The following is a 71,936-nucleotide window of genomic DNA, read 5'->3' as shown; positions in this document are numbered from 1 at the left end:
GTACTTGCTAGGCACTTCCTTAGCATATCACAATACAACTATGTTTTCCACTTAACACAAGCAGTAAGGTCTTTAGCTAGAAGGAAATGAAGCCACATAGTCCTACACATAATGTCTTATAAATTATTTGCATTCATTTTGAATTACAAAACTTACAGTGACAAACTATCCGCAAGAAAGAACCCTTCCCCATCCCCCACCCCCCAGCGTGCCACCCCATCCCACCACCACCACACACAACCACGTCACTTTTTGATGTTCTGATAGAGTGATGGGTACCAGCCATTCACAACATGAATTTTGATCCCATTAATGAATTCTCAGCTTTAGAATCTTTTCAAGATTCCAAAAAGTATATTCAAATCCCTTGCTTCTCTTTAATGGTTTGCCATCATACAGTGTCAAGAATAAGTAATCTTGTACAGTTTGTGTAAGAATAATGGAGAGACAGTGGAAAATCTTTTACATCATTGTTCTGTGGCCTCAAATATGTGATCTTTTGTGTTTCTTTATTTGGCGTATTTTGGGATATGCCAGATGTGATTGTTCAAATGCTAGCTTGTTGGGAATGAAGGTTCCATAATCACAGCTCAAATTATATTGAAAAAAAAAAAAAAAAACCAAACTCAATCATATCACATAAATAATACTGCCTAATCAAACTATAGGTAAGATTTATACCAATAAAATTACCAAAGTAAAAGCTCACATATAAAGCTAAAACACTGATTTCAAGCAACACACACAAGATATTCAAATCAAGGTTATAAACTCTCTAAATCGAAAATTTGCCACAAACATTCTAGAAAGAGTAAATCAATTTCTTCAACTGAAAATTTTTCCACAGCCAAAGAGGATCTTGAATTTAGAGATAACAGTTTCCAGCCATGAGGGTAATATGTTTCCATAGCCCCACAAATCCATGCTGATCTGTTAACTCAGTCTTAAAGCAAATAGAGAAAAATGCGAGTGTCTTATTTTCCAGTCAAACATCTCTCTCTCTCTCTCTCTCTCTCTCTCTCTCTCTCTCTAACACACACACACAAAATAACACAGTATTTTGATCTTCTTGTCAACTTAAGGTGAGAATTTTGAAAAATTACTCAAATCTGTCTTTGAAGCCCCCCAAGCCCCTAGTGTTGGTGTATTTCATTTATCCTGAGTCTAATATCTGATACATAATTACATGTACTCTTCTAAACCAAGATCATTGTAGTAGTGGGTACAAAAAGTTTTAACTTTTATATCAGCAGCCATCAAATTCAACTCCAGAATAGCAAACAAACACACACAGATGCTCAATGACATTACAATCAGAAGGAAACCTCAAACCCCAGATGGGAATTTCCCTAATGTTTAACTATAAACTTTTTTTTTTGGGTAAATGAAACACAATTGAACTACAAATTCTTCACCTACAGAGTACCATTTCTGATCATTTACATGTTTATGGTCACAAATTACCATATAAAACCTCTCAATTACATCAAACTTCCAATTTAAAAAAAAAAAAAAATCACAGTTTTAATTTCTTTGAATATAATGCAAAATTTTGAAGAGCCTAGCTTCATATAAAATCAAATAGTGCGTGTCTCCAATTGGGTCGGGAATTCAGACACAATGCACTGTAAAATAGAATCAAAGAGAACCCAGAAACACTGATGAAAAATCCTTCGAAATTTAAGCAAAGAAAATGAAGGTCAATTGGGTTCTTCAAGAAGTAAAACTCAGTCAAAGTGGAAGTCAAAAGGGGGAAGAGAAAAAAAAAATACCTTCCATTACGAATCAATCTGTATGTTGAGAGCTAAAACAAACTTCAGATCTTTCCGTTCGGAAAAAACGTCCGACTGTCTGTCCGTCTGAGTGTCTCTGTAACTCACCACTTTTATTATAATAATCTCTCTCTCTCTCTCTCTCTCTAAAATAGTTAAAACCTTTGTCTCTCTCTCTGTTCTGTCGTCGTTTGTACTTTGTGCTACTTACTTCAATTACAATAATGAGATGACTCATGTTTGTTTTTTTCTTTACTCTGCTGCTTTTCTCTTCTCATTGCTCATTACTAATCACTTCTCACCTCCCGAGATTTTTGCTAATTTAAATTTTTCTTGCTTTCTTTTTTTGTTGTTAAAATACTATTTTGGTCCAATATTTTATCAAAAGTTTATTTTCTGTCGGTAAATTTTAATAAAATTGTTTTTGTCCATAACTTATTAAAAAGTTTATCTTCCGTCCATAAATTATTAAAAATGCTACACTTTCTGCTTTTAAACTAGGGGTGTTTGCAGTGTGGTTTTGAACTATTTTTAGCACTATATTTTATAGTGCAGTTTAGTCAAAACCATAATTATACCGCATTTTATCTTTGCAATCACATGTGCAGTGCAGTATGGTGCAGTTTAGAGTTTAACCAAAACCATAACCACACCACATCTCATTTGTGTGGTCACATGTGCGGTGCGGTGCGGTGCGGCACGACATATAAAATGTGGTTTGAACGATTTGAAGCCGATATATTTTTCAAATTTTGAGTTTTTCCTGCCCAGTTCAAAACTGATTTTTCCCTTTATTTTGAACAAGTTTTAATCTATTAAGTTAGTTTTTCTTTATTTTGGGTTAACTGTCCTAATCAACACTTGCTAGGGTTATTAATTTTTTTTTTTTTTGGGAAATCTAGGGTTGTTAAAATATTAATAATATATTTTTGATATAAAAAAGTAAATATAATAATATATAGAGAGGATGCAACGCGATGCGGTTTTCTTATTATAAAACTGCAAATTGCATGGCACTATGCAGTGCGATTATGCCATTTTGTTGGCGGTTTTAGTGCAATTTTTGTAGTTTGGTGAACACATTAAACTATGAAAAATATTTTTTTTTTTTTTTTTTTCATTCCTAAATTACTGAAAAAAGTTTTGCTTTTTGTTTTTATTTTTTTACTCTAAACTATTATTAAAAAAAAAAAAAAAAAAAATTACAAAGTTTAAGATGAAAAACAAACTCTTCTAAGATATTTTTTTTCGTCTCTAACTTTGTAGGAATTTAGTTTTTCAATTTTAAATTTTATAAAGTTCATTTTTTCCCAAAACCATTGAAAATGTTATATTTATCCAATTTTTCAATTTTTAAAGTTCATTTTTCATCTTTAAACCATTGTAAAAGGGTTTAATTAACGAGTCCTCACAATCGATAAAGCATTTGATAATGGACAATTTTAAGAAAGTATTGATACTTCTTTATAGGTAATATAAAAACCTACCAAAAATTTCAATAACTTTTTTTTCCCACGAAAAAGTTTATAAAAATATTTCCTAAATCAATACCATATCCATTAACTTTTTTTCATTGTAAAAGGTTCTTATTTCATCTTTATTTTCATTCCTAAACTTTATTGTGCTATGCTTTTTTTCTTTTTTCTTTTTTCTTTTTTTTTTCTATCCAGATGAAATCTGTTCCTCCAGTCATCAATACTCTTGTTTTGGGTAATAAGCCACTTTTCTAAGTTATAAAATCATTGGATGGATTCTCAAAAAAAAAAAAAAAAAAAAAAAAAAAAAAAAAAAAAAAAAAAAAAAAATCACCTCCCGAGATTTTGGCTAATTTAATTTTTTTTGCAAAACACATAATATTTGGCCAAAACATTGTTTTAGTCCTTAAACCTTGCTTGAATTTCATTTTTGTTCTTAAACTTTAAAAGATTAGTTTTTTGTCCTTAAGAGATTGAAAATGTTAGATTTATCCAATGTTCAATTTCAAAAGTTTATTTATTATCCTTAAACTATTGTAAGAAGTTCTTTATTTATTTTTTATTTTTTTATCCCTAAACTATTGAAAAGGTCTCTTACAAAATTTTAAAGACAAAAAACAAATTTTAAAATATACATATAAAAAATAAAACTCAAGCAAAAATAAACGAAAAATATATTTAGCCTTTTATTTTTATCTTTTGACAAGTTATAGGTTGGTTCCTCAACTTTTGGTCATGGCTGATTTTAGTGTCTTAAATGATATGACAACACAAAAAAAATGACATGGCATTACTATGATAGACACATTATAAACTAAGGTAATCATTTAAAATTATTAAGACTAAAATCAGTCATGAGCTAAAAATTTAGGAACTGAGATGTATTATAGCCTCTCTCTCTCTCTTCTTTTTTTTTTTTTTCCAATTGTCATGACTAACTGAGCATTTGAACTATCAACAATATACATATATATATATATATATATATATATATACTTTTCTTGCTAGTAAGGGAGTGATATGATGGTTTTTTTTTTCCTATATAATTGTTTGTTGATTCAACCATGTTCAACCATTGGAATAATAATTAATTTATTTTGAAAAATATCTATGTGGGGGCTACGACCCAAAATAATAAGTTGGGCCTTGAGCCCGTCCGAGGAGACAACGTGGCTCAGTGATCCACATTTTAAGCCTTATCACGAGAGACAAAGAAAAAAGGTCCAAGGAGGAATTCCTCCTCGGACACTGAAAATCCGGAGCAGAGGTATGTCCAAGCCACTGAAACCCATCCCCTAAATACGTGAAAATGAAGGAAACACAAAATATCTCAGCAAAAACTACCACCACCACATTGAATGCACTACAACTACCTTCCTGACTACATTAATGTGGAGAAGACCCCGGAACAGTGTTGCCTTGGCTACCGCAACTCACAAAGGACTGAAAGAGGCGTCTGATGGAATTGGTGCACAAGTGGAGGCTTGGATGATCAACAAGTGTAAAACTCAGATGGTAAGGAAGGGTCTATATAATGTATAGAAACCCCCATAAGGAAGGGGGCAGAAAAAGAGGTGAGAATACGGTGGCATGCAAAGAAACCCTAATGTACTGGTCTCTATACATAAATTAAACTTTGAATCTCCTCGGACTGTGAGATTTTTCAACGTAATGGCTTTTGTTCTTGTCCATGTGTACTTTTATCCCAAGCAAACCTCTGTCTAATTTATCTAAACTTAGTTCTTAAACTCATACTCTACAAAATTCATTGTGTTGGGCTTTTTGAATCAAGACTTCACACGATTGGGGTTTGGGCTCCAAAAATTGTGACCCTACAATCTATAAATAAATTAAAAATACATAAAAATGAAGAAAAATATTTTAAAAAATGATATGGTATTCAATTTAAACATAGATATGAAAACTTAATTAAGATTGAAAATCAATAGAATATTATTGTTTGGAAATTTTATTCAAAAATAGAATTTAATATTTTTAATGTATAAAAATAATCAAAATTATGATATTTGAATTGATATTTTGACTACTTATTTTGAGTTGAAAAGCAAAAATTGAAAAGAAAGTATGATCATTTGGTCAAAATAATTTACATTAAAAAAATTAAACGATTTGATTAAAACCATGTGTAAACAAACCCTCGATTTTCATGTTTACTCTTTTTTTCTTTTTAACAAATTTGATATTTCTTTCGTATTAAACCGAACTTTTGTATGATCTACCGGTCTTATGGTTTTGGTGATTGATTTTTGCCAGTGGTCAAGGATTAGATAAGTAAGTGTTTTTCTCAACCAAAAAAAAAAAAAAAAGTTTTTTTTTTTGATAAATAAAAAAAAAAAAAGATGAGTAAAGTGTATCTTTGGTTGTGATTTGTAAACCAAATTTTGTTTCCTTTATTAAAAACGTCCTTTGTATGAAAAATAAAAAATGTCCTATTTCATTGATAGTTTTTGTTTATTTATTGACACAAAATATTTCAATTATAACATTTTTACACGTTTCCTTTCGCAACTATATATATTTATGTAAGGACTTAATTTGTAACGATCCCCAAGGAGTATTGGGTTCGAACGTTAAAGGCCCAAACAATAAAATTTGTAGAGAGTGGGCTAAAAGGCTAGGCCTTGGTGAATGGACAGTCGTTAGTCATGGTGCTCATGATGATTGCACAGAGGTGAACCGAGCATATCCAAGAAGACTTTCTCCTCAGCACGGCCTGAGTGGCTCCGGTCCTTGGACCTCGTCCGAGGAGCTTAATGTTCTTATTATTCTTTTTGCGTTAGGGTTCAATGGCCCTGGAGACGACCTGCTTCTCCCTTTTTTGGCCTGCTTCCTCCTCCTTTTATACTTGCTTTTTCCCTCTCTCGAACGTTCACGTGTAGGTTCAACTTTATGGGCTGATACTGGTCTTATCAGCCCATACCCAAAGTGGTTGGGGGTGGTTGTAAAAACTAAGGAGCATGGCTCTGTTAGGCACAGAGTACTTAATTGCAGTAATGACAGCCTTTCCTTTATTCTTTGTCGCCACACTGTTCAGGGGTCCTTTCCCCATTAATGCGGTCAGGACGTTTGTTGGCGCATTTAATGCGAAGGTGACAGCTTTTCCTTGAACTGCTCCTACATTGTACTCGCCCTTTCTTTTGGGAGCGCTCTAGGGGCTGCCTTTGATGGCGTGTCGTTCCTTCCTTCTAGATTTTGGGATGCCGAGGACAGGATCGTCCTCGGCTATATCTCTAGGCCACTTGGGTTTTCGTTGCATGTCCTCGGTAACACCTCTCCTCAGCGCGGGCCTTGGGCCTTAATAGAAAGTGGGCTGGGATCACAAATTCTCTGGCCCCACAATAGCCCCTCAAAACCCTACTGTTCGACTCCTCGGACGGAGATGAGGGTTTTGGTGATGTCGGGCCTATGTCATGGCTTGCCAAGTCTTGTCCTTCATCAATGCCGGAGCCTCTTCGTTTGCCTGGGACACGCTCCTGGTTGTGAGACATTCTTTTAGTTTACCCACGCCGCGTTCCTGCCGTTTCGGTACACGAGGTGCGTCTTTAATAAGGTCCCTTTACAAGGCGACGCAAATCCAACGGCTGAAAGCTGCTTTGGGAATTGAGTAGGACTTATCTCATTTGTAATTTTTCTTGAAGATTTGTACAGATTAAATGCTGCCAGGCTTGCCCCCCATATAAGAAGCATGGTAGGATGTCATTTCCTTTATTTGCAGACCCCTTAAACCTTCGAAATCCCTAACCCTCTAGTTATGCCCCAAAGTCCCCATTACCAGTGTGACTGAGCCTTAGGGGATGACATGGTCAAGGCCAGGATGAGGGTGAAGGGACCACACCCTCTTCAGAAGCCTTGGGTATCTTCGAGACTCAAGATGGCCCGGTCAGGGCAAATGAGACAAAGACTCAAGACATTTCTTCCCCTCGCAAGAAAGGAGCCTCTTCTTCCTTCAACCAAAATCCGAAGCAGTGGATGTTGCATCAAATTTTTGGTGCAATAGCACTGAGATTTCCCATCTCCGGTACCATCCGTTCTCGCTCGATTGCTGCTAATATGATACTTGCTCGATTGCTATTAAAGCTGGTGTGGGGATTTGGCATCCCCACTTCTTCCTCTCTTCCATCACTGGTGCCACCCAGGTGCCTTCGCTTCTTCTTCTCTTCCATCACTGGTGCCACCCAAGTGCCTCCGCTTCTTCTTCTCTTCCATCACTGGTGCCACCCAGGTGCCTCTGCTTCTTCTTCTCTTCAATCATTGGTGCCATCCGGACTTGCTTAGTTGCTGCTAGAGCAAAATTGAAGGATTTGTCGCTCCCGTGTATCCCTTAATCTTTTTTTTTTTTTTTTTTTTTTTTTTATTTAGTTAGGTTGTGGTATAGGCTTGTTTAAGCCCCTTTTTTGTATGCTGTACTACTTTTTTGTTTAATAAAAGATGACTTTATCCCATTTTTGCGTGTTCTTTCTTTTCCACAATAATTATTTTGTGAATGGATGTGCTGGTGCCCTTTTCTTTTGAACAGTACTTAGGGCCGATACCGTTGTTAACGAAGAGTTATCACTTTGAACTTATTAAAACTGACGGGCACAACAATGCCAACTTTAAGTGGGTTAACCATATGAGACTAACCGGGATAATAGCTGAATATTCTGCATCGCATATGGGGTGATCACCCGAGGACGTGTAACCTAAAATGAACTGTCCAAGGGGGTCGCCGGGCACTGGGGTGCTTTGCCATGTTTCAGACGATATTCATAGCCTTAACTTGTTTTGGGCATCCAGTCCGAGGACTGAGATATGACTGTACCGGGTTTAAACACTCGATTGTGTTAGTTTCCTTAGAGCTGGGGGTCCGAGGACTGCGCGGGATTTCCATTCTGTCTAGGACTTAAGCCATTTTCTAGTGACTAGTTTCCCCATAAGTTTGAGTTCGAAGACCATGCAAGACCTTGGTTTTGTCTAGCAATTATATTTTCTAGTGACTAGTTTCCCCATAGGTTTGAGTCCGAGGACCATGCAAGACCTTGGTTCTATCTAACACTTTCTTTTTGAAGTAGTTGGTTTCCCCATAGGTTTGGGTCTGAAGACCATGCAAGACCTTGGTTCTGTCTAACACTTATATTTTCTAGTGACTAGTTTCCTCATAGGTTTGAGTCCGAGAACCATGCAAGACCTTGATTCTGTCTAGCACTTATATTTTTTAGTGACTAGTTTCCCCATAGGTTTGAGTCCGAGAACCATGCAAGACCTTGGTTCTGTCTAGCATTTTCTTTTTGAAGTAGTTGGTTTCCCTATAGGTTTGGGTCCGAGGACCATACAAGACCTTGGTTCTGTCTAACACTTACATTTTTAGTGACTAGTTTTCCCATAGGTTTGAGTCCGAGGACCATGCAAGACCTTGGTTCTGTCTAGCCCTTAGATTTTCTAGAAGTAGTTGGTTTCTCCATAGGTTTGAGTCCGAGGACCATGTAATACATTGGTTCTGTCCAACACTTATATTTTCTAGTGACTAGTTTCCCCATAAGTTTGAGTCCAAGGACCATGCAAGACCTTGATTCTGTCTAGCACTTTCTTTTTGAAGTAGTTGGTTTCCCTATAGGTTTGGGTCCGAGGACCATGCAAGACCTTGGTTCTGTCCAACACTTATATTTTCTAGTGACTAGTTTCCCCATAGGTTTGAGTCCGAGGACCATGCAAGATCTTGGTTCTGTCTAGCCTTTAGATTTTCTAGAAATAGTTGGTTTCCCCATAGGTTTGAGTCCGAGAACCATGCAAGACCTTTGTTCTGTCCAACACGTATAGGAATTCGGTGAATCAGGCTACCGGACCCGCGAGGATTAGCCCATTGACAAAGATGTGGGGCATAGACTTGATGTTAGAAGCCCCTAGAACTGCCCATGCCACTGGCACTTTGAAGTGTAGCCCTGAGTGGAAGCTATGTTAGGGCAATAACCGCGTGCTGCTGGAAATGATGGAGGGGCTTTCGCATAGCTTGCACCACTGCCAAAATTATTTCTTTCGAGGGACCCTTGTTGACAGGGGCTTGATCCTACCATGACTAACCGCCGCCTGCGCCAACACACAAGTCTTCTCACAGACGGCGTCAATTGTAAGGACTCAATTTGTAACGATCTCCAAGGAGTATTGGGTTCGAACGTTAAAGACCCAAACAATAAAATTTGTAGAGAGTGGGCCAAAATGTTAGGCCTTGGTTATCGGACAGTGGTTAGTCATGGTGTTCATGATGATTGTACAGAGGTGAACCGAGCGTATCCAAGAAGACTTTCTCCTCGGCACGGCCTGAGTGGCTCCGGTCCTTGGACCTCGTCCGAGGAGTTTAATGTTCTTATTATTCTTTTTGCGTTAGGGTTCAATGGCCCTGGAGACGATCTACTTCTCCCTTTTTTGGCCTGCTTCCTCCTCCTTTTATACTAGCTTTTTCCCTCTCTCGAACGTCCACGTGTAGGTTCAATTTTATAGGGCTGATACTGGTCTTATTAGCCCATACCCAAAGTGGTTGGGGGTGGTTGTAAAAGCCGAGGAGCATGGCTCTGTCAGGCGCAGAGTACTTAATTGCAGTAATGACAGCCTTTCCTTTGTTCTTTGTCGCCACACTGTTCAGGGGTCCTTTCCCCATTAATGCGGCCAGGACGTTTGTTGGCGCATTTAATGCGAAGGTGATAGCTTTTCCTTGAACCGTTCCTACATTGTACTCGCCCTTTCTTTTGGGAGCGCTTTGGAGGCTGCCTTTGATGGCGTGCCGTTCCTTCCTTCTAGATTTTGGGATGCCGATGACAGGATCGTCCTCGGCTATATCTCTAGGCCATTTGGGTTTTCGTTGCATGTCTTCGGCAACACCTCTCCTCGGCGCGGGTCTTGGGCCCTAATGGAAAGTGGGCCGGGATCACAAATTCTTTGGCCTCACAATATATATATATATATATATATATCTTCTATATCTATATACGCTAGTGAAAATCTCATCCGTTACACGGTTTTAGTCATAAATTTTCTTAATATGTTTTTTTGAAAAACAACTAAATGAATTATTATTACATAATTTTAGAACTTGTATCTAACTAAATAAATAGTTATTATTATTCTAAATTTAAGATTAAAATGTCAATTGTATTTGTACACCTAAAAGAAAATTGATTTTTAAGTTTGATTTTGATATTTAAAACATCAGTTTTAGTGTTGATTTTATTCAAATGGTTTTATTGAAATTTCATAATTCAATCATTACATTTGATTTTTTTTCGAATTAAAGTTATAATTATTACTTTTGAAATTACAATATTTAATTCATTACTCTCTCTTAAATTATACTAAGGTTTAAATATAATTTTCTCTAATTATTAGTTTTTTTTTTTAATTATTGCTAGCTTATATCCCAGGCATATACATGGATACATTTAAAAATAAATATAATTAGATACATATTATGAGTAAATTTATAATTAGATACATATTAGGAAAAAGCAACTGATTTTTCTAATAGCTTTATATTTCTCATAAAAAATGTATCAAAACCTTTTTAAAATAGTTCATTAACAAATACCTCAAGGGTACATGTTAACTTGACCCTATGATTATTACGAGTAAATTTTTTTTTTTTTTGAGAAGGTATTACGACTAAATTTAAGTACCATCTATTGGGTATTGTGTTAACTTGACCCTATGATTATTACAAGTAAATTTAAGTACCAACTATTGGGTATCGTATATTAGATTTTCTAAGTAAATTAAATTGAAGAATTTTCATTGTATAATAAAATATTGCTCAAACTTAATAAGTCAATACAACCTTGTGTTTGTATTTAAGTAGAGAACTATAATTTTCCAAGAAAAAAATTATGTATATTAAAGAAGAGAACGGTAAAGTTTCAACTCTCTAGTTTTTTTTTTTTTTTTTAATACTATTTTTGCAAGCATATTTGTTATGGTATTGAAAACGACACATATTAGTTATGTGGCCTTATTTGGAACTTGAGTCATAAAAACTCGAGTTTTAGGGTGCGTTTGGATACCGCTTATTTTTCTAAAATCCGAAAACTGAAAACAATAAAAAAATAATTTATGATTACTGTTCACACTAAAAAATACTATTCATATGCTTTGATGCACTGTTCATGTCCCATGACATGAACAGTGGTGCATTGGTAAAAAAAAAAAGGGCTAAAATGCAAAATTTCCAAATGTGGACATGATCCAAATGCTCACTTAGAATGCGTTTGGATACCGCTTATTTTGCTAAAAACTGAAAATAATAAAAAAATAATTTTCGATTACTGTTTACACTAAAAAATACTGTTTATATGTCTTAATGTACTTTTCATGTACCAGGTACTGGTCCCAAAAATAAAGGGTTGAAACGCAAAACGTGCAAAGGTGGATGTGATCCAAACACTCACTTAATACAAACTATAAACTTAGAAAAGATTAAAAAAAAAAAAAATCATTTTTGGTTTCTTCTCCTGAGTTCCAAATAAGGCCTTGATGTTGCCCAAGCCCCAAACTCGGAACCGAGGAGGTAATGTGCAGAATAGCTGTGTAAAGGGGTTGTATATAGTTAGTTAGGCAACATTTAAAATAATAAAGGAAAGTAGCATCTCAAGTTTTAGAAACTCGAGATTCATATTAGAACTCGAGTTTGAAAGACTCGCTTTGCAAGTGTGAAAATGTCACGTAGATCTTGAGTCTTTAAGACTTGAGTTTCATGCAAAAAAATTTCACCTATAGTGGCGTTTTTAAGCCTTACAATGACGTTTTAAAGTCCTATAGCGGCGTTTTCCTGCAAAAAAAATTTTAGTACCAGGTTTAGGGAGCCCTATAATGACGTTTTTAATCTCTATAGTGACGTTTTAAAGACCTATAGCGGCATTTTTTTTTGTGTAAATCGAGTCTTTAAAACTCGATTTTCACGTCAATTTTTCTCACCTTTAGACTCGAGATTTAAAAATTCGAGTTTTAGACATTTACTAGTTTTCAACATTATTTTGAAACGTGACAACTAACTAAATTTTTTAATATTTATTGTTATTTAGAAAAAAAATTCCGGAACCGAGCATTAAAAACAGTAGTATAAATTAAAAATCACAAACCGGGCATCTTCACCGGTTTCTAGAACCTCTCTCAGTCTCTGCTCTCCGATCGATTTTGAGTTAACGAGAGAGAGAGAGAAAGAGAGCCCTAAGAATACGAAAGCCCTAAACACGATCTCTAAGCATCTCCATCGACAATGGGTTCCGGTAAGCTTTTGTATATATACATATCGTCTTTTGTTAGGGAAGATTCGCTCCAATGTTCTGTTTGGTTGAGTAGAAAATTGATGAAAACGAAAGAAATTAGTTTTTTTTTTTTTAATTACTCCTTTTTTAGTTACCTTCGGGAGCTCAAAAAGGAGCTAGTGAATATTAATTTTTCTTGGACAATTTATAGGGCCCAAATTACCTTTCAGAAAATTTTTTTAATCTAATTTATTTTTCTGTCTGTGTTTCTATCAATGTTGTGTGCTTATTATGTAAACCTCGTTTCATTGAAAACAAAATAATTTTGTTTATGAAACAATGCCTAAACTTTATAAAAGAAAAGGGTTTTCTTTGGTTTTGGTTTTTGGTGGAGAATTGCTGAATGTTAGTGGGTTAGCTTGAAACAATGTCTAAACTTTCTCTAGTTGTGAGTTTCATGATTTTTTTTTATAGTAACTTGAAAATGATTAATAGGTAACATTCATGTTGCTTCTTTGGATTGTTTATGTAAATCATTATTTGTGTGCACTTTCAAATGCTTGATTTGTATTGTTCATATTGTTATGTTTAATTTGAAAGAATAAGTCCAATTTAGAATTGAAACATTTGCTCTTATGGGGTAAAGGAAAAATAAAAAATAAAAATTTGTATTGTGGATTTACTATTCTTCACTTGTGTAGATGCGGACATGGAAGATTACGGATTTGAGTACTCGGAGGAGGAGCAAGAGGAGCAGGATGTTGATATTGAGAATCAATACTACAATGCAAAAGGTACTTCTAATTGGTTTGTTCTTTCTTTCTTTGTTTCCCTTATAAGCATTTAGATATTTGGAAAAGCTTGTGAGATTTGGAATTTAACATGCAGTTATAACTTATAAGATATTAATTTTTTCTTGCATAGAGCTGTTTAATATGATCCTAATCAAGGTTGAGAAGCCTGAGCATTGCATGTTTACAGTTATGGGACATTGATCAAGCTTTATAGATTATTAAAATTACCGATGATGTTATACTATAATACAATATTTGGTAGTTCTTTTTATAAAAAATATTTGGTACTTGTAAAATTGGAGGATAAATGGGTTTGTGCAATATTATTTTACATATATGAATGTGCATTTCAAAAATTGCTTTAAAAATTCTCACTTATAAATATATATATATATATATATATTTCTTTAAAAATTCTGTTTAAAATAATTGTTATTTTGGCAACCTCAATATATATAGGACAAAGTTTAGCTACAAATCAAGGTTATAAGGCTACAACCTTATTCAATATCATTAACATTACTACATATTTTGAAAATTTAACCGTTGGATTGCATATTCTTCACAATCTTAATACACATGTCAAATTTTGTGTTAATCGGATATTATTTACAACATAATCTATAAGATTATATTTTATGCATAATTTTAAACTACAAAAACTTGCAATTTAAACAATTTATGGGTGAAATAACTATTGATCTTTGATTTCTTAGAAATTTTACAAGCATGGAAGATATAAGAAAAAAATGTAATCCAATGATTCACCTTCAATAAAAAGATATTGATTAAAGTTGTAGCCTTAGGCCACAATCAATTTTGTAGCTAAACTTTGTCCATTGTCCATATATATATATATATATATATATATATGTTTTGTTAAAGTTTGAAATTGAGAACTTGTTTAAGAGAATGAGGCAACAGGAATCTCCTTTTAAAATATTCCATTTTCAGTTCATAAATTTACTAAAATGTTGAGTATTTTTATTGATCAACTTGTATTTAGGAATATGAGCCCATTTGATATGCTGCTGGTTAGATCCTTTTTTTTTTCTCTATTGGTGGTACTGTTAATCATTTTTTTTTGGGGGGGGGGGGGGGTGAATAGTAGCAGTTAGATCCAAAATTTTATGTTTTTATTTTTTCAACAAACTATTTTGAAAAATTGTAAGGTGTCTACCATTAAGGCATCATTATCTCTCCACCCTAATTCCCTGCTGTGATTGAGATTGATCATTATTGTTTCATATAGGACCCCTTTTTTTTGATAAGTTGTCTCATATAGGAGCCTTGTGCTCCTACAATATTGATGTCCTCATTTTTTCCTTTTGGTCTGTATTTTTCTAGGTTTGGTTGAAACTGATCCAGAAGGTGCATTGGCTGGTTTTTCTGAAGTAGTACACATGGAAGCAGAGAAGGCAGAGTGGTGAGCATCTTATTATTGGAATTTCCCTTGCTTATTGAATAGAAAAATAACCTGGAGATAAAAATAGAAGAATTCCACAATTATTTATGCCTCCCTTGTGTAATCTTCTCTGTAATCTGAGTCTTGCTGAATATGATACTCATGTGTTTTTGTTTTTGTTTCTGTAACTTATTGTTGTTGTTTATTTTTTTTTTCATCATTACACTTGTAAACCTTGTGTAATTGGTGCTGATGTATTGAATTTTGAACTTATGCCGCTCACCAAAGTGTAGTGTCAATTTTGAGTCAAAAAGCTTTCTGTTATGTACTATAATTCTTGACTGTGTGGCTTGGTGATGATGTTTTTGAGGGCATTGTTTGATTGGCTGATGGCAACTAGTAACTTTTGTACTAGTTCATTTTTGGACTTTCTGGGTCTTTGTGATTTTATATCTTAAAAGTTTCTGAGATTCTCATGTATGTTTCTTCTGAAATAGGTTTGTGCACTTCTATTTACTGAAGTTTTTAAAATTATGAAAATTAGATACTCACTTAATTAAGTGTAAGTTATTGCGGAAAAATTATAGCAAATAGCATTTCCTTCTCTTTTAAGAACAAGATGGAGATAAGGTTGTGGGTTCAAGACCCATTGGGTGTGCAATAACTTATACAACAACAACAACAACAACAAAGCCTTACTCCCAAATTTTTTTGGGGGTGTGTGCTAACTTATCAATAGAGAAAACGAGTTTTTTTTTTATGTGAATTTTTTCATATATTTTCTTGAGATGCTTTCTATATCTGTGTATGCTTTCCATTGCAACATTTGTTTCTATTGCTTGTTTACATGCCCAGAGTTGACTTTACCTGGAAACTTTATAGAATATTTTTGGAATATGCAATCATTGGATATTGGTAAGGATTTCTATGTCTTTTTTGTCAGGGGATTTAAGGCTCTAAAACAAACTGTCAAGCTTTATTATCGGTTAGGGAAGTATGAAGAAATGATGCAAGCCTATAGGGAAATGTTGACCTACATTAAGTCAGCTGTGACACGAAACTATAGTGAAAAATGTATAAATAGCATCATGGATTTTGTTTCTGGGTCAGCTAGTCAGAACTTTGGGCTTTTGCAAGAGTTCTACCAGACAACATTGAAGGCCCTTGAAGAAGCGAAAAATGAGGTTAGAGGGTCATCTTACCTTATTCCACGGTGAGTTTCTTGTTAAGGAGTTCAAGTTTTGACTTTAGCACTCTATGTTGTGCAGAGACTATGGTTTAAAACAAATCTCAAGCTTTGCAAGATTTGGTTTGACATGGGTGAATATGGGCGAATGAGTAAGGTATTGGGCGGTTATAATGTTATACTTCAACTTTCTCTCAATATATATATTACAACATAGCTTATAATTTCTCAACACAGATTTTGAAGGAGCTTCACAAATCTTGTCGAAAAGAAGATGGTAGTGATGACCACAAGAAAGGAACCCAACTTTTGGAGGTATACGCAATAGAGATTCAAATGTACACTGAGACCAAGAATAACAAGAAACTTAAGGTCTGGTTTCTGAAGTTTAACCTTCCGATTTTATTATTGGTGCTTGTATTCAGAGGGGGGGTTATGTGCTCTTTCTTCAGTCATGTTTCTGACCATGTCTTTCAACAATCTTTACGAATTTGTTGGCGTTAAGTTATAGAAAAGATTTCAAATGGAGGATTTTTTTTTTTTAATATTAAAAATGACATTAGGAAAATGAAACTTTGCTATTTCATGAAAGCATTACAGTTCCACTAAACACGTGATTTCTGAATTTATATGAGATTGGCATGTAAGGAAAACATGTGCGCGGAGAAAAAGGAATTAAAGAAAAAATTATAGGATGATTATATTATAACTTATGTTAATGTGGCCTTGGATTATGGTCTTATCAGTAATTATTTAACTAGATATTAATTTACATAGAATTCTAAACTGAGAATCCTACTTCATTTTTCCATCAAAATGTGATGCTTTCTATATAAACTTGATATAAACAGTTGGTTGAAGTTATCTATAACTTCTGAAAACTACTAAATCAAATGAAATGAGTAGGAATCCAGTGGTGAGATAATTTTGATTTATAAGCTTGAAAAGCCACAGTGAGTGTAAGTGTTGCTTTGAGGGGATTGTGATTTGTATTTTCCTTATTAGAAAAGTATTTGGTGCTATAAGGCTCCTAAAAGGGTCACACTTTTGTTTGGACATTAGCTTGGGGAAAGAATTTAACATGTGAAAATATCTTGAAGAGTAATTGCCGTTGTAGAGTGGTGCTACATATGCAGATGTAGTAGTGAGACTGTGGATCATTTGTTGTTTGCTTGTTGCATATGCTATATGGACCTATGTCTTCTTTGTTTCTAGGGTTCATTGGGTATTGCCAATGAGTATTATCGATATTCTACCTGGTTGGAGGAATTGTTTTGGAAAAAATTCTTCCTCCAGCCCCTGTATGCCTAATGTGGAGAGAAAGGAATCAGTGCACATTTGAGGATGTGGAAATTACACATCTTGTAAATCTTTAGGCTATCTTATGTATACATAAGGTTGATCCTCTTCATCAATGAAATTTTATTACTAATTAAGAAAGAAGAAGATATGATTTGTGGTTGAGTTGTGATTTAGATTGTGGGATTGATGTAGCCAAAGGTCATCTTTATATTTTGAACTTAAATGGGAAAGAGGGGTTTGTAGAACTGATCTTTGTCTATGTTTGCCTATTTTTGTCTTATATATTATGTTTTATTGGAGTTTATTTATGTTATTATTCAGATTGTGCTGAGAGTTGCAGTCATTGTGGAAGGTTTACAATTTTTACAAATTTTATCTTATCTAAGTAGTGTGTTGAATGGACAGTAGGTCTTGTGCCATATTCCTAATTGATTTTGTTGTTTTTTTGTATCATTTTGGCTGCAGTTTCAACTTTGAGCCCTTTCAAGTTGATGTAGACTCTTTTTAGTTATTCCTTTTTGTGCATGTTATGTGGACTGAGATTCTATGTGAATTTGTTGCAGCAACTTTACCAGCAAGCACTTATGATCAAATCAGCCATACCCCATCCAAGGATAATGGGGATAATTCATGAATGTGGAGGTAAAATGCACATGGCAGAGCGCCAGTGGGCAGAAGCAGCTACTGATTTCTTTGAAGCTTTTAAAAACTATGATGAAGCTGGAAATCAGCGGCGAATCCAATGCTTGAAGTGCGTATATGGAATCTTTTTTAATCATTGATTCCAAACATGTTGTTTTCAATGAAAAAATAGTTGTGCATGATATATTAAACTATCCTTTTATGTAGAGAATGTATGCATCTTTAAGGTAATTATGCATCATTTTTGGCATAAATATAATGCATGTGTTTTTACACGATAGATGTTCTCCCATCCTAGTAGTAGACTCTGGCAGAGAATAATTTATGGAAGATTAGAAATTTAGATTTTGATATCTATAGACCTAAACAGAAAGTTAGAACTAAACATTTCTGTTAATCTTTGAACTTTTTATTTAACATGTTTGCCTGATTCCTGTTTGATGTGTCAGATATCTGGTTCTTGCCAACATGCTGATGGAGTCTGAGGTTAATCCATTCGATGGGCAGGAGGCTAAGCCGTAAGTCCTCTATCTGATTCCTATGTTGCATCTACGTAATCTTCTTTCTCCTCTCTGTCTCTTTCTTGGTTGGAATTTGATTCTTTGAGTGGGTTGGCAAGGTTTGTCTGTCTATTTCTTCATGTTGACCACTTATAAATGCTACTTTGCAGATACAAAAATGACCCAGAAATTTTGGCGATGACAAATCTAATAGCAGCCTATCAACGGAATGAAATATTGGAATTTGAGAAAATCCTGAAGGTGAGTTTAAAAAGCTATCGTCCCTCATATTATGCTGAGCATACATGCCTAATTGTATATTATTCCTTTTCTACTTCTCTTTTTCTCACCTAAGAGGATTTATGGAAAATATTAATGTCCAGAGTAACAGAAGAACTATTATGGATGATCCATTTATCAGAAATTATATCGAGGATCTTTTGAAAAATATTAGAACTCAAGTCCTGCTCAAGCTTATCAAACCTTATACAAGGATCAGGATCCCATTCATATCTAAGGTAACCATTTGCATTCCATTGCCCTTTTTTCTTTCAATTTCCTTTTTCTAATTTTTTAGTCTCTACTATTCATATTTGATTGGTCCGGCTCTCTAAGTAGTCCTAATAGCTGGACTAATAAGCTATTGAGTACTCTGTCATTGGTTCAGTTTTTGTAAAAAGTATGTGCATGTGTTCACTTTTCGTAACGAACTTTGCATATTTTTGTAGATGTTAATGGAAATGGATGTTTTGACCCTTATTCAAACCCCTTACATTGTGTTTGGATGAAATAAAGTGATTGATATTTGCATGGAAAATCTAAAACGGTTGCGTTTTGAGCTAGTGCAAAAATTCCTGTTTTTATTTTAGCATAAGAACTTAGTTATTCTATTTTACATACTCACTTTTCAAAATACACCACATCAGATTGTCTATTTTATACTACATTTCATTAAAATATCAAATTTTTCTTGATTTTTTTAATTATCTTTCTTCTTGCACAACCACCATCCACTCTCTTCCTTCATCATTGGGATACGTAAAGAAAGAATAAAAAAGTAAATGCAAAATTAACAGTGTCAATGTAAATTTACACGGTTACTGTAGCAAATTTGTAAATTTATACAATTATACATAGACTGATGTGGGTCATTTTTAGGCAAAATTGTGTAAATTTTACACTTTTTTATTATACACCCACTGATGTGTGTGCTCTTACAGCCCCATCAGTCAAAGTCCCAGTAATTACTGATTCTATTGTTTGGAAGGAAATCCCAGGTATTTCTTTTGTTTTTGTAACATAACCCTAAAAACACAACAGAATAGAGCATCAGTGCAACTCCTAAATAAACAAAACATGATCACCTAATGTTATTTATAAAGGTTATAGACACAATTTGAGAAAGCAATAGCTAATCTAGGCAATCTGAAACCCCCCTTCACTTGTTTGGTTTTTAAGTTGACAAATCATTTGTTGTGATTTTTAGGCTTCCCTTGTGCATATTCCCATAGTTGGATATGTTGTTTGCTGTAATTTAAGGCTTGCGAGAATGCCTTTGCTTTAGCCTCTTGGGCATGAGGATAAACTGCTTAGTCCGTCAGGGGTGAAAAGCTCCGGGATTACCCAATAACTGGTTCTGGTGGGTAGGATCAATTGCCTGTAGGAGTTTAATTAACAATGAGGATTATCCTAGATTAGCGTGCAATTAATCCGAGTGAAATTATCCTACATCATCAAAAAAAATAAAAAAAATGCCTTTGCTTTAACCACCAAGATAATAAAAACTCCATTTACACATGGCAAATTGCAACTCCCAATCAAACCCATTCACCTCCAATCATCAAACCCATGGTCAATAAACCAAAGCTAGCACCCTCAACAAACAAACAACACCTAATCTGAAACCCCAAATAAAAAACCACACAACTGCTAGCCATGGCCAAACCTACTCATGCCTGAAAACAACTTAGACCACACCCCCCTCAATTGAACCCAACCCCTCCATTCAACCAAATAGACCCATGCACCTCAAGCTCCCTTCATCAGCCAAATCCTCCCAAAGACCCCCTCAACACAACCCGAGCACCTATGCTGCCCTAGGCCCTCATGGGTTTCAATCCGGCAGGACCACTGCTGTTCAAAACCCTTGACGCCATAATTTGTCATCTTCCCCCTCAAAACCTTCTCTTGCTGCTAGGATATTCCTGTCTTATGTGGGCTTTTTTGGAAGGAAAGTAATAGTCAAATGTTCAAAGGCTTGGAAAGTTCAGGCCGGCTGTGAAATCTCTTTTCCTGTGACTTCTGTATGATTGGATGGCTTCTCTAAGTAGTCATTCTTTCACTAGTTTGTTGGATTTTATTGATTGCTGTACTTTTATATATATATTTTTTACACCAGTACATGTCCATGTGCTGAGGGTGTCTTTCTTTTTATATTAACCTATCAAACAAAAAAATAAAAAATAAAAACCTTCTCCAACTTCTAGACTGAGGTGATGAGATTGAGATTGAGATGGAGAGAAAAGATAGAGCTGGGAAGATAGAGGCAATGGGTCGATGAAGGGATAAGGTGAGGAAAAGAAAGAGATATCATGGTTGTGGGAGTTTTCATCAAGGATTTGAGCCCCAAACTCCCAACTATAAAAATCCTCCCTTGAAATTTCTTACAATACTTCATACAAACAAGGATTTTGTTTTATTTTTAATATATATATATATATATATAATTTTTTTCTGTGATGGAATTAAATTCCATCTACAAATTCCCTACTCAAATACAACATTAGTAAATTGATTAACTGGTTTAAATTAGACTGAGCTCATAACAACTAGATGGGGCATGCCAATATACATGTCAATGACCTGGCATGACAATTCATGCACAGATGGTCTGTCTTATGCGTGGTTGCCGCAAATTCTTTGTGTGATGCTAATTGATATTGTCAGTTGTAGTGGTTTTTGAGAAGTCTTTTTATGATGCTAACTTATATTGTTAATTGAAGTGGAATGAGTGATGTACATGGTAACTTAAAGGCAAATAAGAGCAGCTGCTTGCCTAGGTAGATAGTTATAGATTACAGATCGAAACATGATGTATCCTGACCCCTGAGCTACTGTTAACTCTTTATCCTGTTCTTTTCTCTTTGCTTCTGTGTGTGATCAACATTTGGGTGCATCTCCCTGTACTCTTCTTCCGTTTCTCTTTTTTCTTCCTTTTGTCTTTTGGCCTCCTGTGCTGATCTTCTGTCTGAAATTGCTATTTCGTGATAAGTACATATTATGAGCTGAACATACTTCTTGTCTTGTTTAGGAGCTTAATGTGCCCGAGCAAGACGTTGAGCAGCTGTTGGTGTCACTAATATTGGATAACAGAATCCATGGGCACATAGATCAAGTGAACCGGCTGCTAGAGCGCTGGGACAGGTCAAAGGGAACAAAGAAGTATGCTGCTGTTGAGAAATGGAATACACAGCTAAAGTCTCTCTACCAAACTATCAACAATAGAGTTTGTTAGGATTTGTTTAGAAGGTAAAAAAAAAAGGGTGGCGTTTTTCCATTCCCCCACTTGGTGTTTTTGTGATGTAATATTGAGATGACAGTTATCCTCTACCAAGGCAAATTACGTGAACAATTTGTTGATTATTACATTTATCATAACTATCTTTTAATGAAAGGTTTTAAGGGGCTAAACCCATACTTTATACTAGGCGTTTACGTATTTGATAAGTAAATATAAGGCATACATCTGATGGTTAATAGTTTCCCATCTATCAATAGCCGTATCTGATTACTGTCATTGCACTGTTGCTGTTATTGGATACAGCAAGGTTTTAAATAAGACTATCCCATGTACGCTTCATTTAAATCCTTTATATGTGAGAATATATGCTGACTTTAGAGCCTACACAATCTCAAGATCAGGTTCCTAGGGAATAAAAAAATGCAACGGAAAACCCCTCCAACAAAAGTGGTAAAGTTGAATGTGGATGCTACTGTCATTGATAAATTTAGAACATGGCTGTAGTGGCTCGAGATGAAAGGGGTGAGGTCTAAAATGCATGGGCTAAGCAGCATGTACTATATGATCCATTGCAGGCACAAGCAATGACAATCTTCTGGGCGTTACAATTAACACAAATTGCAGATTTGCACACAATCATTATGTAGGGCAATGCCAAAATTTGTTTTGATGCTTTGAATTTGGGCTTGCTTAATTTTGAGTGGTCTACTTCTGTTCCGCTAAACAATGTTGTTGAAATTAGCCGTTGCTTTGACTCCTGTGCATTTTGTTGGGTTAGAAGAGAGGCAAAAAGTGTTTGCAAATAGGTCTTTTGTCTTTTGTCCTCCCTATGGTTTTGAAGGAGTTGAGGAAGAGTATTTGTAGTAGTACACTTTTTGCCTCTCATGTTGTTGTTGTTGTTATTGTGTGTGTGTGTGTTTTTTATTTATTTTATTTTTATTTATTTATTTAAGTTAAAAAGTGTGCTTAAATCTCACACAAGCAAGCAGTTTTAGAGGAATTGATCAAAACTGGGTACAGAAACAACATGCAACAGATGAACAAAGTGAGGGGGGAAATTAATGACCTGCTACACCATGAGGAAGTTTTTTGGAGGCAAAGATCTCGGACTATATGGCTCCTAGTGGGGGATAAGAATACCAAGTTTTTTCATAAATGAGCAAGTCAAAGGCATCGCAAAAACCAGATTGATGGCTTAAGGGATGAGGAGGGTGTGTGGTGTATGGACAAAGATCGAATAGCGGGGATAGTTGATGGATACTCTAAAAACTTTTTCTCCACATCCCACCTGAATAGAGTGGATGAGGTTTTAAATTCAGTGGAAAGGGTGGTTACAAAGGAAATGAACTAGTCTTTACTGCGGCCTTTTGTGGGTGAAGAGGTTTGAAGAGCACCTTTTCAGATGCACCCATTGAAGTCGCCAGGCTCGGATGGTATGTCTCCCTTCTTCTTCTTTTTTCCAAAAATATTGGCATATAGTTGGTGGAGATGTCATAGAGTCAGTGTTATTTGTGATAAACTCAGGTTATGTCCTAAATAAAATGAACTTCACCCATATCTTGCTCATTCCTAAGAAGAAGGAACCCCAATCTATGTCAAATTACCGCCCAATTAGCTTGAGTAATGTGGTGAGTAGAATAGTCTCAAAGGTTTTGGCAAACATAATTAAAACTATTCTACCAAATGTTATTTTCGACTCCCAAAATGCATTCGTCCCAATTAGACTTATCTCTGACAATACTTTTGTAGCATATGAGATGTTATACAGACTAAGAAATAGAAGACAATGCAAGATAGGTCACATGGTTGTCGAGTTGGACATTAGTAAGACTTACGATTGTGTGGAGTGGGAGTTTCTAAGGAAGATAATGTAAAAAGTGGGGTTTATAGATGGATGGGTCAACTTAGCTATGCAATGTGTTACTTCGACAAAGCTACACGGTTTTAATAAATGAGGAGCCTCGCAGTTTTATCTCTCCCTCCCACAGTATTAAACAAGGGGACCCTTCGTCACCATACCTCTTCTGGTTCTGTGTGGAGGGCCTGTTTGCTTTGCTCCGTAAAGCTATTAAGACACAGCACATTCAGCCACTTATGTCTTGCCTGAATGGAGTTAGTATTTCTCACTTACTTTTCGCAGACGATAGCTTGTTGTTTTTGTTAGGCTTTACCTTCTAAGTGCACCCGACTTGTGCGCATCCTTGAGAACTACGAGCAAGCTTCTAGCCAAGCTATTAACAGGCAGAAAACAACCTTATTCTTTAGCCCCAACACTGGCCTAGATGTGAGGGAGGATATCAAATACATGTTTAATGCCTAGATAATGATAGACTTTGAAAAGTACTTGGGTTTGCCGATGATGGGAGGTAAGAACAAGGTGAACACTTTCAAAGACCTCTGAGAGCAAATAGCCAAAAGAATCACAGGTTGGAAAGAGAAGTTTATTTCAAAAGTGGGGAAAGAGGTCCTCATCAAATTAGTAGCACAAGCAATACCAACGTACTCAATGAGCCTATTCAAATTACCAAGAGTGCTCTATAATGACATGAACTCCATCCTAGCCAAATACTAGTGGGGACAAACAAGTAACGAAAAAAAGATACATTGGATAAATTGGAAGCGTCTCTGTGATTCGAAGAACAAAGGTGGGATGGGCTTTCAGGATATTAACGCCTTCAATTTCTATTAGCTAATTAGGCATGGGGGCTAATCAATGACCAGACCTTTCTGTTCTATAGAGTGTACGGAGTGTACGAAGCTAGGTACTTTCCTACGTGTTCTTTCTTGGAAGCGGAACTGGGAAGTAACCCATTCTATGTGTGGAGAAGCCTTCTCCAAGTGAGAGAGGTTATCTTGGATTGATGGAGGGTTGGGAGTGGAACCACTATTGATATTGTAGGCCATCAGTGGCTGCCTAGACCTCCCTGTTTGCGTACTGAGGGATCCCCATCAGCGAAAGTGAGGGAATTGGTGGACGAAGATACCTGACAGTGGGATAGGGCTAAGATAGCCTAGTGTTTTGAGCCTCACACTTGTGCTAACATTCTACATATACCCTTGACCAACCTACATGTAAACGACGTCCTAGTGTGGAAGGAGAACAAATCTCTTTTGTTCTCAGTCAAGTCTGCATATTTGGTGGCCTTGAGATTATATAATCCTTCGACCGATGATCACTCTAGGGCTGATGCAGATAGTAGGTTATGGAAATTGGTGTGGTCCTTAACACCCTCCCCCTACACCACCCCCCCCCCCCCCCAAAGTTAGGAATTTTCTCTGGAGAGCCTGTTCGAACATCCTACCTACCCGAGTTAATCTACAGATGAAGTGTCACTGGATCCTCACTATGCCGTGTGTCATCATCATGGAGAAATAGTTTGCCATATCCTTTGGGAATTTCCTTTCACTAGGAATGTGTAGGCCATGGTTCGTGGGAAAATTCAGAAAAGCAATACACATGCATTAGATTTCTTTCAGCTAACCCAAAGTATGCTTGAGAAACTTTCTCGGAGTGAGATGGAGCGTTGCTATGATAGTATGGGCAATATGGAATGCCCATAATAAGCTTTGTTTTGAAGATAGTCAGACTCATCCAGAGATTATTCTTCGTGGGCAACAACTCTTCTTGAAGAATATCAAAACTAGGTAGCAAACCAGCAGACTCATTAGTCTGTCCCTTGGGGTTACGTGATGACATAGCTATTTTCTTCGTCATGGCACTTAATTTTTCTAGACATAAGTTGTGTTGTCCTTGTCCTTTTTTTTTTTTTTTTTTTTTTTTTTTTTGTAAGCTGGAATAACATTCAACTAACAACCGGAAACCAACCTAGGACAGCGCCTGTTACAAGATTCACCGTGAATATCAGCCTCAACAAGGGAGACTAAATCCACAGGAGGAACATAATAAATAAAAAACTCCGAAGCTTGAGAATGGCCAGAATTCGCTAACTGATCTGCACATTTATTAGCTTCGCGAAATACATGATTGATACGAACTTGGGGGATTTGGGAAATCAGCACCTTACAATCATCAAATAGAGGAGAAATAACAGAGTTACAGTAACGGGGATTTTTAAGAGCGTCCATAAGAGCCTTAGCGTCTAGCTCAATAATAATGGCAGGAAGCTTCATTTGATGGATAAGCATCAAACCATCTCGTAAAGCCCATATTTCTGCAGAAAAACTGTTCACATTGCCCAGCTGCCTTGAAAACCCAATCACCCAGTTGCCCATATCATCTTTGATCAAGCCTCCCCCAGCTACCTTACCTAACGCTGCACTCCAAGACCCGTCTGTGTTCAACTTCAACCATCCCCTCTCCGGTCTTTCCCACTTCACTTGCTTGATCATCATAGGCCGGTTCTGACTTGGCTTAGAGAAATAGAGGAAGAACTCCAAAGCCTGTGATGAGATACTCTTACTCAGGTTCGGATTAACACTCTTACTATTGACAACAACCTGATTCCGCTGCTTCCAAATCCACCAAAGAGCAAAAGAGAATAAGACATTCCAAGGAATACCCACAGCATTTTGAGAAGATTTAAGGCCACCATTGGAGATTAACCAATCTCTAACACCTTGAGAGAAGAAGGAAGACTGTACACAGTATAAACTTAATTGATGCCAAATGGGTCTGACCAGATTACAATCTCTGAGGGCATGCAAAATAGATTCGACTTCTAAATGGCACAATGGACAGGTAGTATCAAGCGGAATCCCTCTATTAGCTAAACACTCCTTTACACCAATACTTTACTGCATACACTTCCAAATAAACAACTGAATTCTAGGCAGCGACAGAAGCTTCCAAATCCAAGAACCAGAGAAGGACCCGATACCAGGAGAGTTTATGGCAAGGAGATAGGCACTTCTCATATCAAAATTGCCTTTTAAAGAAGACTTCCAGGCTAGTTTATCACTGCATCTTGCCACACGAGGAACCAGGACAGCTTGAATGTCAGTTTTAACTTCAGGGGGAAGCTCAAAAGGAATAATAGTCCAATCCCAGCCAGCAGGAGAAAAAACATCTTTGATTTGTAAATTCTCCAAAGCTTGCGGGATCGAGCCATGGATAAGAGACCGGATAGGACCAAGGTTGGTCCATCTATCAGACCAGAAGTTTAGATTGCTTTCGTGACTAGGGATCCATTTAACCCCTTTTTTGAAAACTTCTTCACCTTTCTTTAAGCCTTTCCAAACCGGAGAGCTTGGAAGGCTAGCTTCATTCCTAGAGCTGATTCGAAGCCTATTGTAGTACTTGAACCTCAAAACCTTAGCCCAAGGCACATTCCCCTCTTTATGGAACCTCCAATTGAGCTTGGCCAAAAGCGTTGTGTTCCTACCTTTAGCAATTTGTAAACCCAACCCTCCTGCCTCTTTCGGCTTAGTCACTTCACCCCAATTGACCCAATGCATTTTTTTAGCATGATCTGAAGACCCCCATAGAAAGCTTCTATTGACCCTATCAATACCATTCAGAATTTTTGCAGGAAGGGAAGCATATTGCATCACATAATTTGGGATCGTTGAGGAAGAAGCCTGGATGAGAACTACCCGACCAACCATAGAGAGTAAATTGGCTTTCCACCCTGCCAACTTCTTCTTAACTCTATCTAGCACAAAATCAAAGTCATGCTTGCGGTCACCTGAGTGCTTCAACGGGAAACCCAGGTACTTACCAAGATTAGACGTCGAATTAAACCCAAGACTATCAGAGAGAAGCTCTCTTTGATCCGGATCCACATTTGGAGAGAAAAACACCCGAGATTTGGCTTCACTCACCCTCTGCCCAGATTTTTGGCAAAATTCATTCAACACTTCCTTAATGGTATTACAGTTGTCCTGATCTGCACTAGCAAACAGCACCAAGTCATCCGCAAAAAATAAGTGCGAAAAAAAAAGGGCCGCTCCTAGAAGCTCTCACTGGATTCCAGAGCTTAGCCTCACACTTCTCCTCAATCAAATGGCCCAAAAATTCCATACAAAGGATGAAAAGATAAGGAGAGAGGGGGTCTCCTTGTCTAATATCTCTAGATGGGCAAAAAGCATCTAAACAACTACCATTAAAAAGAAGGGAAGTCGAGAGCGAGGAAACACAGCTCATAATAATATCAATAAGAGAGGCAGGAAAATTGAAAAAAATCAGCATTTCTCTAATAAAACTCCACTCAATCTTATCGTAAGCTTTTTCCAGATCAATCTTAATAGCCATATACCCCTTGCAACCTTTAGCTCTGCCTATAGAATGGATCAATTCTTGCACAATATAACATTGTCTGCCCCTCTCCTACCCGGAACAAAAGTCGTTTGATAAGGCGAGACAAGATACTCCAAATGAGGTCTAATCCGAGCAACAATAACCTTAGTAATGATCTTATAGATAGTGTTGCACAAGCTAATAGGACGGTAATTACCAATGGTTTCAGGGCCTTGGACTTTAGGAATGAGCACAATATGGGTCCTGTTAAGAAAATCAGGAACCTTTCTATCTCTGAAAACTTTCCTTACTTCCTCCACTACAGACCCCCCAACCACTAGCCAGAACCGTTGAAAAAACCCGGCATGAAGACCGGTCCTGGCGCCTTATAAGGTTTCATAGACCATAAGGCATCTTTGATTTCCTCCAAAGTAACCATACCACCAATCATGTCCTTGACTTCCTCAGACAGATGCAAATGGCCATGCACATTCTGCCTTGGCACCCAAGAGGCCTCCTCTAAAGAAGTGGTATAAAGGGAGATAAAATCATTTCTAAAATGCTCCATTACTTCTCTCTCCATTGTTAACCACACGCCCCTCTCATCTTTAACTGAGGCAATGTGATTCCTTTTCCTTCTAGCAAGGGCAGAAACATGATAAAATGAGGTATTGCAGTCCCCTTGAATCATCCAATTAATTCTGGACTTAAGCATCCAGAAGTCCCTTTCTTGATCTAGAACCACCTCAAGCTCCTGATGCAACTTATCCTCAAGATTAATGAGAGAGGAGCTCGACCAATTGGAGATAGCTTTCTGGACACCATAGATTCTCGCCATAATTCTTCTCTTCTTTTGGTGGATTTTCCCAAAATGATTCCTATTCCAACAGGTAGTTTCTTTAGAGAAAACCTCAATAGACTCAGCTAAATTCCGGTTACCACCCCAAGCACTAGAAACAACATTGGGGAAAGACATATCCGAGAGCCAGAACTCTTGGAATCTGAATGGACGGTTGAGCCGAACGAATCTAACCGGAATGGTCTCCATAAGAACCGAACAATGGTCAGAGTGACACCGGGGGAGATGGGTAACTTTCGCCTTAGGGTAAAGGACACACCAATCCGGATTCATGAAGAACCGATCAATCCTTTCCAAGATGAGATTACTAACATCCCGCTTGTTTGTCTAAGTGTAACTTGGGCCAGAGAAGCCCATATCCACCATACTACAGATATCTAAGCAATCTTTGAAGGCCAGAGACCGATTAACACTGACCCCTCTGCCCCCAAATTTATCCTCTTGAACAAGAGGTTCATTAAAATCCCCGACCATAATCCAAGGCTTATTATGTAAATCAGCAACTTTAGCTAGATTATTCCATAAAATGCACCTCTTTTCACTCCTAGGACTAGCATAAATAGCAGAAAAAACCCAGGAAAGATTAGAGGCACGTACCTTAACTTCGACATGAATTTCTTGTTCTGTTTTAGCAAGCTCAACAACCTCCACTTTGTCATCATTCCACAGCAGCCACAACCCACCCGATAATCCAATCGTCTCCGTATGAATTGCCCCATCAAACGGTAACCTGTCTGAGACTTCCTTTGCTCTGCTACCACCCAACTTGGTCTCCATAACTACAAGGATAGCCAGGTTATGCCGCCTAGATAATTCATGGATGTCGTTTTGAAAGGAGGGTTTTAACGCTCCTCTACTATTCCAAATCAACAAATTCATGACTAAACTAATAATACAAGGAGCTAGCACCTCAATCCGACAGAGGGGCTCCATCCCCTCCCTTCGATACCATACCATCATACCCTAACTCTTCATAGATTGTCCCTTCTTTAGAACACGGACTCGATAACTCCTCATCCAAGATGTCCCCATTACCAACACAAGTAGCTTGGCCAAGAGCTTCAGAATTGAGAATTTAATTTGTAGACTCACCTAATATCTCAACACCATTAACTGTGCTAGCCTCAGAATCCGGAGGAGTGACTCGTTGATCCCCTGAAGACCGTGTCTCACTCCAACCGCCTTGGTGATCTACATCAACACCGGACAAAGGAGGTTCACACCCATCCTTTTGTTGATCCCTTCCAACACTTTGTTGAACCCTTCCAACACTAGTTGCTGCCGTGAATTTAAAAGACTGATCAAAAGGGACCAGCTGTTCCATGGTAGAGAGCAGAGGTATGAAGTAGAGGCAGAGGAGTGGGTTTTGCAGAAAAATGTTTCCTTACAGAGACACGGTCAGTGTTAGGAGAAGACTGACTTAAACCCCTTGCAATGACTTTTTTACCCTTTACAGAAGTTGGATATTTTCGGTGGATTTGGGCTTGAGAAGACGACATGGATAAAGGCCCACTATCTTCACCATGATTAATACCCTCTTTTTCCAGCGGCATGCAATCCACTACACCCAAACCAGATTTTTCCTTCATGCTCGTGGAGCCCAAACCAGCGAAACTTGGAGTCCAGCTCGGTTCAGCCCTCTTGTGATGGTCCCCACTACTAGGTACGTAAACACTACGGGACATGCTAGGTGCATGAGCTGCTCTGCCAGTCGACGTGTTCCTCCATTCTGGGAAATTAGGAGGAGGTTGTGGCGCAGCATTCCAAGTAGATTTTGTAGTACCCTCCGTACTACCAACCAAATTTGTCCCCTTGCGACCGTTAGTTCTTCTGCTCACTACCATCCACGGTTCGTACTGACCGTCGTCCTTCGTGGCCTCACCTATTTCAGCCATGCCAGTATTGGACTGCGCCCCATGTCCGGCATGATTCTCTTGAGACGTTGCACCTCTGTTAGGCAGAGCATCCTCAACCGGCGCCTCTTGCTCCTTACCCTTTCATATGGTGTATGGGCAAGCCACCACTGTATGCCCAAGCCTTCCACAGAAGAAGCAAAGGGTTTGGATGCCCTCGTAGCTCACCGATTGCTCAAAACACCCAGTAAGGATGGTATTCACTAGCGGTTGGTTAATGTCAATCTGAATGCAAAGTCTGGCGTATTTGCCACGAGCCTCCATGGCTGTATGGGAGTCAATCCTTAAGACCTTACCAATGGTTTCTCCTAGCTCCTTTAACACCTCCGCTTCATAAAGTTCAATGGGAAGTTCATAAAGACGAATCCAAACCGCAATCAGAGATACATTAGCCGTAGAAGGCTTAAAAAAAGGCTCCCAAGGCCTTATGGAAAGAAACTAGTCACCAATAAACCATGGACCCTTCACCAAAACATTATCAAGGTCCTCCTTTGAATAAAACCTTACCAGGAAAAACCCAATCCCAAGATCCACACAGTCCATCCTACTCGTCGGCCTCCACATTTGGTTCAGTTTGGTCCTCATGTAAAGCAGGCTGTTCGTTCTACCAACAAGCTTGATAATAATGGATTTTGACCATGGACCTCTAATGTGCCTTTTAGTATCTTTGGACAGCTTGTACTTGACCCAGCCGTCCTGAATCAGATCATTTTCCTCCCCACCTTCACCGTCAGACCCTTCATCTTCCTCCATAAGACTATCAAATTCAAAAGCTTTCGCATAAGCCCCTGGCATTTCACCCACGAGTTTCTCCTTGAATGAGGCTTTGTCAACAGGTTCAGAGCTTTGAACAAACGGAGGTGGAGACCTCTCCCGTGGACCTTCATTAAACTCGACATGATGTATATCTTTAACCTTCTTGTTACTCCGGGCCAACTCTGCCTCTTCCTCCCTAGAGAGCGTACGTGGTTTCATAGAGAGCATTTTTGCCTTTGGACTGATTGTCTGTACTCCGTTGATTCTCTCTCAAAGTCTCATGGAGTATGTGCCTTGTAGTTTTCTCCTTGTCCATTCCTTGTCCTGTCACTCAGGCCCTAGTTTTAGCTTGTTGTGGTGTTAGGACCCCTTTTATACTTTTGTAATTTTGTTTATTTTAATATATCGATTCTATTGTTTTCAGTTCAAAAAAAAAAAAAAAAAAAATTCCACACAAGCCACTTTTTTGTTTTTGTTTTTCCTTAAGTTGCATGATTTATCATCATATCATATTATATCATATCATACACTATATAATAAAATTTAAGCTTAGAAGCCGTAGTTGCATCAAGTGGCTACTCTTACTAATTAGTAAATTAATTATATATTTTTTGTTAGGATATATTTCCTCAATTAAGGGATAATATTTAACAATTTTCTAATTTAGGTAAAATTTTATCATTAAAATTTTAAAATATTTAAATTCTATTCAAACTAAAAGTTTATTATAAAAAATTTCTAAACTTAAATCTCACACAACAACTCATGTTTTCTTTCTTAAAAAATAATAAATAAATAACCCACATAAGATTTAACAATAATTTAAAACAAATTTAAATTCTATTCAAACTAAAAGTCTATTATCAAAAATTTTTAAACTTAAATCTTGCACAACCCATTTTTTTATTTTTTTGTTTTTTCCTCAAGTTGCATGATTTAACAATAATTTAAAACAAATTTAAATTTATTAAAACTAAAAGTCTATTATAAAAAATTTCTAAATCTAAATCTCATACAACTTACGTTTTTGTTTTTTCTTTTCCTCATGCTGCATCTTATTAAATTAATATTTTATTAGGATATTAAGTTACAAAACTCTTGACTAAGGTATAAGATTTAACAATAATTTAATTTAGATAAACCATTACCATCTAATTTTTAGAAATTTAAATTCTACTCTAACTAAAATTCTATTATCAAAATTTTTAGAACTTATATATATTCAGCCATAACTTTTCAATACAATCTCTCTTAACCAATAAGTCATCCTTGTAATTAAATCTCACACAATACACTCCATGTTGTTGTTGTTGTTTTTTTTTTTTTTTTTTTTTTTCAAAATGCCAATCTTACTTATTGTTCTTTACTTCTGAATTTGTGTGCAAGATATTATGTCAAAGGAAGTTTACTATAAAAAAAGAAAACAATAGACACCCATTTAAGTTTTGGTTCTCTTATGTAAGTTTTTATTTATTTATTTATATTCTCAATTTTTGAAATCTTTTGTGCATGTTTCGATTTTTTCTTTTAGTTATTGTATTTAATTTGTGAGTGCATTGATTTTTTTCAATTAGACGAGGAAAAAATCGGTATTAAAGAAGTATGAGATTTGGAATGAGATGTGGGTTTTAGTTAACTTAACTGATAAAATTTTTTATGGTTGTATAAGAGATTTGAGATTCAATCTCTGCCTATACCAAAAACTGATTGGTGTCTTGATCTGATGATAAAGAGCTATCATCAGAAACAGACGCAATAAGTTGAAATTCTCTCGTAAATAATAATAATAATAATGGAATGAGATCTCATTAACGTGTCCCAAGATTAAAATCGGATTTTATTAAAAAATAACTATAAAACCCAAACTATATTATTAGTTAGACAAGGTTTGAAACAAATTTCATTTCTAACGAATTGAGTCCAGAGGACTCGATTTTGCTCTAAGAAAATCGAGTGTGTGACACTCGATTTCCAAGTAAGTATGGAAATCGAGTGTCAAACACTCGATTTCCAAGTGCAAATTCTGTAGAGAACTCGAATTGTTAGAAACCAAATATGTTTAAAACGTTGTCTAACTAATAATATAGATTGAGTTTTATAAATTATTTTTTAATAAAAACCATTAAAATCATTAAACTAGACACTCGATTTCCAAGTGCAAATTCTGTAGAGAACTCGAATTGTTAGAAACCAAATATGTTTAAAACATTGTCTAACTAATAATATAGATTGAGTTTTATAAATTATTTTTTAATAAAAACCATTAAAATCATTAAACTAGAGGGTTGTTTTTGTACTTTCGCTTTTCTTTTTTAAACATAGCAACAAGTATAATAACCCCCGGCCCAAACCCGAAACCCGTGCATTTATAAATGAATGAAAGCCGGCGATGGCATCGTCACCACCGGATTGTTGAGTCTCATTCTCTCCCTTCCACGCCTTGTGATCTCTGAAGGAGTTTGTTTCAGGTTTTTCTCCTTCACCAAGAAAGAACCAACTAAGCCCTAAATTACTAATTATTACCATCCATCCAACAATGGCTTCCGGTGAGTTCCTTTTCATATTCCATTGCTCTGTTTGGTTCACCAATTAACATTTTTTAGGTTTTTTTTTAAATTTTTTTTTTTGGTACTTAAACAAATAAATCAAACGGAGAACAAAGTTATCATAGGTTTCTGTGTGTCATGCTTTCTAGTAGGACAATTTTATTTTTGAGAAAAAAAAAAAAAAAAAACTTATATTTCAATGTGTCTGTGTGTTTATGGATATTGTTTGATTTTGTAAAACCTCAATTTAGTGATGAAAAAAATTGAAAATTTTAATTCTAATGAGAGTTTGCACTTTTATTTATTTATTTATTGTTATATAATTGGAGGAGATTTAAAATTTTGAAACTGAACTCATTATGATTTCTATATCATGTAAAATAAGTGTACTTTAATCCTATTGATATTGTAGAGTTGGACTAATTTGAAATCTATGTCACATTTTTTTTTTTGTTGGGTTGTGGGGTTTGGATTTTGAACCTATAAGGAGGAGGAGCTCAGTGAGTGCAACTTTCAGATTGTTTTGCTTTTAGGTGTACAATGGTTACTTTCCACGGGTGGGTTAGAAAGAAAAAAGGGTTTCAATGCTTTTTTAGTACCACCTACACCTAGACTAGATAACATCATAAATGTTTGATATTTAATTTGTTGTTGTTTTAAGCCACATATATATATATATATACACTCCTGATTTGCAAAATTTGCAGTCACTTGTATCTCTCTCTCTCTGTCTCTCTCTCTCTCTCTCTCCCTTCATTTGTTGCTTTTAAAAAAAAAAAAATTATTATGCTCAATTGGAAAGAAGAATTCCAATTTAGAGAAACTTTTATGATGGATTTATTGTTCATCAACTGTGTAGATGCAGACATGGAGGATTACGGATTTGAGTACTCGGAGGAGGAGCAAGAGGAGCAAGATGTTGACATTGAGAATCAATACTACAATGCCAAAGGTACTTCTGATTGAAATTTTCTACATTTTTTTTTTTTTTTTTTTTTGTTATGACGAACTTTTAGATATTTGGAATAGCTGGTGAGTTTTTGGAATTTTACATGCAGTTGTAAGATATTAATTATGTCTTGCTAGGAGCTGTTTAATGTTTGTATTCAATGTATAGAAGCCTGATCTGCATAGCATGTTTACACTAATGTCATGTTAAACAAGTTTTATAAAAGCTGTAGGTTTACCAGTTTAATTCTTTCAAAAATTAGAGGTCAAGGTGGGATTCAAGTGTTAGCCCAGTGGTAATGGCATCCTTTGTGGTGCCGCATGTCTCTGGCTCAAATCCCCCCTCCCCCTCCCCCGCTATCTACCTATCAAAATAAATAAATAACTAAATAGAGGGAAAGGTCTACAAAAACCAAGTATCAAATACTTATTTGTAAAGCATGGGACAATTCATGGGGCTGATCAATATTATTTTACCATAATGTCTCTCATGGATTATTGATACGTGATAGTTGTTGAATTCATGAGGCTATTTCTAAGAATATGAAAAATGCTTTGAGAGACACATTAGAATTAGAATGTGCATCTCAATATGTTTCCTTAAAAAATTCCAAAAAGGGTTTTTTTTTTGGAATATCAGAAATCTTTTTCCACATGTTGATTGTGAGAAATTGTTTGAAAAATAAGGCCATGGAAAACTCCTTTGCAAATTGTTGCCATTTTAACTTCCGGCATTCTAAAAATTAGTTTGTTTTCCATGATCAGCCTGTATTTGGGAACCCGAACCCCTTAGATATGTTTCTGGTTTGACAACATTTTACATCTTAATTTTTTCTTTTGGTGGCACTGATGAACATCATGGCAAAAGATAGCAGCCATTAGGATTTTAAGTGAAAGAAAAGAGATACTGATAGCAATGAGCATTTGGGATTTCTTTTGATCAAACCTTAAACCCATCTATAAGATCTGTACAATCAGCTAGTCCAATGTAGACCGAAGGATGAAGGTGGAATGGGTTTAAGAACTATTGAGGGCTGGGATATGACTGCCATATGCGATATGACATTATGGAATGCAGAACTACCTAGAAGCTTTTCAATAAAGTACTCCTTGGCTTGCATCTTAGAAGTTTCTCATTTAACATTTTATTTTGTTAAGTTACTTTGTTTCAAAAGACATCATATGCAGTGGGATAAAGATTCGCATGATCTATGGAATGGAAAAGTCCAAAGCCACTTATTTAATTGCAGGAAAATAAAATTGGAAGCTTCTTTTTCTCCCCTTGTTGGGAGGGGTTATATAAATAGACAAATGGGACTGTGTTTGATGATTTATATGAAGAACAAGGCCAACTTTTTTTTTCCTTGGACCACTTTCCGTTTCTTTTTTACCCTTTTAAGGAAAAGAAGAAACAGGGTGGGGGGAAGGGTCAAGGTTGGTCTTGAAGGGGCAATGTATAAATATCACCGCTATAATGTATCGATTATGAAAATTGTAATGCCTTAGATTTAATTGGAAATTGATTGAGTGTGTATTGTGTGGGTGTGTTCTAAGTCCACATCAGGCATATACTGGGTTGATCTGGGCTTTATTAACAATTACAAGAAGTCTCAATTGTGACTAGACTAGTCCATTTGAGGATAGGGCAAATGTGGCTAGCATGTTTCTATAGGTCGTTACCATTGGTAATAATCAATTAAAAAATTGAAAGGAATTGACTTTTAGGAATTTGCTTACAATTAATACACAGGCCTTGTTGGACTAAAATACGTATTTTAGGCTTTATTGGTACCCTTTAGGGAAAATTAGATGTTATTTGTATCTTTCCTTTTTTTAAAGATTAATTTCATAATATCCTCTTAGGGTGATGAGATGGATCAATTATTGTCTCATATTGTCACTGTTTGTTTCTGCATAAATATTTTTTATCTTTTTTTTTATTCTGTATTTTTCTGTAGGATTGGTTGAAACTGATCCAGAAGGTGCATTGGCTGGTTTTGCTGAGGTAGTAGGCATGGAAGCGGAGAAGGCAGAGTGGTTAGCATCTTAAATTTGAAATTTCTGGTGCTTAATGAACAGAAATATGAATCAGGGATAGAAGAATACCACAATTTCTTTTGGTCTCCCTTGTGTTACCGTTTCTGTAATTTCAGTTCTGGTGTCGATGGTCACAAAAGAATTGAAAATTTATTCCATTGTATATAATCAGAAAAAATTTCTTCATTTAACAAAATGTTGCCTGTTTTTCTCTAATTATGTGTGATTCAAGATGCTTTAAGAAATATGGTATACTTACATGGTTTTATTTGATACAAATGTGGTTTTCTCTTCTTCTTTTTTTTATTGGAGGGGGGGGGGGGGGGGGGGGGGGGGGGGGGGGAGAGGGGGGGGATGGGGGGGATTCCATATATTTGAATGGATACCTATCCCAAAAAAAGAAGAGAGAATGGATTTCACTTCAGAGTGACTGAAGTTACATTAAGATGTGCTTAAAAACCTTGTTTATTTTGGTTAATATATTTCCATAAACTTTTTACTTTAGGCTAAAGTAGCCAGAGCTTAGAGTCAATATTATCATTTTCTTTTGGTGGCTTGTAGGTATACATTTTATCTTTTTTCCTGATACCCTTTGTTGCAAACTTGCAATATTCACATAACTAAACTTAAGTTACTTTTCTGATATAAATTTCTGCATTTTGCTTAAGAAGCTGCTTTCTATACTTGTAAACCCTTTGTCTATATTGTTTGCAGCTCACTTGCCCCTATAATTAACTTTACCTGAAAACTTTGATAATTATTTCTGGATTAGGCAATCATTACCTGTTTTTAACAATTTCCATGTCTATTTTTTCAGGGGATTTAAAGCTTTAAAACAAACTGTCAAGCTTTATTATCGGTTAGGGAAGTATGCAGAAATGATGCAAGCCTATCGGGAAATGTTGACTTACATTAAATCAGCAGTGACACGAAATTATAGCGAAAAATGTATAAATAACATCATGGACTTCATTTCTGGGTCAGCTAGTCAAAATTCTGGGCTTCTGCAAGAGTTCTATCAAACCACTCTCAAGGCCCTTGAAGAGGCAAAAAATGAGGTTAGAGGTCATCTTATCCTCTTCCACAGTGACTTTCTTGTTAAGAAGTTCAAGTTTTGAATATATTACTCACATGCTGTGCTTAATTTTGAGGAAGTGCTTCTTGTAGAGCTTCCCTTTATCAATGACATTCAATGGTACTTTGTAAAAAACTTATTCTTATGCTGTGCAGAGACTCTGGTTTAAAACAAATCTCAAGCTTTGTAAGATTTGGTTTGACATGGGTGAATATGGGCGAATGAATAAGGTATTGGGCTGGTTCTGGGTTTATACTTCAACTTCCTCTTAATATATACCAAGATGCAGCTCATAATATCTTGGACACAGATTTTGAAGGAGCTTCACAAATCTTGTCGAAAAGAAGATGGCACAGATGACCACAAGAAAGGAACCCAGCTTTTGGAGGTATATGCGATAGAGATCCAAATGTACACTGAGACCAAGAATAACAAAAAACTCAAGGTCAGGGTTCTGAAGTTATACGAGACCTTTTGCTTGTATTCATCAAGATTGTCTACCTTTTCTTCAGTCATTTTCTTGACCATGCCTTTCAACCATCTTTATGAATTTGCCAGTCGAATATCTGCTGGACTTTCTTCATGTATAGTCAACCACTTGCTGTTTTCATGTAGCGTAACTTTAACCATAGCATAGTTAAATCAAATCTAAAATTAGAAGTGCTAGCTATTTGCAAGGTTTAACTGCTTTTGAAGGGTATGTTTGGAACAAAGGGAGATGGAGGGAGGAGAGGAGAAGAGAGTAAAGGGGAAGGTGGATGGAATATACTAAAATTTAGTACATTCTAGTCATCTTCCATTCACCTCCACTCTCCTCCCTTCCCCCCCCCCCACAAAAAAAAAAAAAACAATCTCTCTATCCAAACATAGGGAAAATCTGAAATATGTTAAATAGATAAGATTTGTAGAGGTTGGTTTTGATTTTGGAATTTTATATAGCAAACTTTATATAGCAAACTTACCTTCATATTTTGGACTCAAATGAGGAGAGCTAGAATTGATTGCTGCTCATAATTGGCCTTTGCTGCCCTATATTTCACATGTATTTGCACTATTGTTTATCTTTTTTATTCAGTAACTGTAATGAAAGTGGTAGTTAGAGTAGAAGGTTTATGCCGTTTGGGTATTTAACATGTAACATGATGATTCAGCAAAAGAAAAGAAAAGAAAAAGTAATGTGATGAATGTTGGAGCATAGGCCTTATGCCAATTTTATGATTTTTTTTTTTTGCTTTTCCTTTTGTAGATTTCACTTACTATTTTTCGATTCTAATTCTTTAGGGGACACTTTTCTGTACTTTCTGTATACTTAAGTTTTCATCTTATTAGTAAATTTTTCATACTATTAACTGTAAAACAACATCCCAAGGGTAGCACAATTGGCTTGGCACCATGCCTCATGAAGCAGAGGTCACTAGCTTGAATCTCCCCTCCCCCCTCCTCCTTGGGCCAAACTATATATATATATATATATATAAACACAGCTTCGAGTCCCCTTTGAAGTTGATGTTTCTTTTTTTGTAATGCTTTGTTTATGTTTTGTTGACTGGAGCTTCATTGGACATGAACTAATTGCAGCAACTATACCAGCAAGCACTAATGATCAAATCAGCAATACCTCATCCAAGGATAATGGGAATAATTCATGAATGTGGGGGGAAAATGCACATGGCAGAGCGCCAGTGGGCGGAAGCAGCTACAGATTTTTTTGAAGCTTTCAAAAATTATGATGAAGCTGGAAATCAGCGGCGTATCCAATGCTTGAAGTGCGTAACAGACTTTCGTCATTGATTCCAAACATCGTTCTTTTTTTAATGAGAAATAATTATGCATTTTAATATATTCAGTCATGCTTTTATATAGATATCTAATGCTTTTATGTCTTGAAGATAATTGTTTGTCTTGAAAAACTGATGTACTGCCCAAGTGGTAGACTGTTTGAGAGAATACTTTTTGGGGAATTAGATATCTACATCTTTCTCTCTATAAACCTACTTAGAAATAAAATGGTCTAGTTATCTGTATCCTTTATATTTCACATTCTTACATTATTCCTTTTTAATTTGTCAGATATCTTGTTCTTGCCAATATGCTGATGCAGTCTGAAGTTAATCCCTTTGATGGGCAGGAGGCTAAGCCGTAAGTCCTCTATGTGACTTCTATATTCAATCTACTTAACCTTCTTTTCTCATGTAATCTTGGTTGGGGGTTGGGTGGGTTGGGCTTGTTTCTATTCTTCTCTCCATTTGGCCACTTATAATTGCTGCTTTACAGATACAAAAATGACCCTGAAATTTTAGCTATGACAAATCTAATAGCAGCCTATCAACGGAATGAAATATTTGAGTTTGAGAAAATCCTGAAGGTAAGTTTTAATATGCTCATCATATTTTGCTAGCACATATGCTTAAATTTATAATATTCCATTTATACTTGTTCTCACCTAAGTGGATGTGTGGCAAATGTTGATGTCCAGAGTAACAGAAGAACAATTATGGACGATCCATTTATCCGAAATTATATTGAGGATCTCTTAAAAAATATTAGAACTCAAGTCTTGCTCAAGCTCATCAAGCCTTATACAAGAATCAGGATCCCATTCATATCCGAGGTAGCTATTCACTTCATGGCATTCTATTTTTTGTTTTTCAGTTTGTCTGTTTTTGTTTGTTCTTTGCTTTGTTTTTTTTATAGATAAAATCTTGTTTCCCATATCATTTGGATTACTGCTCTAAGTAGGTTGTACCAATAAGCTTTGAAGTATTTCTGACTCAGTAGAAAGGTGATGCAGGCAGTTATATTTTAATGAAATTGGCATCTTTCTAAAGGTGCCAATGCAGCAGGACTGTTTTGACCCAAACAAAACCATTTATGAACTCCCTTGGTAAATTGATTATTAGGTCAAATTAGATATGAGCTCATAAGAAACTGAAAGCAAAGTATCTTATCAATAAGAGATTGAAAGGGGAAATGCTGATATGCATGCCACTGATAATTGTGTAATACTGGATGCTGCTTAGTCTTTGCTTGATGCTAACTTGTATTGTTTATTACAGTGGAATGAGTGATGTCTCTGTCTCTCCTCTTTATTTTCCTCTTCACCCCCTGTGTGTGTGTGTGTGTGTGTTACATGATCAATATTGACATACATCTATCTCACCATAATCTGCTTCTGTTTATCTTTTCCTGTTCTTTCTTTTTGGTCATTAATGCGGATTTTGAGATGATTATGTATTGTTAAATTCAGGAGCTAAATGTGCCCGAGCAAGATGTTGAGCAGCTGTTGGTGTCACTAATATTGGATAACCGAATCCATGGGCACATTGATCAAGTGAACAGGCTGCTAGAGCGCTGGGACAGGTCAAAGGGAACAAAGAAGTATACTGCTGTGGACAAATGGAACACACAGCTTAAGTCTCTCTATCAAACTATCAACAATAGAGTTTCTTAGGATTTGCATTTATACCCTTATTTGGTGTTTTTGTCATTTTAAGTTGAGATCAGCGATATTCTCCACCAGTGGAAGGATGTCTAGGAAAATACAATTTTCAATAAAATATTACATTTTATCCTTAATATGTTTATATGAATGAAAGATACATGTCAAGAGGGCAAATCCATACCAAAGACAAGGAAATTTTCTAATACATAAACCGATCTGGATCATTCATTTGAACCGAACTGGTGGAAAGAGACCAATGTCTTCATATCCGAAATTATCAGGCCAAGGCTGCATCAACAACTTCAAGTTCCCTATTGTTTGTGTTAATTGCACTCTTTTCATGGTTGTGGATCTTACATGCTTCTTCTGCATTTTTCTCCTCAAATTCCACTTTTGCTTCTCCATTTTCCATTTCATGCTTGTTTTCCACAGCACAATTATTATTACAATGGAGGATTTCTGCTGTCCAACCTTGCAACTGCTCGATAGCAACCTCATCTGTTATTAACACCCAAAATCAGCCAGGGAGCCAAAGTTCATTTACTATAGGTTTTAGTCTGTGAGAATACATGTGTATAAAACGAGAGGGAGAGGGATCAGAATAAACCACCTAATCTTGGGACTGTATGGCCTTGAGGATGCCTTATGATGAGAGGGTTGTCGAAAGCGGTAGCAAGATCCTCAGAAGGCAGTTTCAACCAATCCTTGGCTCCTATGAAGTGGACAGATTTAACCTTGATGGGGTCTTTGTAGGCAACCTCACATATGCTTGGGTCTCTGAACTTTGCCCCAGATATTGATACGAATAGTTTCATGGGTGGATGATCTTTCAACACCTTTCCCTGATTTCCCACTTATGTTTTCAATATGCTATCTTGAATATGAGTGATCATATTAATGACACAGAAAGAGAGACTTAAGTAGACTTACTTGTGCCTGGTAGCCCAGCAGAAGGGCTGACAGTGTTGCACCCTGAGTAAAGGAACAAATATAAGTCATATTTGACTAGACTCTGTTATTTTGGACCATAATTTTTTTAAAGGCTTATAAATTTGTGATTTTCTACTTTATATTGTCATTACAGGGTTGGATACATACCTGAGAGAAGCCAAGAAAACCATCAAAAGGACCTTTGGTTGTTATGTATTCACACAAGTAAGAAATGCATTCTTCCAAGTTTGTGTACTCTGTGAAGTCCTGGTTAACACAGTTTCAACATGTTTCTTATGAATCAAATCTAATCTTTTTATCTTGCAAATATACCATTCTTATTTCCTCTGATTAGAAAAAAGCAGAGAGATTTTACCTTGTCATACTGGAACCACTCAAAATAAGGTGGTGGGAAGATGCCTTCAATGTCTGATTTTCCTCCTGCAGGAAAAATACCATCTGGGAAATCCTGTAGTGGTAAATAAAATTCCTTAATGTTGATTTCATTTTATATTAATAACCAAATTAATGTCTAAAACTTCCTATAAGTGCTGTTTCCCCAAAAACCTAGAATTAATCCTATTAATGGTACCGCTCCTCAACTCTGATGATTTAGGGCATGGTTTCAGTTTTAGCACAAGACAAATGTGAAAATGTGCTTTAACACACCCTTCTGACTTCTAAGTTTGAGATTGTTTCTAAATTGATCTCTTGATTTTCAAAACTTATAAATTAAAATTCATAACGACTATTACAATGATGTAAATGTGCACTTTCCATTATAGTCTGTAGTATTTTTTTGTTAACTTGCCTAAAAGAGTCATGTGGATTAATGACAAAATTTTAATAGATGTTGATGGAAAGGGCCCATTGATATTTTTGTAAAATTCAAATCTGAATATATAATACAATTAGACGGTAAAAATTAGAAATTTTAAATCACAAATTAACAACTAGAACTTCCACATAGGAAACGTGGACTTTATTATTGGGATGTGTTAGCCTGTTAGGCATATCATTGAATGTGGACTACTAGGAACAACCGAACAATGCAACCTATATTAATTGTTTATATATATATATATATATATATATGATAGTATTTGAATCTATTTTTTGTTTTAGAAAATAAATAAAAATAAGGCCATATATATTCTAATAAATAAATTAAAAAAACTAGTTTCTAGTTTGATTATTTCAAATGTATTTTTCATATAAAGGTAAAATTTAAAGTTCTAGTGTTTTCACATGCCTCAAAATTAGTTTTAAATTTGGCATTTTCACATATATATAGTCCTACCAAAAATTAGTTCCTGAATCAATTTTAAAAAAATAGAAATAAAATAAAACCAGTTTAATTTAGTTTGACTGGTTTTATATTTGATTAAGCTTATACCATAATTAAACTAATTATGTGATTTGCCAAACACTTTTTTTTTCTTTAAATAAATAAATATTATAACTTCATGTGACCCATAATTCATATACTAATTATGTGATTTGACAAACACTTCCTTTTTTTTTCCCCTTTAATTAAATAGAAAAATAGTGTAACTTGATGTGACCCATAAATAATTCATACATTTGATTTGCATGAGGATGAATCTACAATATATATCCTTCCACCATGACTGGGTAGGTAGGTGTCCTATGATTTTAACCAGTAGTTTGCACTTTGCACTTGAAAGGTAGATGCTGCCTAAGAAAATGTGTGAAATGTAAGTAGCACAGGTCTGGTTCACCAAATGACTTAGCACTGATGCTGATACTTAATACTTCATAGTAGTGATTAATGGTATACAATGTCTTTTTTGAGATAGCCTATATTAGATTGTGAGAGGCTGTATACATACACCCGATAAACATAATACTTGTTCATCCCATATCACATGTTTAAAGTACAAGACAACTTGCACATGTGGCAAAAGAAAAAATTCTATTAATCAAATAAATAGTAATAATTCACATAGGTGCAAGTGAAAAAAAAGCATGGAAATCATGATCATTTTGACCGTTATCTATTTTCCTGTCAACACAATCATGTAATATAAAAGAGAGAGTGAGTTTGATCAGGTACCATGTCAAATTGAGCAAATATAGAAGGATCCCATTTGCTAATTTGCTTTTTCAGAAAACTCCCACTGGTCCTAAATCCATGGAGGCATAGTATCTTCATCTTCTTCTCTTTTGTGCCTTCCATGTTTCTCTCTCTCTCTCTCTCTCAACCTGGCAACAATGGAGAGCAAAGAGTGTCCTATCTGACTTTTTCTAAGGGGAAGCTCATTCTTTAATCCTACCTACTACAAAATTTAAGACGCCGAACTACCATCGCTGGTTTGGTTGGTAGTCCCACGTGCACCCAAACCAAACTAGCAATGGCTAATCTGCCATATCGGACGGTTTTAATAAAATACTCAAAATATTTTAAAGTAATAAAATGAAATAATGTTGTGACAACATGAAGATATTTTTGTTAAATTAATGATGTACTATAAAATTAAGGGCATGAAGAACTTAGATTATAGAGTAAATGTTATAAAATTATAAATTAGTTATTATGTAGTGTAATAAGTTGACTGTTTGTTTCATCATAGTTTTTGTTTTTTCAATGCATTTGAGATAGCATAATTTTTTTTTTAATATAATGTTAATGCTTAATTGGCTTATGGAAATATTGTAGAAATTTTATGTTAGTGGTAGGTTCAGCACTCAGTGAAAATAGTAATATCCTACTAATATAATTTTATTATAATCTAAAATATATAAAAACTGCGAGGTGGAAAGCTAAATGAAAAATTATCTAACAAAGAGCCATAAGGCAGAAGTGCATGTTCTCCCATATGAAAATTTTACTTTCTTACATAGAATTTAAATAAAAAAAAAAACACATGAAACACTTTTATATTAGTATAATATTAGTGCACACCTATAAATAATTAATATGTGTATTTACTCCATTGATACGTTCAATGAACTAAAAATTTGACATAAATGCAAACTTTAATGAGGTGGAATCTTAAATGAGAGAAATTCAAGAAATGTGCCACTTGACAGAACTTTATACTTTCCCACATGAGGTCTTTGCTTATATATATAGCGTTGGGTTCAAGTTACACCTGATGTAATTCTAAGCAATATTACAATACTCAATATTTTTTAATTGGATACGAATTTTGACAAATCGACCGTTGGATTACATTATCTTCGTATATTCTCCATACTTGCAAAATTTCAAGATGATCAAAGATCAATAGTCATGTCATTTATCAATTGTATAAATTCAAGTTTTTGTAGTTTAAAATAATGCATAAAAGATAAGTTTATGGATCGAATGGTAAATAACATCCGATTGATATGAAAATTGGTATGCATGTTTAGAACATATAGAACATATGATCCAACAGTAGAATTTTCAAAATATATATTCATTAACAAGTGTAAGAACCAAGTACAAGAATTCTGGGCCTTAGATTACTTGGGCTCACAATTTATTTGTAGTGGGTTTAAGGATTTCCTACAATGGGTCGTTCTCGGCAGAGGGACTCAAAGCAGCACTCAGTTGATACTCTCTCCTTGACTATTTTCTCTCAATTTTTCTGAACCCCTTCTTCTCCCAACTTTCCTCTATTTATAGCCAAGGTTAGTGGGGAGATCATGATTACAGTCACCGTTAGTGCTATTGAAGGTCCAGTATTATCTGGTTAAAGTGGTTGTTTAGGTGAAAGGGCGGTGCAACATTTATGATCTTGGAACTTGGTTCCATTTTCACCGATTATGTTCGGCAACTGACGTTCCCGTGCATATCATGACCTTCCCGGATATGACTCATGCGCTCTACCGAGAAAGATTAACCGGTCAACCCCGGGAACTTAATACCCAAAACTTGTTTTTGCTCTAAGGCAGTTTCAAGAAGGGCATAAGGTAACTGGAACTTTCTGCTGGGCCTGCGCCCAAGGCCGGTATGGGCTTGGGCCCGGGGCCTAGATGGGTCTGGGCCCAAGGCCAGTATGGGCTTTGGGAGCTCGGGGCCTAGGTGGGTCTGGGCCCAAGGCCAGTATGGGCTTTGGGAGCTCGGTGCCGTACAATAGCCCCCCTTTGATTCATACTCGGTCGCCGAGGAGAATCAAGGAGCTGCCTGGGCCTTTTGACCTCGGGAATCTTCTAGTCTAGGACTTCTGGCTGTCACTTCTCATTAATAGTCATCTCAAAAGACGCGCCGTTTCGCGGCGCCAGGCGCAGTCGTCATTATTGCCTGACGGTTCGTGAACCGAAGCGGCGCGCAAATCGGTTACGCTTGGCATTTGTTGGGTCGCTCGTATGCTGTGCCCATTTATTGCTTGATCAAGCGTTTCTTCTTTCCCCATTTCTTCTGGCTCTATAAATAGTCCTTCTCCAAACGTCATTCCATTTTTCCTTCGCCTCTGATCTTTAGTGCCTACTCTCTGCCGACCACATTTCTGTGCGCTTGCTTGCTCAGCGTTCTTTTCCTCCTTAGAACCCAAAGTAAGTCTTTCTTCCCCTTCCTGTTCCTTCAGCTTTGTTTCTTTGAGTTTATTCTTGTAGTTTTAGGCTTTATAGATGGGTTATTCTTACCTTCTAGATACCCCGGCTGCTTTGGCCACCTTTAGGAGTAAATTTAGTATTCCCAATGACGTGGACGTGGCTTACTGCCATGAGAGTGATATGGAACTCCATCGAGGGCAGGGTACAACCTTCTTTCCTTTGATGTCCATCTTAGAAGGTGGAGTTAGGTTCCCGGTAGATCCCCTCCTGATAAGCACACTCACCTACTATGGGCTGTGCCCCGACCAGCTTCCCCCCAATTTTTACCGGGTAGTTAGTTGTGTCGGCCAGTTGAACCATACCTTTGACTTACAACTAGACCACCATGATATTAACCAAATGTACAGCCTCTGTGGGAGCAAATCCACAAATTACTACTTAAAGACAAGGGATGCTCGGGTACGGCTGATATCGTGCCTACCCGATTCGAACAGGAACTCCGCCGGGGAGTTCGTCAGGGTGCGCGGCAATTGGTTTGCCGGGGAGATCCCTTGCCCCCTTACACGGCGTGAAGTGGGTTCGTACCCTCCCCTTCTTATAGTTCTTTGAGTAAAAGAAAATTTTTATTGTTAAAAGCTAACGCGTTATCTGTTCTTTTGCAGACGGCAAAGTGTTTGTTCAGAACCTCAGAGCCGTCCACGTCAGGGACCTAAACTTCGTCCTCCGTTCCGAGATCTACGTGCATTGGGACGGGCAACTCCGGGCCTCACACCTGATCCTCGGCGTGGAACCGGTTTACTCTACTTGGCAGCCTTTCAAGCAGGCGTTGATAGTTGACAGCCCCCTGCTATCGTACATAGACGTCCGGTACGTGAATTTCTTGCCGCCGAAGCTTACAACCGGGGAAGCGAGGGAATTTGGTCGGCGGTTCACTGCCGCGGACGAACTAGTTCCCCTGCGAGACGATTCCGCGGAACAGGTATCCCGGCGCCTTAGAGAGAGAGCTCACGAAGCCATACAACAAGGGGACCAAGCCCAAGAGCAGCCCCATCCCGAGGATCAACCCGCCGAGTATCAACAGCAAGTGACAGACGCGGCTAACCTGCTAGCTGAAGCGATCCAGCCCGGTGCAAGAATGGTGGCAAGAAGAGTAATGACCCTTGACAGGTTCGTGCCTGGTGCCCGGCTGACCAGCCAGCCCCCGCCTACTCAGGGTCGGGGTCCAGTTTCTCAACCTTCTCCCCCCTCGCAGTCCGGACGTGCCCGGAAGAAACAGAAAGTAATCGAGCAACATTCCACGGGCCCGGGGGACGCCGCTGTCCAGACTCCTCCCCGACCAACAGGGGGAATCGTTATCCGCGAGCCGCCGACCGAAGCCGGCACGGGGGGTGCGTCCTCCTCCCAAGTGGCTCCAGCGTGGGAGCCAAAGTTCCTTCTGGACGGCAAGCCATTGCCATCGACGGCCTCTGTTCGGATGTGGGATAAGGGCGAGGGCGGCCGTATTGCCCAAACCTTGGCCGGAGCTCTCCAACTTCCCGAGGACGTGCACGCCTTTGATGATGGGTCCGAGGAGTCCGTGGGGCGCCGGTTAGAGTGGCACGCCATTGCGGTAATTCTTTTGTCTATTTGCTCCATGTAGATTTCCTTTTGTCACTTTGCTAACCTTCGTGCTTGCTAGGCCGCTCAACTGGCTCACATTGTGGCTGCCCGGGCACGGGAGCTTGATGAGGAAAATGAGCGCGAGAAGGGGGCGCGGGAGTCAGCAGTAAAAACGGCTAAGGAAAAGGCAAAGATTGCTGAGGCTGCCGAGAAGAAGGCTGCTGCCGCGGAGAAGTTCCGAGCGTCGGCTGAAAAGAGGTGTGCAGACCTCCTGGCCAGGCAAAATGAGACGGAACTCAAACTAGCCGAAGCCCTCAGCCTCAACAATTCTCATGCCGACGAGATAGCTGATCTCAGGGCAGGCTTGGCGGCCGCGGAGCAAAAGTGGTACGACGTAGGCTTCGCCGACGCCGAGAACTCCGCAGAGCCGGTAGTGGCTCGGGCTCGGCATATGGGTTTCGAGGCCGGGTGGTTTGCTGCTCTTCAGGCAATGGGAGTTCCTGAAGACTCGCCGCTGAGAGACCCCGGCCAGATTCCATTTCCGAACCCTGTACCTGCCGTCCAGAACGCCCCGGCTGCTTTTGACGAGGAGGAGACGGCCAGTATGAGGGAGTTGGTTGAGCAAATCGACTCTCATGCCGAGCCCGAGGATATGGAGGCCACGAGCATACCTACCGTGCAGGAGCTTCTTGGTGAGGGCCAGCCTTTTCCTCTGACCGTCCAGCAGGAAGTGCCAACACCGACTCAACCTCCCAGCTGATTTTATTTTTACTTGTTAGCTTATCTTTATTTTGTTTTATTTGCCTATGTCACCGGGATGTGATGATTGAACAATTGCTTTAGTTTGTCGGTTTTATTTGCCCATGTCACCGGGATGTGGTGACTGAACAATTTCTTTTACCTGTTTAATCAGTAGTCCGTTTTCTGCTTCCGTTCCAATTTGTTGAATGAAATTATCTTTGTTTTGTGTTTTGCTTGAATTATACCAGTGCTATGGCCGCTTAATAGAATGGTACCCCCGAAAACCTGTTGTGCGGCGCTGTGAGAAATTTGAGAGCGCTATTGGACTTAGTTTTTGAAAAAAAAAAAAAAAAAAAAGGTTAGGTTTTTATCAGGATTTGGTTTAACCGAGGATTGTGCTTTCGTCCTTATAGATTTGATTGTAAGGTTCTCACCTGTTCGGCGATATTGATCGAGCCGAGGATCAGGTTTCTGTCCTTAGGATTTATTCGTAAGGTTTTCACCTGCTCGGCGATGTTGATCGAGCCGAGGGTCAGGTTTCTGTCCTTAGGCTTTATTGGCGATTCTCTTGGTGTGGTTACAGGGTCAAAAAAAAAAAAAACAGCACAGACAAAAAAGTTCATCATGCTCATAATCTTAATAGAATACAAGTTTTGGCTTACATCGATGGTTACGCGTAGAATTTCTTCAGGTTGTTGGCGTTCCATGTTCGGGGGAGCGGCCTCTCGTCCAGGTCCTCCAAGTGGTAGGCCCCTGCACCTGCGACGGCTGTGACTCTGTATGGTCCCTCCCAACTCTGAGCAAGCTTCCCTGCAGCCATGTCCCGCATGTGCCCCACTACCCTTCTTAACACTAATTCCCCGGCACTGAATTCCCTGGTCTTTACATTTCGGTTGTACCTTTGCGCCAGCTTCTGCTGATACTCGGCAAGACGTACGGTCGCGGCCTCCCTGCACTCTTCTAGCCAATCCAAATGCTCCATCATAAGGTCGGCGTTTTGTACGGGGTCAAACCCGGCGACCCGTGCACTGCATAAGCTCACCTCGGTTGGTATCACTGCTTCTGCCCCGTATGCCAGAGAAAATGGGGTTTCCCCCGTGGATCTCCTGGGGGTCGTGCGGTAGGCCCATAAAACACTGGGTAGTTCTTCTGCCCATCTTCCTTTCGCTCCATCCAACCTTCTCTTGAGCCCGTTCAAAATAGTCTTGTTTACTGCTTCAGCTTGGCCGTTGCTCTGGGGGTATGCCGGGGTTGAATACTTGTTCTTGATGCCGAGCTCGCTGCAAAAAGTCCGAAAAGCGTTGCTGTCGAATTGTAGCCCGTTGTCTGTCACTAGTGAATTCGGCACCCCAAACCTTGTAACTATATTTTTCCACACAAACTTTTTCACGTCAGTATCCCGGATATTGGCCAAGGCTTCAGCTTCAACCCACTTTGTGAAGTAATCCACAGCCACCAGTACAAAACGGCGGTTCCCCGTTGCTCGGGGGAACGGCCCGAGGATGTCAAGCCCCCATTGTGCAAATGGCCACGGGCTGCTGACAGGATTTAGATGTCCTGCCGGCTGATGGATCATTGGGGCGTGCTTTTGACATTGCTCGCACCTCCGAACGTATTCGGCGGCGTCCTTCTGCATCTGTGGCCACCAAAACCCCTGCGTCATTGCTCTGTGTGCTAAAGATCGTATGACCGCCGCATACTCCTTCATGCAGCTCGGTTAGAAGCTCCTTGACTCTTTCAGGATGCAGGCACAAGAGGTAAGGGCCCGCGAAGGACCTTCTGTACAACTTTCGGTCCGAAGATAACCAGTACCTGGGAGCCATTCGTCGAATCTTGTTGGCCTCGGCCTCATCCTCTGGAACTTTATCCTCGGAAAGAAAGTCTATGATCGGGTTCATCCAGCATGATCCGGCCACCGCCACCTGCGCGACCTCTACTCCGACCTGGTCGAGAGCAGTCTTCACACAGATGCTTGGCTCCCTTACAAGTTCAATCGTGATAAGCCTCGGGGTGTCCTCGGTAGCAGATGAGGCTAACGTGGCAAGAGAGTCAGCATGCCTGTTTTGTGACCGGGCTACCTGGGATATCTTCACCGTTCCAAACTGACCGATAATTTGCTTTGCCGTACTTAGATAAGCTTTCATTCGGGGATCCCGAGCCTCGAAGTCCCCAGTGATCTGACAAACAACCAGCCGAGAGTCCGAGTAGATTTCCACGTCCTTGGCGCCCAGATGCAATACTGCCCTCAGTCCGGCCAACAGGGCTTCATATTCGGCTTCGTTGTTCGAGGCTTTGAACCCCAATCTGAAGGAGTGTTCCAGTCGCATACCTTCAGGGGTGACTATGACAATACCAGCCCCAGCCCCCATAGCATTTGATGCGCCGTCCACAAATAACCTCCACGGGCGAATCTCCGTACTACAGATTACCTTGCCTTCACCCTTAGGTGTAAATTCCGCGATGAAATCAGCGAGGACCTGCCCTTTCACCGAGCTTCTAGGTCGGTATCTTTTGTCAAACGATCCCAACCGAGTCCCCCATTTAGCAATCTGTCCTGTGAAATCGGATCTTTTCAACAGTGATTGCAATGGATACTCGGTGAGGACGAACACTGTGTGTGCCTGGAAGTAGTGTGGTAACTTCCTCGTGGCGTGTACCAAGGCCAGAACCAACTTTTCAAGAGGCAGGTACCTTGTCTCGGCATCGACCAAGGTCTTGCTCACGTAATACACCGGCATTTGCACTCCCCGGTCCCTTAGTAACACAGCACTTACGGCATGATTGGTGACTGCAAGGTACATAAACAGATCCTCCCCGGGCTCCGGGGCCATCAACCTCAGCGCCTTTGCCAAATATTCCTTTAGTTCTCGAAAAGCTTCATCGCAGCTCTCGTCCCACTGAAACCCCTTCCACTTCTTCAGAAGTTGATAGAATGGCCGGCAGCGATCGGCAAACTTGGAGATGAATCGGTTCAGGGCGGCCAACATCCCGGTGAGCACTTGCACCTCCTTAGGATTGCTCGGTGGTTGGAGGCGATTGACGGCCTCTATTTGGTCGGGATTAGCCTCTATTCCCCGAGTGGAGATCAGATAGCCCAGGAACTTGCCAGCCCCCACTCCGAAGTGCACTTTTCGGCATTGAGGCGCAGCCTGTGTCGCCGTAGTATCTCGAATACTCACCGAAGGTCTTCAGTATGCAGCGACTCTTTTCTGCTTTTTACTACCATGTCGTCGATGTAAACTTCAACCGTGCACCCAATTTTTTCCCGGAACATCCGTGTCATCATACGCTGGTAGGTGGCCCCGGCATTCTTCAACCCAAACGGCATGACCTCGTAGTGATAGTTTGCGTTCGGGGATATAAATGCTGTCTTCTCTCGGTCCTCGGGCGCCAAGGCAATCTGGTGGTAGCCTTGGAAGGCGTCCAGGAAACTCATTCTCGGGTGCCCGTATGTGGCATCCACTAGCTGATCAATATTGGGCATCGGGAATGGATCCTTGGGACACGCTCTGTTTAGATCGGTGAAGTCCACGCAAACTCTCCATTTCCCGCTCTTCTTCTTTACTACGACAGTGTTTGCTAGCCATCTCGGGAAGAATATTTCTTTTATGACCCCGGCTTCCTTCAGTCGCTGGACCTCCAGGTTTACTGCATCGACGTGCTCCTTTGATGCTTTTCTCGGCCTCTGCTTTTTCGGGGGAAACGATGGGTCCACATTGAGTTTGTGAACAATGAACTCGGGGTCTACGCCGGGCACTTCATACGGGTTCCACGCGAAGACATCTATGTTCTTTAACAGGAACAACAACATCTCTACCCTTTCCCGGTCATTCATGCTTGTACCTATCTGGAAGTATTTGTCACTATCTGGGAGAATTCTTACCTTCAGCATCTCCTCGGCAACGTCCGCCCCATTTTCCTGGGGTATCTGTAATTGCTATGCAGTCTCTTTCTCGGCGTGCTCAGCTTGGCCGAGCTGTTCCTTTTCCCACTGGACCGCGGCTACGAGGCATTGCTTCGCCACCTGCTGATTCCCCCTTACCTCTACAACTCCGTACTCAGTAGGAAATTTTACTTTCACGTGAAGGGTGGACGGAACAGCCCCCATGGCGTGAATCCACGGCCTCCCCAGGATTGCGGTGTAAGGTGCGAATGATCGGACGACTATGAATGTAACTACAACTTCCTTGCCCTCCATGTCCACTGGGAGAGAGATTTGCCCCTCGGGAATCACAATTCTCCCATCAAACGAGACCAATGGCGTGTTATACTTTGCCAAATCCTGGGTTTTTAACCCGAGCCCTTGGAAGAGGTCCGGGTACATGACGTCAGCTCCGCTACCCTGATCAATCATCACCCTCTTCACCAGGAATCCGCCTATCTGGGCTGTCACCACCAAAGCGTCGTCGTGAGGTTGGATGGTTCCTTCGAAATCATCTTCTCCGAACGAGATGTCTAGCCGTCTAACTCTCCTTTGCTTCTTGGATGATTCTCCCTCCGCGCAAGCCACTGTCATCACCATCCTTGCCGCTGCGGCCCCTCTTGGTGCGGCATGAATGACGTTGATTACCCCCCGGGGTGGTGGAAGGGGATTCCTTTTCTGTTGGGCGCCCTGCTCGGTCTCCCGGTCAGTGGAATCTGCTACAAACTCTTTCAGGTGCCCTGCCTTCACTAACTGCCCGAGATGATCTTTCAATACCCTACACTGCTCGGTGGTGTGCCCCTTGTCTCTGTGATAGGTGCAGTATAGGCTTTGGTTCCTCCGAGATGGGTCGCCCCCCATTTTGTTCGGCCATCTGAAGAATGGCTCGTTCCTTATCCGTTCCAGTATCTTGTGCACGGGCTTTTTAAACAGCACATTAACCCCTTCGATCTGCACCTCTGGTTCCTGCATTCTGAAGTCCCTTTTCGGCTTTGGCGGCAAGATGCTTTGCCGAGATCTCCCCGTAAAAGGGGCTTTCCCCCTGCTTTGCAGCCGGTCATCCTCCAGGCATTTGTACTCCTCTATGCGTCTCATCAGTTGCCTCATATCCTCCGGGGGTCTTCTCGTCAGCGACTCCCGTAGTTCAGAATCCTCGGGGAGCCCCATCCTGAAGGTGCTAGACGTGATTTTCTCGTTTCCCCCCCCCAATCTCATTGTAGAGTTCCCAATATCGGCTGGCATAACTCCGAAGGGTTTCCCCGACCCTCATTTTCATGGAAAGCAACGCGTCGACCGGTTGTTGCACTCGGCTGCATGTTACGAACCTGCTGCCGAACTCCTGAATCAGCTCGGCGAAGCTGTGTATAGAACCTTTCCGCAACCCATTGAACCATCTCAGTGCGGTAGAGCCGAGACTAGAAGGGAATACTTTACACATCAATGCATCGTTGTGCGCATGCAACGACATCATGTGGATGTAATGACTGACATGCTCCACGGGGTCTGTCCTCCCCTCATAGGAATTGAATGGTGGACGCGTGAATCTGCTCGGCATGGGTGCCCGTTCAATCTCATCAGAGAATGGAGACCGGGCTGCCATCCGCAAGGCCCTGCTCATGGCGTCCATCGCGGCGTTGTGGGGCCGCCGCTCCTCTGGCGACTCTGACCCTTGGTTATCATATCCATGCGACCGGGAACGGTCCTGTCTACGTCGCGTCTCCCGGGAGTGACGACGTGACTCTTGAGAACGTGATCGGTCTCGGTGTTGTTGTGTAACAGATCGGCTGGAACCTTCCTCGCCACGGTTCCTCCTGGGTTGGGGGTTATGGTTCCTTTCGTGGCGCCGACCCCTTGCTTCCAGCTCCAAGTCCATTACCAATCTGCGCAACCGCTCCAGCTCCCGGTCTCTATCATCATGTTGTCGATGTGCTGAAACGTTTGAAATCGTCCGGTGTGTCTGGGCTGATCCTTCTCCCAATCCGGACCTTTCCTCTCCTCTTGGATGCTCCCTATCCTCCAGCCGCTTCTGCCTTCCCTCCACGTCGATCCCCGAGAAGATCCTGCGGAATTGCTCGGAATGTGCCCTCCTGAACGCTCCTCAGACATCTTCTTTGCTTGAGTCTCACTCGAACCACAGCTTCGTAGGATAGCCCCACGGTGGGCGCCAATTGTAAGAACCAAGTACAAGAATTCTGGGCCTTGGATTACTTGGGCTCACAATTTATTTGTAGTGGGTTTAAGGATTTCCTACAATGGGTCGTTCTCGGCAGAGGGACTCAAAGCAGCACTCAGTTGATACTCTCTCCTTGACTATTTTCTCTCAATTTTTCTGAACCCCTTCTTCTCCCAACTTTCCTCTATTTATAGCCAAGGTTAGTGGGGAGATCATGATTACAGTCACCGTTAGTGCTATTGAAGGTCCAGTATTATTTGGTTAAAGTGGTTGTTTAGGTGAAAGGGCGGTGCAGCATTTATGATCTTGGAACTTGGTTCCATTTTCACCGATTATGTTCGGCAACTGACGTTCCCGTGCATATCATGACCTTCCCGGATATGACTCATGCGCTCTACCGGGAAAGATTAACCGGTCAACCCCGGGAACTTAATACCCAAAACTTGTTTTTGCTCTAAGGCAGTTTCAAGAAGGGCATAAGGTAACTGGAACTTTCTGCTGGGCCTGCGCCCAAGGCCGGTATGGGCTTGGGCCCGGGGCCTAGATGGGTCTGGGCCCAAGGCCAGTATGGGCTTTGGGAGCTCGGGGCCTAGGTGGGTCTGGGCCCAAGGCCAGTATGGGCTTTGGGAGCTCGGTGCCGTACAACAAGTTATTGGGTGGTGTAACATTACTTAGAGTTACACCAAGTGTAACTTGAACCCAACTCATACACACACACACATATATATATTATATTGATTTCATTCCAATGGATGCTCTCACTTTTTTTTTTCTTTTTTCCCTCACATTTTTCTTGCTATATCTTTTTATTAAATATATATTTTAATAAATCAAACATTAGATTGCATCTTCTAATTATATCCTCTATATTTACAAAATTTTAAGAAGATTAAAAATAAAAACAAAATTCAGCTACAAACTTGATTGTAGCAAATGGCTATAACTATACTCAATATCTTTTTATTATTATATGTAAATTTTAACAAATTTATTATTGGATTATATTTTCTTTCTATATTCTCCATGCTTATAAAATTTCTAGAAATTAAAAAATTAATAACTATGTCATCAATTAAATGTTTAAATTTCAAGTTTTTATAGTCTAAAATTATGTATAAAAAAATTATGGATCAAATAGTAAATAACATCCGATTGATACAAAAATTGATATGCGTATTATAAAGAACATGCAACTCAATGGTTAAATTTTCAAATTATGTAATCATGTTAATTTTTTTAGTGGAAGTTGTAACCATTAGCTACAACTAAGTTTATAGCCAAACTTTATTCAAAACTCAACAATTCTGTTATCAATCAAATGTTTATATTTAAAGTTTTTATAGTCTTAAATTATGCATAAAAATTAAGTTTATGAATCAAATAGTAAATAATATCCAATTTGAATGAAATTTGAAGTACATTTTAAATATATAAAAGAAATGAAATTCAATTGTTAGATTTTCAAAATATGTAATCATGTTAATATTTTAGTAAGAGTTTGTGGGCAAACTTTATCCTTAATACATAAAGAAATTCGATAATTCTCATTGATTCAACTAGTACAAATTGAGAGGAGAAATACAAAATTGGTTTGGCCTGAAAACAATAAATAATTATTAAATAATTATCATCAAAAGATGACATAAATTCAAATTTATCACATATATATATGTACATGTAAATTAGTCTATTATTGGTAGGGTCATAGATTGTATTCTAAGAAATATCCTAGGCGTTTGGCTATCTTTTATTTATATATATATATATATATATTTTTTTTTTTTTTAAATTATTCCCAATTTGTGTAATGTTACATTCACAAATTAAATTTATATGTATGTTACAAAATATATTTAGCATAGTAGCTTTAATGTAATTAGTTTAGGATTAAAAGTTTATTCCAATCATTAAAAGTATATTCCTTTTTGGCTTTGGTTTTGTGTAATTTTAATTTACTAATTTCAATTGCTATGGAAATTTGGAAATAAGACATTATTCAAATTCTTTTACAAAATGAGTAGATTGAATTAACCCACGTCAATAGCAATTAAATAATTATTTTAAACTGCATTTAAATAATATTGACTATCGATCATTAATTTTTTTATTATTATAAATATGATTGAATTTCAACTTATAATGTTCACTCTATGATGATTGCTTTATATTATTAAGTTAAAACATCAATTGATTTTTTGTGTAGACAAATCCAAATACGATATCTGACAATAAGAAACTTTACTAATTAAACTAACTGGAACTCACTATTTTAGTATCTATTCAAATTACTAATAATCTTGCAAAATCTTATCTAAATTTTTTTTTTTTTGGAATGAAGCTGCAAATGTTAAAAAAGGTTATAACATTGAGGTGTGGAGGGACATCTTCCTTCCACACTGATAAACTTGTGACATGTTTCACATGTTTATCAAGATTATGAACTACAAACTTATCACATCTTGTGTGCATAACTAATATTTCGGAAGGCTTCTATAAGGAACTTTGCATCAGAAATCGGATGGCCAAAGGATGCCAATGACTCATCCTTATCTCTCAAGGTGTTAATGATCACTTTTGAGTCTCTCTCAAGAATGATTGAGTTAGTGCCAATATCCTTCGGAAAACTAAAGCTTGAACAGCTGCCATGGCTTCAACTTCAGCAACCAAGTAAGGGAGACTGGGAGAGTAATATATATATATATATATATATATATATATTGATTGGTTTCAGTCCCGTTTGATACTGCATAACTCAATATGCCTTTCTGAGTTATCATGCCATATAATTCAATATGTAGGGAGTCCACTGCTAGTAGGGATTTTCGGGATTGTTTCTGGTTCATGAGAAAGAAACAAAATTAACAAACTCTATTAAATTTCTAACCAAAGCATTCCATGGGAGAGAAGGTTCATAAATTTATGGGAAATACTACCTCGTAAGTGCTTGGGCTTGAAAGAAATTTCTCATATTTTATGTAACTGCCATTTCATTTTAATTTTTTTTTTCATCCTATACCCTTTCACTAGAATCTCTATTGCCATACATACGCTTCTCCAAAATAATATATACCCAATAGGTGGTTTCAATATCAGATTTTGAGTCGACCACTTAGCAGTGATGTCTGTGGGTGTCTTCCTCCCACTTTTTCTATGTGTGTATATGTAGTAGTGGTGTGCAAGGTGTAAATAAATTGAATAGAGTTACTACCAATCACCAATGTGTATAATAGCAGTATTTTAGCTTCTTTTTTTTTTTTTTTTTAATACAATAAAATTTCATCTTATGGTATTTACTCCTTATAATGATTGCACTATAAGTGCTATTTTCCTGAAAATCTAGAATTACTCTACATCTACAGATGATACGTTTCCTTAACTTTGATGATTTAGGAAATGGTTTTGGTTTAGTGCAAGAAAAATGCAAAAATGTGTTTTACACCCTTCTAAGTTTTGAGATTGTTTTCAAATTAAAATCTCGATTTTTCAAAACTTATAATTCCAAGGACTATTACAATGATGTAAATGTGCTCCTTCCATTATAATCCATCACATTTTCATAAAAAATTATAGGACCACAACTTATTACACACACTTTGTCACAACTCTCCTATATCAATGGTTGTGAGTAGTAAAGAAAAAATTGTGGATTCATGTGAAAGTAATAGGCAATCAATCACAGTTCACCACATAAAATAATTGTAGCAAAGTGTATTTAATAAATTGTGGTCTTAGAATTACTGCATTTTTATTATTTACCTACCCAATACAATTGTTTTGTGTGGAATAATGGATGTTGATGCATTCCATGGTGTATAGTAGTAGTATGTAATTTTTCGGACTATTTTATATATTATATACTTGATTTTTATAATAAACATGTTTTGAATTTCGAGCACTTGGATGGAGGCCTTCAACACCTCTAAATTAGCTCACAGGATAAACTTGTGTTAATGATATCCAACGCTTATCAAATACCAGAAAATGTTGTGCTATTCATTTTTTAGGTTGTTATCAAACACAAGAAACTAAGTCAAGATTTTTTTTATTATATATAAATAAAATGACACATTTTTCAACTAAAAAAAAAAGCTTTATGTCCAACAAAAAGGGAGCATTAAAACGAGTTGGATGTGACTTAATTAAAACCCTTAGGCTCCTATAATTGGTGCGCCCCACGGGTCAGCTACCCTTTAATTTGCCCTTTTTCCATTCGTCAACCCTAAACTTTGAGAACTTGGTTGGAGGCCTTAGGGACCTCTGAATTGGCTAATTTTGAAACCGTTGAAAAAAAAATCAGATTCTAATTTCTAAAGCTTCCGGCTTTGTAGCATTTGGACCTTGGAAGAAAGATTTACATGCGTTTAAAGTTGGCTGATTCAGAATTTTGCACTTGAACATTATTTTTTGTGATTTTGCTGGATTGATGAAGATGCTTTAGGGATGTCATTTGTTCCAGGTTATAGAGAAATTTTTCTACTTCAAAAAAATACAAATTTTTTGGCTCCAATTTTTGCGGTGTGTCACCCGTTTGTGCTCAAAGTAGGTACTCGGCGCTGATTACGTGCAGAAAGTGGGATTTCTCCATATTTTTCTACCAATTTATTGAGCTTGGATCTTAATCCTCCAACCTCGGATTGGTTCAAATACGGTATTGTCGGAAAGCTCTCGGTACGTACTATGAGAAAGTACCAGCTTTTTGTCTCAACGCTCCCATCTTGGAAAACTGCAATCATGGAAAGAAAACCACTTAAACAAAGTAAAATTCATGTCTAACACTTAGTAAATTACTAATTGTTAGATTTTTTTTTTTTTTTTTTTAAATGTTTTTGCGTTATCTCACGTGTTTTAACTCCGATTAAGGTCCAAAAGCAGTCATTTTGAAGGAAATTCAATTTTCTTCAATATGAGCTCAAATGTCTCTCAATCGAATGGTTGGATCTTGGACAATTTACGGTCAAGTTTGGGTTGACCGCAGTCAAACTTCGTCAAAATTGGGGAAAATATTGGTTTTGATTAAAATTGAGGTCCGGGGGGTATCTTTGAGTTTCTTTGACTGTTAGTCAACCCGATTGAGGCTTGGGCCACTAAGGGTAGTTTTGTCATTTTGTCTCTTGAACCAGAAAATTGGGTGATCCAACATCCGAACGGGATAAAATTAAATTTTTTTTTTTTTTCATATTCCGACAGTCCCATGATCAAATTATATATTTTGAAATTTTTGAAATTTTGCAAGTAAGTTGAGAGTAGACAAAATATGGTGTCTACTTGCTTAATCTTAGCTTCCATTTCTTCTTGCACAAAACATAGAAATGGCTCAATTTCCTCAGCTATTAACACATTAGGACATTTCATAATTAAGTAACTAATGCTCCGTTTGTTTTGAAGTAAAATATTTTTTGAAAAATATTTCCCATTTTTAGGTGTTTGTTTTAAGGTAAAATATAGTCAAGCTTGTAAAATATTTTCCGTTGATCGTAAATCCTTTATAAAAAGTTATAAAATGTTTTATCTTTGAAATTTTGATAAAACATTTCCTAAAAACATATATGCTACGTTTGTTTTGCCTGAAAAGGCTTTTAGGAAATTATTTTACAACCTTGTGTGTGTTTGGTACCTACGGAAAATTGGGTCAAATGGAAATTGCTTTACACGTTGACTATAAAAAACCCCTTCTTACCCGTAAAACCATTTTACCTTCAATTGTTTTACACTTCTCATACACTCCTCACACACACTCACAAACATCACACACTTTCTCCAAGCTTAGCTGTGACCACTCACCACGAGAGAGAGATAGAGAGCTCCACCTTCTCCTTCATGCCAGTCCAAGCTCCATCCACAGTTAAACGAGCGTTGCCGATCCATACACCTCTGCTCCGATTAGTTTCCTCCACTATTTGAGTTCTATTTGAGTCTGACGACCTCACCTCACCTCCGATCCACACACCTCCACCCAGCTGTCACTCTCCCTCACGCCAGAAAAGCCATACCCTCCTCCAACATCTCTAATCCGTCGCCGGCAAAGCCAAGCTCTCAAACCCACCCTCAATCTCTCACTCTTTCTTCCTCCTCTCACCGAGTATATTATGTATATGTTGTGAATAAATGTTTTTATTTTGATTTTTGGTTGTGTTAAGTGTATATTTTGAAATTTTCTGTTATAAAATTTGTTTAGAAGCTAAGAAAATGTGAAAAATTTGTAGGAAAATAGCATTTTTAGAATGTTACCAAACACCAGAAATCATTTTCCAAACTATTTTCCATTGTAAAACCAAACACCTAGATTTCATTTTCCTTACGGGAATTCATTTTCTCCTGCATTCATTTTAAACCCAGAATTCGATTTACATAGAGCCAAACACAGCCATAATGGCTTTCCCTCCCTCTTCTAGTTGCTAGGTCACTGGTCTAGTGGACGAAGACATCGCTCTGGTGACCGATAACGATGGTTCAGTGGCTAGTGACTCCGCTTCGTGACCAGTGCTGGCAGTTTGGTGTTCATAGACTTCGCTCTGCGAATGGCGCTGACAATCTAGCGGCAGGAGATGCCTCACTAGTGATCAATGCCAATAGTTCAATGGCCGGAGATGCCACACTTGCGACCGGTGTTGATGGTTCAGTGGCCAAAGACATGCATTGCAACCGGTGTAGGAGGTCCAGTAATCGAAGACGTTATTTTGTCGACCAATGTTGGCTATTCGGTTACCAAAAATACTACTCTGATAGTGATCATCAGTAGCCCGATCATTGGAGTCATCACTTTGACTGCCAGTTCCAGCGGTCTGGTCATCAGACCTCCAACACCAACAACTTAGATGTTGAGCCATCAGTTTTAGTAGTTTGCTTGAAAAATTTTACTTGTCATACCATATAGTCATTCCATATACCTGAAAATAATTTACTAAAAATTTTATATGTAAAATATTTTATTTTACTTCAAAACAAACAGAGTGCAAGTAAAACACTATTGATTCTGATTTTCAAGAATGTATTGAATTGTGTCCGAGCATGTGATTGCAAAGAACGAAACCAAGCACATATTGAATCCAAAGATTTCAATGCAAGAGCTGGGTTCTCGTCCAAGACTAATTCGGTTTCTTTTATGGTCAGGTCCAAGTTCTCTGAAGAATGGAAGAGAATCCCTGAAACAAAAACATAATAAATAAAACATACAAATACCAAGAAACATGAGAATGAGAATATTTCTGACTAAATTGTGTTTGAGGAATTGACTCTGAGAGTTACGTATATTAATGTGAAGATTAGTGAGCCAATTGATGCAACTACATTGGATTGAGATTGTTTAGCGGGTCGAAGACCCAATTGGGGAAATAATGGTTTGAGCTCGTTTCTTAAGGCTTTACTGAACTTTAAGATAGAGAACCATTCATGGGGATGGAAAATTGAAACAAAAGAGAGTGAAAAGTTAACTGCTGTGGGAGAAATTAGAAGGTGTTGAAGAAGAGCAACAGAAAAAGAACAAGAACAAAAACAGGAAGGAAGTTCACAGTCATTGGCTGTGACATGTATGCTTTGATAAAGGGTTCTAAAGGGACAACTTACACAATTGGGTGCATTTTGCTATGTAATGGCACCAAGGACTTGCTTGAGAGGTCAGCAAGTCCTAAATCCCCTTTGTTGAACCTCCATGGTCGCCACCAGCCGCCGCCACGAGTCACAATTGAAGATCCGTGCTCTGCTTTCGTTTTCGTTTTCATTTTCATTTTCATTTTTTCTCTTTTAGGCTAACACAGTAAGTTTGTCTTGTCTCATTTTGATGGGTTTGTCACAGAGAGCTTTGTATTCTTCTAATTATAACTTTTTTAGAGATAAATTTCGATATTTGATTTGAATTTGTTTGAAATTTATGTAATGTTCATCTATTTTTTTGCAAAATTTTAAACCCTAACTTTTGATCCATAGGTGGCTAATCTATAATTAACCTTGTAATCATATATAATACTACATAATAAAAAGTTGGGTTTAGACATCGTGATTGCATCAAATTGCAACTTACAAGCTTTTCCAACCTAACACAAGTTTGTCGAATTGAGAAATTCTAAACCCAACCCAACCTATCATATGTGTAGAAACCAACCCAACCTCACCAACATGGATTGGGTTGGGTTGGGTCGATGGGTTGCGATTACAATATATAAATATATATATATATATATATATATTTTTATGAGGTGCTCTTATGTTTCTTGCATTGCCTTGTAAAAAATTGGATTCTCATTAATTATTTAATACTTTTATAATAAATTATTACAATTCACATAATATGCTTAAATTATATTGAAAAATTCTGAATTTATCAAAACAAATTCTTAAAATACCAAATACGTCGAAGTAAGAAAATAAAAATAAAAATAATTATATATATTTATATATTTATATATATATATATATTGTGGGTCATATGGGTTAAATAAAATTAATAAATTATCAATCATAACTTAACCTGACCTGAGAATCAAGATATAATTTCATTCCATCAACCCACAAAAATTGACGTGAGGCGTTTAAGTTGGATTGGGTCAATTTCGTCGGGTTAGTGCGTTTGATGAACACTCCTATATGTTGTGTCAAACATTCTTTGTGCTCTTTTTCCCAAATACTAATTTGTGGTCAGCATTAAGTACCGTTTGTGGTTAGGTGACAAATTGGACGTTTTCAAAAATCTGGTTAGGACTTATCATTAGCCAAAACCTCAAAAATAATTTTTGTATTTGACCATTCTTTCAAATTCTTTCCAACCCACAGGGCCACAACAGCATAATTTGGAGCTGGCACTGCTAACGGCTAGTTGGGAACGTGACCCTCCAACGGTCAAACAGCCCAGCAACTCGTTGGCTAAGGCTAACTCAAAATTATTTTATACCTGCTTTGTTTTTATTAGTACAATTTACTAATAATTCTAATTAATAAGTAGTAATTTTATTGAAAGATAATTATTAAGTTTTATAAAATACCGTGGGTTCCAGTTAGTTCAATTGGTAAAGTTTTTTATGGTTGTATAAGAGATCTAGAATTCAATCTCCGCCTACACCAAAAATTGATTAGTGTCCTGATCTGATGATAAAAAGCTATCATCAGGAGCAAACGTCATAGGTTGAAACTCTCTAAAAAAAAAAAAATTTATAAAATACCAATATTTTCATAAAATTTTTACAACAAATCTTAGATGACAAAATTATTATTAGTTTTAATTTAAATTCACAAATTAAAATTTTTTTTACCTATCTATAATAATTTATCTTTTAAAATTTACTATAAAATTATTGTTACAATATTACGGACATTTCTCGATAATAAATCATATTAAAGGGTAAACAGATACTTGTGTCCCCACGTCCCGACAAGTCACGTGTTACGGATCTCAAAGGCCACCAAACCCTGTATTAAACTCTGCTTTATTAATTCCCTCTTGCTTCCGACCTTTCTTTGCCTTACCAAACCACCTACCTCCATCACATTTAATTACAGATTTGCCATCCTATAATATATTATTGTCTAGTATTAGTCATTGAAGTTGCTTTAAGAAACTCTTATTTTATTTTATGTTTTTTAGGTGAGTGAAATAAATCAGTTTAAATACTAATACTGCAATACGCTGTCACAAATAAAATAAAAACAATGATTGAAAAATAATGCACAGATTTATGCTATATTAGTGGTCTGGCTTCAAATTTCAAGCCCTCAACTAAAGAAGGCATCTTTCTGAGTGAGACTTGCCACCCAATAGTTTTAAAAAAAACAATGGTCATCCAATATGTAAATGTGAAAAAGAGAAAAAGTTCAAAAATGATATTTTATGAAAATATTTTGTAAATACGTTTTAGATTTCCTATTTAGTTGGAAATAATAATCGTATTAGTTATTATTTTTAACCCAAATTAAGACTCAATATTTAAGAGTTACATCTCTCTCTTTTTTCTTTTTCTTTTTTGAGAAACATTAAGAGTTACATCTCCAACTAAGAAACAATATCAGTTTGGTTGCTAAAAATTAACTTTACATTTAACTAGCCAACGTTAATACAAACACACACCTTTTACACATTAAATCACAAACTTATATGGTAACAAGTAATACATGCTGTTTAATTATTTATTTCTATTGGCACTCTGAAACCATTCATGCCTTTGAGATATTTTGAAACTCACGAGTCACTACACTAATGCTAATGCTTTATGAATTGCTATCACTCCACTAACTAATCACCTACATCTTGTCACCCTAAAGTAAAATTTTGTCTCTCCATTGCATGTATACATTTATATATTAGTCTTTTTTTTTTCTTCTTCGTAAGTGTTGGGTCAATTTGATACACATGTCAATCTTTAATTAGCTGTTTTCAAACCGGAATTTAATTAGTCAGGGGAAGTTGAGCCCGCTACTTGCATCAACAAGTTACACTCATGCAATAAGTCAACAAGAGGAATATATAAAAACAAAATATTAACTAACGATTGTGATTTATATCAGTGAATCATAAAAGTGGGGGAAATTTGAGGTTAGGTAAAGAGAGAGAGAGAGAGAGCACGTTTTACGCATGCTTCAAAACAAACAAACAAAATAAATCCATGAAGGGTCATGCTAACGAGTGCCCTAAAACAAAATAAATCCATGAAGGGTCATGCTAACGAGTGCCCTTAGGGCACTCATTAATAATTCATTTCAAGAAAGTTTTGATACCATTTTTATTGGAAATGAAAAAAATTGTCAAAATATTAATTTTTTTTTTTCATTTTCCATAAAAATTTTCTTTAAATGAATTATTAACTAGTGTCCTAAGGACACTCGTTAGCATTTCCCATAAATAAATCCAACTTTTGTTATACCAGCCATTAAATTGGTATTGGTAATCCTAAAAAATGTACTAGATAAAATATGGGTTGTATAGGCATGCACTTTTCATTATTATTAGAGGTGAATTCAAGTTACACCTAGTGTAATTCATATAAACTTACACCTTTTTTGCACCATAGATTTCTAAAAAATCTAACTGTGAAAAAACCCTCATTAAATGCTATTGTTTTCCACTTTATTAACTAATTAATACTAGCATTCTCTCTCTCTTTCTCTCTCTCCTTATTTATTACTTTCCACCATATAATATTTTCTTTAACATAATCTAACAAAAAAAAAATTGAAAAATAATCCCATAATTATATATTTATAATTGACCTACTTTTAAGTGATTGATATCACATAATCTCAAGACTTTGAGAATTCTTTATGTAACTTTATGAATGTTTAAAAAATATAAAGTTTTAGTTAAAAAAAAAAAAAGGAAAAAGAAAAAAAAGAAGAAGAGGTAATAAGGTGGAAAGCAATAAATAAGGAATTATTTTTCAATTATCTTTGTTAGATTGTGTTGAAGAAAATATTATATGTTGGAAAGCAATAAATAAGGAGAGAGAGAAAGTGAGAGAGAAAGCTAGTATTAATTAGGTAATAAGGTGGAAAACAATAGCATTTAATGAGGTTTTTTTAACCGTTAAATTTCTTAGAAATCTACGGTGTAAAAAAGGTGTAAGTTTATAAGAGTTATACCAGGTGTAACTTGAATCCATCTCTTATCATTAATAATGAAAATATAATGGCTGGTGTGGGGCCCAATAATTTATGGGTCAGGTCCCTTTGCTCGTGGGAAGTCTAAGGGCCCAAGCCAAAGACAGCAACGGCCCAAGCTCAATAACATAAAACCCAAATGACCCGGAGATGTTGCCGAGGACAGTTTGGTCCTCGGCATACCCAAAATTCCACCAAAAAAGAGGGGCAAAAACGGTATAGGACCAGACTGGATAGGGGATCTAAAATATCTCGGGAAAGTTGCCCTCATTACCCTTCCCAGATAAGACCCAGCATACAGTAGAGCCGGATTCTTTGGATTTATCAACCATCACCAGCAATTCTGGGATTAGACTGACGGGACAAATATCAGTCTCGTAAAAGTCGACCCTACACGTGGACGAATGATAGCAAACGTAGGCTAATATAAAAGAGAAAGTAAGTAATCTGGATAAGGGGGGGACATTGGACAAAAAACCAAGGACTCCCATCCTACCACAAGGAGAAAAGACTTCATGGGTGTAAACTACTTAAAGAAGTATGCATACCGCAAAAAATGACCGCCGGACAACCGGAGGAGGACCTTAATGATCCTCGGACAAAGTCCGAGGAGTCCAACCCCTCAGGGTGCAATGCTAGAAGGCTTAAATGTTCAAATCCAACTCTTATTTTTTACATGAATTCCTCTAAAAATAGGACCGGACCATCGCCCTGTAATCAAAGGCAAGCCTTTCAAAGCCCACTCTCTACAAATCATATTGTGAGGGATCTTTCATGTATGAGTCCAACATCATCATTGGGCCTTTAAAGAAATCGTGTCCCTACAGCTGGTATAACAAAAATCTAGACTGAATTTGGTTTACAATTTGTTGAAAGAAGGAAAAAAATTGAATTTAGTAATTGGATAAGTGGAAAACATGGTTGGCAAATTAAAATAATTTTGGCGAAAAACACATTTTGGTCCCTACATTTTCAGCCGATTTCCGTTTTAGTCCCTAAGTTTTTTTTTTTACCGCTTTTAGTCCCTCTCCTGAAAAACGCTTCCATTTTAGTCCCTATCGTTACATCAGAAACGGATATTGCAGACATGGCAAATGGCAAAGTTAAATAATAATAAACTAATGTCCACATGGCCTAAATTAATAATAAAAAATATTTTTTAATGCCACATCAGCATCTAAATTAAAAAAAATTAATTTATTAATTTTAACTAAATAAAAAAAATTAAAAACTAAAAATCTTATGAATTGAGATCTAAGTGTGCCTTGAACAAGAACAACAGGAACACAAACCCAGATCCAAGAACACAAACCCAGAAATTATTTAAAAAAAAAAAAAAAACTAACCAAAGCCAGAAATTCCGATCTCAAAGCCAACCCACAACCACCAAAATAAAACCCACAACAACCCAGGCCAAGAAAATCAACCCACAGCCACAAACCCACTAAAAATTGAAAAGCTTGAGTGCCTGCGTGGAACTCCAACTCGGAGTTGCAGTAGATGATAGGTCGTACAACATTTTCCTCTCTGAAGTCCGAATTACAAAGTTACAATCCCCACAGTGCAAGCCCTAATTTCCATAAATCCTATTAATTATTCAAATCCTAAATTCTCACCCACAAAATTTCTCTTTGATTTTCCCTTACTTTCTTGGGAAAGCCGAAGCCTTTTTCTTTTTACACGCCTAAAATGGCTTCAAAGCCACGAAACCCACATCATTTGCTCTGCAAGCGCTTCTTGTACCTCCGCCTCAGCGAGTTACGGGGGGTGGGACGAGCTGAAACTCGTCAGCGACTCGGAGTGCTCCGGTGAGTCGGATCAGTTTCGTAATTTCCTGGTTTCTGTAGGGATCGATGATAGAAAGCACATATTTGTGTTTCTTTTGGGGCTTGTGTGTGCCTTGGCCATTTCTAGGGTTAGGGTTTCTTCGATTGTTGTGTTTAGCTTCTGTTTTGGTTTTTGCTATTGGGTTTTCGTGGGTTTGTGGCTGTGGGTTGATTTTCTTGGCCTGGGTTGTTGTGGGTTTTATTTTGGTGGTTGTGGGTTGGCTTTGAGATCGGAATTTCTGGCTTTGGTTAGTTTTTTTTTTAAAAATAATTTCTGGGTTTGTGTTCTTGTTGTTCTTGTTCAAGGCACACTTAGATCTCAATTCATAAGATTTTTAGTTTTTAATTCTGTTTTTAATTTTTTTTATTTAGTTAAAATTAATAAATTATTTTTTTTAATTTAGATGTTGATGTGGCATTAAAAAATATTTTTTATTATTAATTTAGGTCACGTGGACATTAGTTTATTATTATTTAACTTTGCCGTTTGCCACATCTGCAATATCCGTTTTTGATGTAACGGCAGAGACTAAAATGGAAGCGTTTTTCAGGAGAGGGACTAAAAGCGGTAAAAAAAAAAACTTAGGGACTAAAACGGAAATCGGCTGAAAATGTAGGGACCAAAATGTGTTTTTCGCCAATAATTTTTTTAGGAGTAAAACAATAAAACATGATAAATTTAATCGGCTGTAAAAAGGGGATAAAAAGTTGGTTGGTAATTGAAAAGTGCCAAACGTTTTAGAAGATCAAAAAAAAAAAAAAAAAAAATTCTACTTTTGTCATTTGCTGAATGTGGTGCATGGGAAGATACAGATTAATGAGGATTGAGGTTACGTAAGATGATTTAATGCTAGAGCTTCTTTGGCTTATAGTTAGCAATTTGAGGGCATCATGAAAATCCATTAGTTTAAGATGGAGATGATTTTGGTCAATGGATTTTGGCAAAATTGGAGCTTTTTATTTTTGGATATCACAAAACTAAGGCTTTGAGTTGAGAGATTTGTTGGAAAACTGGCTGATCTTGTTTAAGCTTAGAGCATTCACACTCGGTCTTGAGAATGCTATATGTTGCTATATTTTAGCATTAAATCATTAAAATGATGCATTACTTGGACTGCCAATTGTAAAAAAATTTACAATGTTGCTTCAGTACCATCTTATATGCAATATGGTACTATAGCAAGATTGTATAATAAATTGTAAAATAAAAAAAATAAAAAAATAAAAAGAAAATTGCACTTTACCCATCTGTGGTTTGGCCCTTTTTAACAGTGCCTACCCGTGGTTTAAAAGTTGTCACTTAACCCACCTCAGGTGACCTCCATTAGACCCCCGTTACCCACCTCTCCCTTTTCACTGTTAATAGGGGTAAATGTGTCTTTTTCATTATATTTTATGGCTCTCTCCTCTTTTCTCTCCTTCTTCTTCTTCTTCATAATCAAAACCCAGAAATGTATATAGAATGATGCGTTTAACGTTCTTACCCAATGCCCACTGCAATTGCCAAACATACCTTTACAATGACAAGAAAACCAATACACCTACAGTCACAAACAAAGCCACAAATCCATGTGAACATACACCCACAAATTCGCTAGCCTTCCACTGCTAAATCCAAAAATTGACTACTTAATTCTTGAAAACAATCACAAAATAAAATACAAAAATTAAGAATAAATGGTATCCACCAGTTTGCTGGATTCTATCTTTACCCTAGGCTTTCTCTCTCTAAAGCTCTAACCCCTTCTCTTTTGCTGGGTTCTCTAAAAAAAAACCTCCAGATTTGCAAGTAAAAAAAAAAATTTTGCAAAAAAAACCCCAGCAAAGACCAGCAAGGCAACGGACGGTGGAGATCTGTTCCTTTCACGCATCCTTCAACTTTCGAAACCATCTCCATGGAAGAAGATCTCAAAAATAAGGTAAAGTTCGACCTCGAATCTTTCCTCAAAGGCAAATAGTATTACCATCGTCTAGGCCGTGTTTGAGGCGTAGCTTTCTCTTGTACGGTCCTTCGGGGACAGGGAAATCGAGCTTCATGGCAGCCATGGCTAACTTCTTGTCCCATGATGTTTACAACATTGATGTCTCCAAGGTCTCGAAAGATTCAAATCTGAACTCGTTATTATTAGGAACGACGAGTCGTTCTATTATTGTGATCAAAGATTTTGATCGGTTTCTGCTGGAGAAACCAAGGACCGAGAATTTATCAATGATAATGAAGTTTATGGATGGGATATTGAACTCGTGCATCACTGAAGAAAGATTGATGGTGTTCACAATGAATAGTAAAGAATATTTGCTCATTGACACGGCTATTCTTAGACCGGGTCGAATCAATGTTCATATTCATTTCCCTTTGTGCAAATTTCTTTAGAGAGCTCATTCCTTTTTTTTAGGGTTCTAATTCGGTTCTAATTTTTACTTATATAGTAAAGAGGATTTTCTAACGGAAAGGGCAAATGTGGGTAACGAGGGTCTAACGGAGGCCACCTCAGGTGGATTAAGTGGCAACTTTTAAACCACGGGTGGGCATTGTTAAAACGGGCCAAATCATAGGTGAGTAAAGTGCAATTTCCCCTAAAAAAAAGTTTTTTATTGTATGATTCTTCTCTCTCCTCTTTTCTCATTATTTCATTTCACTTTCTCTTTCTTCCTTCTCTTTCTTGTTTTGCTCTCTCATCTTCAAACCCAAAACCTGTGGTGGAAATGAACACCATCACCAAGCCACCATGGTCAGACCCACTGTCACAGGCCCCACCGCAAGCCACTTGACCAAGCCATACGACCCGCATTCTCTTTGTCTTCTCCATGGGTCATGGCTCCGTCGCGGGTCATGGATGCATCAAGTCTGGCGTAGGTCGTGGGTCGTGGCTCTTTTAAGTCTAGTGTGGGTCGTGGGTTGTGGGCCTCTCAAGTCTGGTGTGGGTCATGATGGGTTGATTTATGGTTTATGGGTTTTGGGTTGGAATTTGCTATGGGTTTTGATTTATTAATGGATTTTGGGATGGGTTTTGCCTTTTGGATTTAGATTTTGTGGGTTTTAGTTGTG

At 37.5% G+C, this 71,936-nt stretch overlaps 4 protein-coding genes and 1 pseudogene across 5 annotated transcripts in view; 3 read left to right on the top strand and 2 right to left on the bottom strand.

The window, feature by feature from the left end:
* Positions 1 to 2,017, bottom strand: part of LOC126693203 (uncharacterized) — an 8,597-nt gene extending 6,580 nt beyond the window's left edge. Inside the window, exon 1 of the mRNA XM_050389111.1 lies at positions 1,773 to 2,017. Coding sequence (XP_050245068.1) covers positions 1,773 to 1,779 — 7 coding nt within the window. The 5' untranslated portion in view covers positions 1,780 to 2,017. The remainder of the gene's footprint in view (positions 1 to 1,772) is intronic.
* Positions 2,018 to 12,330: 10,313 nt separating this feature from the next.
* LOC126693197 (COP9 signalosome complex subunit 2) lies at positions 12,331 to 22,027 on the top strand. The gene is made up of 11 exons (XM_050389104.1): positions 12,331 to 12,513; positions 13,194 to 13,286; positions 14,634 to 14,712; positions 15,635 to 15,875; positions 15,960 to 16,034; positions 16,115 to 16,249; positions 17,743 to 17,930; positions 18,271 to 18,339; positions 18,492 to 18,582; positions 18,705 to 18,839; positions 21,632 to 22,027. The coding sequence occupies exons 1-11, from the start codon at positions 12,504 to 12,506 to the stop codon at positions 21,833 to 21,835; spliced, it is 1,320 nt and encodes a 439-aa protein (XP_050245061.1). The 5' UTR covers positions 12,331 to 12,503; the 3' UTR covers positions 21,836 to 22,027.
* Positions 22,028 to 33,919: 11,892 nt separating this feature from the next.
* Positions 33,920 to 41,747, top strand: LOC126693198 (COP9 signalosome complex subunit 2-like). Of its 2 annotated transcripts, none has more exons than XM_050389106.1 (11): positions 33,920 to 34,111; positions 34,977 to 35,063; positions 37,018 to 37,096; positions 37,914 to 38,154; positions 38,327 to 38,401; positions 38,482 to 38,616; positions 39,750 to 39,937; positions 40,242 to 40,310; positions 40,446 to 40,536; positions 40,648 to 40,782; positions 41,419 to 41,747. In XM_050389106.1, the coding sequence occupies exons 1-11, from the start codon at positions 34,102 to 34,104 to the stop codon at positions 41,620 to 41,622; spliced, it is 1,314 nt and encodes a 437-aa protein (XP_050245063.1). In that variant the 5' UTR covers positions 33,920 to 34,101; the 3' UTR covers positions 41,623 to 41,747. The 2 variants fall into 2 exon arrangements, with proteins under 2 accessions (XP_050245063.1, XP_050245062.1); XM_050389105.1 differs by having other exon boundaries at positions 33,921 to 34,111; positions 34,971 to 35,063.
* Positions 41,704 to 44,807, bottom strand: LOC126693201 (dihydrofolate reductase-like). The gene is made up of 6 exons (XM_050389109.1): positions 44,621 to 44,807; positions 42,920 to 43,012; positions 42,712 to 42,810; positions 42,544 to 42,585; positions 42,224 to 42,455; positions 41,704 to 42,111 (listed from the first exon to the last, which is right to left on the bottom strand). Exons 1-6 carry the CDS (start codon positions 44,741 to 44,743, stop codon positions 41,891 to 41,893), a joined length of 810 nt encoding a protein of 269 aa, XP_050245066.1. The 5' UTR covers positions 44,744 to 44,807; the 3' UTR covers positions 41,704 to 41,890.
* Positions 44,808 to 61,926: 17,119 nt separating this feature from the next.
* Positions 61,927 to 71,261, top strand: LOC126691289 (AAA-ATPase At2g46620-like; annotated as a pseudogene).
* The last annotated feature ends 675 nt before the right edge of the window (positions 71,262 to 71,936 follow it).

The sequence above is a fragment of the Quercus robur genome, chromosome 7, assembly GCF_932294415.1.
Source record: "Quercus robur chromosome 7, dhQueRobu3.1, whole genome shotgun sequence".
Taxonomy (NCBI): Eukaryota; Viridiplantae; Streptophyta; class Magnoliopsida; order Fagales; family Fagaceae; genus Quercus; species Quercus robur.
The sequence above is the reverse complement of the archived record's forward strand: the minus strand, read 5'-3'. Positions and strand labels throughout refer to the sequence as shown.

Coding starts and splice junctions, on each gene's coding strand:
- LOC126693198 (XM_050389105.1), top strand. Junction 38,402..38,481: donor AATATGGGCGAATGAATAAG/GTATTGGGCTGG, acceptor TCTTGGACACAG/ATTTTGAAGGAGCTTCACAA. Junction 40,537..40,647: donor AGTTTGAGAAAATCCTGAAG/GTAAGTTTTAAT, acceptor GTTGATGTCCAG/AGTAACAGAAGAACAATTAT.
- LOC126693201 (XM_050389109.1), bottom strand. CDS start 44,743: ATGGAAGGCACAAAAGAGAAGAAGATGAAGATACTATGCCTCCATGGA. Junction 43,013..44,620: donor TATTTGCTCAATTTGACATG/GTACCTGATCAA, acceptor TTACCACTACAG/GATTTCCCAGATGGTATTTT. Junction 42,586..42,711: donor GTTTTCTTGGCTTCTCTCAG/GTATGTATCCAA, acceptor TCCTTTACTCAG/GGTGCAACACTGTCAGCCCT.
- LOC126693197 (XM_050389104.1), top strand. Junction 13,287..14,633: donor TCAATACTACAATGCAAAAG/GTACTTCTAATT, acceptor GTATTTTTCTAG/GTTTGGTTGAAACTGATCCA. Junction 16,250..17,742: donor AGAATAACAAGAAACTTAAG/GTCTGGTTTCTG, acceptor AATTTGTTGCAG/CAACTTTACCAGCAAGCACT.